Here is a 60,948-nt window from a genome sequence, read left to right as displayed (position 1 = left end):
TTGAAAGTTTTCACCTCAATAAAACCATTTTCAACCGAGGCATATTCAATGTTACCCTCAACTAAATGCAATATTTATATAATATCACCTGTTGTCAAGTACTGTTACCTGTTGCTAGATACCATCACCCTGGAGCACATGCTTTCAATTCTCAGAGGGTAACAATGTTTTTTATATGCTTCTCAACCAATCAGATTAAAGTATTTTACCTGAAAGTTTAATATATACACTGTATATACAGTGTACATGCTTCTGATAAGAAAAAAATCTCATAATGAAGAATGACTTCAGTAAGTGCATAACTGTAAAACCTTGAAGTTGTACAATTAAAAGCTTGTATGACAGTGTAACTCCTGTGACAGACTGGCTCCACTCACACAAAACCTTATGTCTTACTTTTTATTGCACTTAATATACAATTTACATAAATAACACGAGTTAGTATTTTAACATACCAAAAACAGGTATCTGTTTTCAACAAATTAAGATTGCTTACAGAACTCACTATCTAGCAAGTAATACAGTAAATCCTCATATTCATTGAGACTGTTTATAGTGAATAACTGCATATAAAGGAAGCAGTTTTTATAGTCAACTACAATAAGAGATATAACAGCAACATTAGTGAATTACAATTGCTGACATGCATGATGGTTACAATAATTAGTCAAACTCAATGAACTTCTAAATTCATGAATTTCAACAGCTCAATATCTTTGTTTAAAATCCTTATCACATGTAAAATGTCCAACTGAACGACAACAGAGTGTTACACAGTTGTATTTGGATCACTTCCTGTCCGGAGACCGTGATAATTCCACAATAAGAGTATACTGGTCAATATCAAACCAGATAAAATATACCTACCAAGTCAATACACTAACCAGTGACAGAGCTGATGTTTACAGATAAAATATACCTAAGTCAATACACTAACCAGTGACAGAGCTGATGTTTACAGATAAAATATACCCAAGTCAATACACTAACCAGTGACAGAGCTGATGTTTACACTTGTATATGTACAAACAGACTGATGGTTATATGTACAGTGACAGAGCTGATGTTTATATGTACAAACAGACTGATGTTTACATGTACAGTGACAGAGCTGATGTTTATATGTACAGTGACAGAGCTGATGTTTACACTTGTATATGTACAAACAGACTGATGTTTATATGTACAGTGACAGAGCTGATGTTTACATGTACAGTGACAGAGCTGATGTTTACATGTACAGTGACAGAGCTGATGTTTATATGTACAGTGACAGACTGATGTTTATATGTACAGTGACAGAGCTGATGTTTACATGTACAGTGACAGAGCTGATGTTTATATGTACAGTGACAGAGCTGATGTTTACACTTGTATATGTACAAACAGACTGATGTTTATATGTACAGTGACAGAGCTGATGTTTACATGTACAGTGACAGAGCTGATGTTTACACTTGTATATGTACAAACAGACTGATGTTTATATGTACAGTGACAGAGCTGATGTTTATATGTACAAACAGACTGATGTTTATATGTACAGTGACAGAGCTGATGTTTATATGTACAAACAGACTGATGTTTATATGTACAGTGACAGAGCTGATGTTTATATGTACAAACAGACTGATGTTTACATGTACAGTGACAGAGCTGTTGTTTATATGTACAGTGACAGAGCTGATGTTTACACTTGTATATGTACAAACAGACCATTATTGTCAGTCATCCACATTTCCTGCTCATTCCTTTATTTCTAACAACAGACTGAATTTTGTGGTTTTCATGTTGTAAAGTCTTGTTAGCAAATAATGATAAATGATCATGATAAAATATCAAAATGGAAGCTGCAGACTATGTGTTTGATGACAGCTCTCTCATTTCCCCGGTGGTGTCTGAGCCACACATGCTTGGTATCAGTAAAACCCTTTGGATTCGACAATTTCCGAAATGCGGAATAATTCTTACATTAAAAGAAGTCGAAGTTTAATGCTACCACATGTACACAGTTTACAGATTCCACAGCATCCAGAAGGGGCAAATCTACAGTGTAGTTCTGCAGTTTGTTAGTAACTGTGGATCCCGAGTGCCTGTTGAATTTCTGCAGTGTGCTGATGATTGTGGGTCTTAAGTGCCTGTTGAATTTCTGCAGAGTGTTGATGAGTGCCTGTTGAATTTCTGCAGTGTGTTGATGATTGTGGGTCTCAAGTGCCTGTTGAATTTCTGTACCGTGTTGATATTTCTGCAGTTTGTTGATGAGTGCCTGTTGAATTTCTGTACCGTGTTATTGTGTTTAAGATAAATTCCTTTACTTCGCTGATATTTTCTCTCTCTAAGAATTCCATAAAAGTGTCTCGAACTTCCTGTAAAATAAAACAAGTTAATATTTGATGAGATGAATTAGTCTGAGTCCTTTCTAATAGTGAGTTTATTGTCTTGTGATAAATTGTTAAGCTACTACATCACAAGGTAAAATACTTTCTAAACAAGATGCTCAAGAGCAACTTTGTTCACATTCACAGTGAAATTGTCTTGATCTATATATCATGTATATACTGTCATACTGAATCAACATTGTATATTAATTCTGAATCAATATTGTATATTTATATACTGGTATACTAAATCAACATTGTATATGTATACATAATCAACATTGTATATCTAGGCTGAATCAGCATTGTATATGTATACATAATCAACATTGTATATCTAGGCTGAATCAGCATTGTATATGTATACATAATCAACATTGTATATCATTTATGCTGAATCAATATTGTATCAGTACGTTTGCAATATCAATGTAGCTTTAGTGGTTCATTTCCCATCATGAAGTGTTCCAACATCTTAGAAAATCTTAGTGTGCAAGTATATTGGCTATTATTGAACACAAACTTTTACTGATATAATAGAATCCACATGAAAATGTTTCAGGTACAAGTTAACATTACAGCACGCTAGCTGTAAACAAAGCTGGCAGACCATCTACTGTTTAGCAGGCTCTAGAAGCCTGTCTGGATATTTTATCTCCCAAGAATCAGTTAATTCTTATAATATTACAATTCTGATTTACTATTAGAGACCAGAAAATATTATCATTCACAATCTTAAAACATTTTACTAGCAGTGATTGAAGGAAATGGTTGAACGTCAAAAGTAGGCCTGTAATATTACATAACAGTAACAATAATGCTATGTTTGTCAACTTTACAAGAAAACAAATCAATAATCAACATAAAACACCTTTTAAAAAAATTGCCTGTGTCGTTTTTTGACAAGATGGGTTTAATTTTGATATGTTTTACATTTTCTAGATCTTTGTACAAAAGGGAATGCTAGTGGTATAAAAACTATACAAGGCAAACTAATGGGGTAAAAAGCTAATAGAATTTTGAAAAAAGGATATTAGCTACCAGATTATACTAATTGGTAAAGAAATCTTAATTCAAAACATAAAAAATAGCACTTCTTAAATCTTGAATAAAATTTGAATTGGTTTCCATAGCAACAAAAAAGCATATTGGGTAACTTTACAAGGTCTATGTCGGACAAATTCCACTTTTAACATAATATTGGATCAAATTTGAGAATACTTTTCAAACAATGATAATTTATTTATTTTCTTTGATATTATAAGTCTACAATTTTTTATACTATATGTATCAGCTATATATTGATCATAGATCAAAGTATCGTTAAAACATATTGGATTGTTTCAAAAGTATTTGGTATGGTATCATATCCTTTCATCCTTAAAGGTATCCAGCCCTCGTCATTGACTCAAATGAGTCATCTACTTAGGTGAGAAAACAAAACATAACCTACCTTGATTCCCTTTGGATGTCCAATTCTTTCTTTTGGTTGAGTCTGAAAAACATTAGTTTAGTAAGTCACAGCTGTGTCAAACATTCAAATGCATATGATTATTATCTTTCATATACTTCAATAGTAGGCCAAGGGAAAAAATGTGCTTCTCCTGAATGGCCTAGTTTTGGATCCCTCAAGTTTTCACACACCCCTGAATGATGACAGTTTAGGATCTCTCATGCCCCCCCCCCCCCCCCCCCCTTCTTCTTTAACAGTAATATAGCACTTAAAGTAAATCTGTATAAAATGTCCATCTGGTCTTGGGAACAAAAAAATGGATGTGGATGAATGAAATGAAGGAAGTTACATGTATCTTGATGAGAGTAACTGAACGTTTCAATGAATAAAACATACATTTAACAATAAACACATATTATATACTGTACCTATAAACAAATATTTTTTCAAGTCCAAAAGTGAAAAACAACATTTTGTATTTTGGTGGAATTTTGACAATTCATAACAGGATAAGTTTGTGAAAAGCTAATGTCTCTTTATGGCAGGAGAGCAATTCTGGTACCAAACTAAACTCTTGTCCCAAGGGATACACTTCTGAAATATCAAAGCCCTATCACTATGCATTCAAAACTTAGGGTTTAGGTTCAAGTTCTTCAAAAGCAGGTCAAACTCCAAGGTGAAGTGCAGGAGGTCAAGTATTTTGGTAACAAAAGACCGGTCTTGATGTGAAATATGAAAAGCCTATCAACAACAACTTCGCTAGCCATGGATCTTCGATCCGCTCCGCTTCTCTACAACCCTTGGCAGTTTCCTGCATATGATTGGATGCGGGCCAAGTCCCCTGCATCTAATCAAATAGCATGTTACATTACACCATGTGCAAGACGTAAACAATTAGTCATCATCTTCAAAACACTTCCATTTAATCACATTTTCAGATGACTGTGCCATGATGCTTTGCCTGTGAATTTTTTTTAAAAATGATTTGCATACAACATCGTGTAAATCAGTGGGCGTAGCCATTGCTATCTTAACAACACAAAAAGTTGAAAAACTTTTTTTCATTGGTTGAACATGATGCAATCCAATAGAGTTTGTTTGTCGTAAATCCTTGGCTAGCGAAAATGATCAGCAACCACTCGAAAGTTATGGCCAAAGTTCAAACTAGGTCAAAAATTTTGTAGCAAAAGAAAAGTCTTGTCACAAGGAATACACATGTGGAATATGATAGCCCTATCATTATTTATTCAAAAATTCTGACTCGGGTTAAAGGTTAGGGACAAACTAACAGACAGACCAAAAATTATATGCCCCCCCCCCCCCCCCCCCCCCCCCCCCAACTACAGAGGCACAAAAAATGAAATGCTAAATAGCTCACCTCCTTCAGAAACAACAATGAGAATGGAAGGAAGGCTTGATGAAGATAGAGTGACAGGCAATCATTAGCTTCAATGTCGAGGAGTCCATCCTCAAAGTTAAAATGGGAGTCGATGCGGCCATGCGTGAAGGCCCTCCTTCTCCAGAGCGTGTCGCAGAGGTCCAGGATGAGGACGTTCAGGCTGTGGATGGTCTCCTTCTTGCAGTACGCAGGGATGTCTATCTCACTGCTCACCGAGTCCTCCTTCAATTTCTGACAGTTCTTCTTGTAGCTGAAACGGAATCCAGGACTTAAAACTTAAATACTCCTTACTTCCTGTTTTCAGGACTTGTGTGAAAAGTCTTGTTTAAAGCAATGGTTATGTGTAGACGTAGGAACTGCTCATCACAATGTGAACAGTTTAGTCTGAATCACATTTTACCTAGTAAATGCTTACAATGGAGAAACCATGAGTCCCAGTGCTTTATTATTACAGTAACTACATTCTATGTGTACAGTCCTTTATTAAACAATGAGAAAGTTCAGTCCGCTTAACAGCACATCAAAATGTAAAACTAACATTACAATGTAAACTTGATTCCATTTTATTGAGAGAAACAAACAACAAAAACCAAAACTCTACCATGGGTAATTTGACAGTCTATGTGTTAACTGTTTTAACTATAATTCCACATATTTCAGCTTGTCTGTAAATATGTGTCGTTATCTAAGTGCCCCCGCCCCTATTTTTACTTATACGGGTAATTTGGCATTGATATAGATGAGTGTTACTGTGTCATTTGATGATTGTATATGTTGTTTAATCTAAGGCAGCTCATGTTTGTGAATTTAAGCATCAATGCCAGGCATGTTTATTCCGGAATTGTGTTCTGGACTTTAACAGGCATCATTCTGTACCGCAGCATCACTTCCCGTTTCCTTTCTGCAGCATTCGAGAGGGTCAGTAAATTTTAGAGCGGAGAAATTTGAAATACCCACCCTTCTCTTTGATTAGTTCATTTTTCTGCTGTTTAGATTTTTCATTTCAGATATCGCATACTGTCAGCATTCTGGGATCTTCCATATTTGCACGACTCGTAACAGTGGCATGATTTTTAATGGTTCAGGGCGAAATCCTCACCTTCATATTGTATGTTATATTGTGATGTTGACAGTTGATATGTGGATGTTGATTTATGAATTATTTGATATTAACAATTTCAATAAGATTCAATACAAGTTAAATACAGTATTGAATACAATGTATGTTGACTGTGTCGGTAGCTTGATTGTGATTACCCAGCAGGCTACGTGCCCATTTGGACGACACAAAAATGTTGTTGTTGGGGGTGAGCCCTGTTGTTCAGCGGCCTCACTATTGTTGGTTGTAAATGTTGTTTCTGATCACTGTGGCCATTATCTGCCATACAATAAATTGTTAAACGCTTATATATTGCGTTTCATCTCAAGAATCCATGAGGAAGTATATCGTATAAACAATTCCCAATATAAGCTTATGTTTTGGGAAAACTGAACCTATGATTTAATGCTGTCTTAGATAAATTACTTTAAATCCTGCAGTGGGTAATTTGACAGTCTAAACGTTTACTGTTTAACTATAAATCACTTAAATTCTGCAACATTTTATTTTCATGTGGATGCAATGACATATTCATTCACGAGACACAATTTCTGAGAATCATCATTTATTGCACCAGTCTTCAATGTGTAAGAGTTTACTTAAGAAGACTAAATTTTCATGAATGGCTAGTCTCTGAAAATTACACATAGATATATTTGTTTGCAAATAAAATGAGACTTACCTATTAATAACTCCACATACTCTTGCGGGACCCATTGCATTGTCAGTAAGGAGGGCTCTGATTACGTGGCGACTCGGCAAATACACAAACGGCAGTCCGTACTGAGTATGCATGACAGAGACCTAAAAACAAGATTCACAAACCGTACATAAAAGTTTTTTTCTCCCCTGATACATGGGACATTTCTGTGATCTCATAATGAAAGATGAAGATCACGAACAGTGATCAATCTCATAACTCCTATAAGCAATAATATCGAGAGGGATCTCTGTGAGGATTTCTGTCAATCTGGTTGACTAGTCTGGTTAAGCATGTCCTTAGATTACAGACCGCTAAACCCCAAACTGGCAGTGGTCTGGCTTTTTCACCCCATTTGTATGCCTTCAGAACATTTTAATTCTATTCATTTTGTTTACATTCTGAAGATTTCATAATAACCTGTACTTTACTGTGTCTTTCTTGAAACTTTTGAAGACAACTGTAAAATTGTAAAATCCTGGAGCTTACAGTTCAGTCTGTATTCTGCCCACAAGGTCCAGACAGACAGACGACATCATACCATAATATGTCCCGTCTTCGACGAGTGTATAAAAATGAAAGGCAAATGGTGAAAGTAGACAGGCCAGGGAATATTCACTGTAAAACATCTGCTTAACAAGCTTTGCAAACTACCCCCCCCCCCCTCCCCAAAGTTTTAAAAAGAAGGGAGGTGGGGGTGTTAATACAAGTAGTTGAAAATCAGAACATGACAAGTTAGACGTACCATTTCATTGAAGGTCAGTGTGAAATGAAGCAACAGGCTGTGGTTGTTGTCTAGGGAGAGTCCCACACTGACGAGTCGGTCCACATACTGGATCAACTTTATCACCGTCGACAACGCGTCAAACATTCCTATGTCATCCTCAAACACCGACACACTGTCAAGAAACATTTACAAAACTCTCAAATAAATATTGATTTCTCCGAACTTTAAAACACTGACACACTGTTAAGAAACATTTACAAAACTCTAAAGTAAATATCGATTCCTCCGAACCTCAAACACCTCACACTGTTAAGAAACATTTATAAAACTCTAAAATAAATGTTGAGTCCTCAAAAACCTAATGTTTCAAACTAATGCATCCATGATTAAAGCAATTTAGTTGTCTTGTTGGAAAACATATATGAGGAATTTCATGACGCTTACAAGCAGTGCATACTGAGCATCTGGTCATTGTGCAAGCAAGATTTTATGTTGCAAGTCAATTCTACACGTCAACATTGATCCACAAAGATGACATCATCAATCTAATTAAAATTAGATCCTATGATCCACTCATCTACTATTGCTGCACATGTGTAGTGATAGTAGATGAGCGGATCATAGAATCTAATTCTAATTAGATTGATGTTATCATCCACCTCAGGACGGACGATTTTCACCCGTTATCTCTAAAAAAGTGTATATGTTCACGCAGTTATAAACTTTTATAAGTGTTCTCCTTATATTTGTTGTAGTCATTGTGTAACTTGATGCAATATTCCTTCAGCCAAGAGTGTTTATATATTGAAAAGTCGTTCTGTTTGTTTATATTCACTATACTGTAGATTCCTAAATATAATCGAGTTATTTATCATTGCGTAATTGCACGAGAAGTAACACACGCGAAATAATTTACTCGCTTTTATTTTTATATTGCTGAAATACATGTTAAAATTCTTGATCAATAGACCACATGTGAATTCACGATCGCGCAATTTGAAATCCATATTAAAGGCATTTCGTAAAATTAGGTACTCGCGTAAAATAAGGAACCTACATTATCAATGTATATCATTTTTTAAATATCGAATATAATTATTGCTCGACAGGCCTCAACACAACTTGTACCCTGTACTACTGTCACTTAAGCATACGTTAAAAATCCTTGCGACTTACCACGGTTTCGAATCTGGATATTTCAAGTTGTATCTGGGTATTTCCACTGCTGCATAATTACGTAACAGCTGTGTCAAGCACATTATTATTTGGCACTGTAAAATAAATACTGAACTGTGAGTTTTATGTAACACTGTAAAATAGATACTGAACTGTGAGTTTTATGTAACACTGTAAAATAGATACTGAACTGTGAGTTTTATGTAACATGTAGTAGTACAGTGCATTTTGTATTCATCACAGTTGTCAGCATCATAGGAAAATCAAAAGACACATAAGCTGTCCTGGAGAAGAAATTTATTTGATCCCAGCCAATAAACAGTAAGCGTGGCCATATTGAAATTAAGAATACTCGGATAAACAGTTACACATTTGCTGGATTACTAGAGGAACATTACATGGTCACAGGGGGTGAAGGATCTTGTCTCAGCCAATCAAAAGCAATGCTGCCATATTGAAATTCAGATCACGCCACCAAAAATTAACTACACTTCTGCGAGACTTGTGCACTACGTATGGTGACTGGATTTGCAATCAATTTGGTAAAGATTTAAATGTAATTGTTAATTAACTCTGACTGATGGGCAATGGTTAGCGTGGTTGAGATATGTACATGTGACCCATGTGGTAAACACAACCATAACCTACAATGCAGCTTACCAATCAGGGGTCGAAATTAACTTTTTCTACCATAGGCTAATTTTAGCCTGTGGGTAAAAAATCCACAGGCTAAAATGAAAACCTACAAGCTAAAATGAAAATAATGAAGCAGTGCTCTTTTTATATATATATATATATATATTCAATCAGTGATTTTCCCCATCATTACTGAGCCTAGTGGGTCTACAGGCAGCGTTTGGACAAGACACTAAGTTACGTAAGTCATATGGTGCAATGTCTAGGTCTCTTGATTATCGCACCTCTAACAGTCTAATCCACGACTTGTTTACCGCAGGTCTAGATCCAGTCTTCCAATTTCATGCCACATCAGGGTTGTCACTAGTGATTTTTTAAAGCGAATACAGGACTCATGGCTTTATAAGCAGCACGATCACGAGTCCTATGACTTTTTTGATAATCGTCTACGCGGTGAGAAATACACCCGTGTCGTCACTACAACCCGACCTCAATATGACAATGACATTCTCATGATTCTGATAAAAATAACTACCGGAAGACTTGGTAAAACATAGATTCCGATATTTTTTTGTAGATAAATGAATAACAAAAACGTCATACTTGGAATTATTCAATTTAATCACCCCTATAGGTGAACAGGACTCGTGGCACATGTCGATATGCGATGTCCAATTTCTAAAGCATTTGTTTGACTCCGAGTTTCTTAAAAAATCATAAAAGAAAAATCCGGATAAAAACGGTTATTGAAATCGGTCATTCATGTAAGCGTTTGTATGATTCAGAGTGCAAGTTTGAGAAAAGCGAATAGCGCATCACCGTATAAAACGGATACGATACGATCATAGTTTGTAAATCACCACTCGCTAAGATTTTCGAGTGTCCATTATTTTTACTCGCTATTTTTCACATGTACTCGCATTTTGCGAGTATTTCTCGCTAATTTCGACCCCTGCCAATACAGAAGTTCCTTTATAGATACAAATAGTGATGTACCGATTGTCGACGACTATCGATTGTCGGTCGCTATAACTGAAACGATGTGAATAATCGATTGTCATTTTCAAAATCGAAAATCGCCAACGTCGGTATTTTTTTTTATAATACGAATATTCCTGCCGCGACTTAACTAAAATCAAAAATAGCTGATGAAGCTGAATCATCCGATAAGATTGAATATTGTTTTAACGTCCCTCTTCAGAATCTTTCACTCATACAGAGACGTTACCATTGCCAGTAAAGGGCTGCAAAATTTAGGCCTATGCTCGGCGCTAGCAGTCTTTGAGCAGGGGGGATCTTTATCATGCCACACCTGCTGTGACACGGCCCTGGGCCTCGGATTTTGCCTCTTACAACAAGCAAGGGGTAATGATGCTCTATTCTAACCCGGATCCCATAAGAACAACAACAGTCAAGAGATCTATCCCTATTACGGGAAAACAAAATTGAAAGTATGGGATTATTAACTTCAAATTTTAGACGTCTCCATAGTAAAAAGTTCTTGAGCGAGACGCTAAACACAGTCGATCAATCTTATGATTTTATTCTAATCAACTTAATATTTAGGGTAAAAAATAAAGTAAATTTAATACATTTCTGTCTTAAAGTTTTTACAGTCATCTGGCCCAGAAAATTGATGATTTCAATAGGAGTCCCAAAATCTGCCATTCCAATACAGAATATATAAGCAAACCCAAAATACATTTAATTTGATCCAAAATTGCTTCTTGCTGTAATGACAAGAGCATGAAGTTGACCTAAAATTGCCAAAAATGACAAAATCAAAGCAAAAATTGATAAATTCAAGGGGTTTTCCTTTCAGAAAGCATGCAGCCCATGTGTCAAGCAAATTCATATTTAAACACATTTTTTATTGTCTATTAATAAACAATATATATTAATTTCATTTTGCTCGACAAATGGGCACACCTTTTCCTAGGCAATAATCTGAATGAAATTTTTAAAAACAGTTATTAAGTATGGTTCCATGTAAAAATCAGGCAGTGGGTGATAAGTCGACCGTCAGGGATCGAGCCGATACTTATATATATTGTAACATTGTTTATAGGAAATCATTCGGTGATAATATTTTTTTCATATGACGCACCTTCACAGAGCTGTATTACTAAAAATAGAATACCCATGTTTTGACCAAAATTGACTCATAAAAATGCTATATATTCTTAAAGGTTTTGTTAAATGAAAAGATCATACATTTTCAAATGGCTTATATAAAATGAAGAAGAAGGCTACTGTTTACGAATTTCTGTTGTCATAGTGAGTATTCGTTATGTGTTACCATGGTAACCGTTCCTGTAGTTAACGAAAGGATTTTCTAACGGAAAAACATTCCAACTTTAAGACCATTTTTCTCGAAACAGCAAACACTTTCAAAAAAGTTTTATAATTAGACGGATAAAGTACATGCTATTGAATAATTTTTACTCAATATTTTTTTTGAAAGTTTTTACTGTACTCGGAAAAAAATATATGAAGATTGTGAAAAATGGCGGGAAAATAATATATTTTCATGTTTTTAAATTTTCTTTTACTTACAAACTATTCAACAAGCACACTTTTTTGTCATGTTCTAGTAATTATCATATTTATAAATATCTAAAATGATCTTCTTTATGTGTTTACACACCATAATTATATGTCTATAGATGTAAATGCAAGAAACGATGCATAGCATTTTGGGTCGGGATCGAAAGTCCGTTTATTATTAACCCATTTCTTTCAGATTTCCTCAGGTTTTTGTAAACAACTTATTAGACCGGTCTTTATAGGATATTTTGCACTGAATGGAGAGTTTAACTTGCAAGTATTTTTGGCTGCATAGTTGTGATTTTGTGGGTAATTAACAGATTAAGGAAAAAATGCTTGGTTGGCAGTTGTTTTTCATTTTGAAATTCACCTATCAACAACTCTTGTGAGGCTGGTCAACGACGTACGTTGTAGGTTGCTCGAATAACAAGAGATTGGCATTTTAGTCCCAAGTATAAAGAGAATGAATGCCCATGTTCTTTAAAAATGTATATCTTTAGAAAAACAAAACTGAAAATACATTGAACATGTTCAAGGGAATCCTATGATAAAACATTAAGACATAATTTATCAACTTTTGTGTTTTACCCTAAATAATTCATTGAAAATATCTTTTATTTGAAAAATCATTTTGAATTCATATTTGCTCTGTGTAATATGAAATTTAATACATTTATTACAAAGCATCTGGACATTTTAAACTTTGGCTAACAATTCTAGAAACATGATATGGCTCAAATTTTAAAATAAAACTTTTTAGCACTTGATTTCCTTATAAATCCTTTGTAAGAGTGGAACAAAAACTTTTAGTGAAATGTACGTTTTTACAGTCGTATAATATATATGTTTGTTCAGGAAAAAATAAAAATCAGAACAGAAACTGCAGACATTTGTGTCATTAATATTGTAAAATTTGGACAGTTTATATTGACTTTATATAATTTTATGAAAATACATGTATTGTAGAAATGGGATTGTTTTAAAATTCAATAATGTAGTTTAAAAAATGTAAGTTGACTCATTTATCATGTCGATGGCACTATCTTTTACCAAGTATGATTACAGGTTGCTTTCAGATGACAAAACAACCGTTTTACATAATCCATGTAGATATTAGTGTCTGTAAAGTGAATTGAAAATGAATTCTTAATTATTTCATCAATACATTCCATTATCTATAAAAAAAATTTAACAGTTGCAACTTGTAAGTTTAGATCCTTTATAAACTGTATACTGAAAGATGTACGCGGAAGAGTTCTTTGAAGCTTAAAAATTTTATTTCAAAATCATACTTTTTTAAAAGTGTAACCCCAAACAAGGCATAAACATGATAAAGGAACAAATGAGCACAGAAATATATTTGTTACGAACATATTTACAAAACGGAGGAAGATCCAGAAAAAAATATAAGGGTGGGAATGGAGGTTTTGTGACTCGTGTATTTACCTTCTCCATCCAGAAAGGGGTGGGTGAAGAGCCCAATAATTGCATAAAATAGACCATTTGAGCTATTCTATGATGCATCACATTATACATGTATTTTTGCATGTCAACACAACTTCATTACACAATTCAACCCATTGGTGTTTAATTTTTTCATAAGTTGTTTCCCTTTCGAATTTAGGTACATTAGGAATTTCAGTTGAAATAATTTGAATAAAACACCATATATAAGAATGCTTTCATGTTTATTTGACAATTTGTCATTTATTTCTTCATAGAGTTTTGATATTTTGTTTGGATTCAATATTTTAGACTGTCTTGATGTTCAACATTGAATTTATGGACTCCTTTGCTTTCCTTTTGTAATAGTGTCTTGTACTTTCACTTGGTTTGATTGATTTTCCTCCTGTTACCACTTTAAGTATATCCTTGGGTTTTGCAGAGACCTACAATACAATAAGATAGACACTGATTTTCAGGACACAAGAATTTACTTATTTTTCTCTCCTCAATATACCTGTATATAATATATATTTCTCTAGTTTTTGAGAATGTTTGAACATTTTATATCATAAAACTTTCAATTAAAGTACACGACTCAGAGCCTAGTAGTCATAGTACACACTGATTTTTAAATTATACATGTAGTTAGAAAGAATAAAATACTAAAACAGCATATAAAACTTTTGAAAACAAGAAATGCTTAAAGAAACTTGTATATGGCATTGAGAAGGTGTTCCAAATATTCTAAATCAGTGACAAGTAGGTTCAGATACTAGTCAGGGCAACAGCTGTATCAGGTTTTGAGTCTGGTTTCTGAGTGACCAATATTTTCCTATAATGGTGGGTTGGGGGTTGGTTGACTTTGACCTCATTATCAGAAGGGGTCATATAGTGCGTGTATATCAGGATTATTATATAATATTATACTGCTCTACCAAGTTTGAGGTTTATAAAACATTTACACTTTAGATTCATTGGTACATATGTGCTACATGTATTTACCACAGAGGTTCCCAATGCATGTAGTGATGGTAATGACACCCCATGATGCTGGTATGAAAACTTTAAAGAAATATACATTAGCTAAATGACTTGATCTTTGTTATATTTATATATTATTATTAGAAATATAAATTCAAGAACCCATACATTAACCAGTCCCCATGACCATATCAGATTGAGGCAGACTTTAAATAGTAATATAATAGATATCTAATAAAAATGTCAAGATATAATTAACATTATGAATTGTTTTACAATAAAATGGAATTCTTTAAAAAAAAACTACAGACCCTAAATATTTTCTTTGATATGTCTAATGGTATGCATATGTTTTTAAAATATGAATTCCGATTTGTCAAGAGCTGAATGGTGACCACTAAAAGAAATGATTTTGTGCATATGAAATAATATTTAAAAAATTTGTGTGTGTTTATATAGAATACCTTGAAGGGGAAAACAATGATGTGTGTATAAAATAAATTGAAGAAAAAAATCCCATCCATTCTGAGAATTGAACCCGGTACCTCCGGCATGCTGATCCGGATACCTAACCACTTAGCTATCTGTGACTTGTAAGGACCATGATCATACTATATACTTAACATTGCATCTCACAAAGTTATATCATGTCTTAAATTTTTATATGCAAATTCGACTGAAATCTACATGTAGTACATAAAACCACACTCTTTCGAGATGATACCTACTCCTACTGATCCTCAGTTAGGCATAATTTACATTTATATCTGAGACAAGAGGCGTTTGTGTGGAGGATACGTAGATGTCTGCTATTATTGCAGACCATTACAAATGAAACATGCCGTCGACTAGCCTAGGCCTAAAACATATCATAGCGTAACTGTTGAAAGTATGACTTTTTGAAACAAGGGAGTGGGTGTCATCTGCACACAGTCGTCTCATACAATGCTACATTGTATAATACAACATTTTATGCTAGTAATAACATGAATAATAAATATTGCGAATTTTGACTTATTAAATATGTAAATCACACCATTTGAAATTACCGGAATGCGCCGACTTGATGACATGTCATATAAGATATGTTGCTCGGTCTTCGTTGTCAGCTGCTCCACACACGTTCTATCTTCAGTGACGCCATATACATCAATGTATTTCTGACACTCTCCGAAGGTAAATATATTCGTTTCCTTTAGAGGAGGCTTGAGGGTAGTTCACACTCTGTCGGAATATTGTCCTACACGGCATTCAGTTTTGGATCCGCCATATTCCGCGCACTTAGTGTGTTGACAAAGCAGCGCCCCTAGCGATCATCGAGGTTAAATTCAAGAACGATAACCGAAATTGCATTAAAATCGAAACATTCAGAGAGGTTTTAAAATGTTATATTGAAACTTTCAAAAAAAATATTTATTTCAGAGCATGCCTTTTTTATTTGTTTAATGTTATATAATGATAATTTTTCATACCTGCTTTGCTGTTTTTAGATTTCAAAGAGATTTCAAGTAGTGTTTTGTATAGATTTGCACTAAGCGTGAATTCTCCATGTTCATAATTATCTGTCCATAATTTTGGAACAAGGCGAAATAAATCAAAACTACTTTGCATATTTGCCAAACATATTACGGTGAGTTAGTATGCTAAGTTTGGGTTCATTTCGTGAACATGGACTTATCACGAAAATGCGATTTTGCCTGATTTTTACGTGGAACCATACTTAAGCTCTTTTTGAAAAAATGCGGGAAAAAGTCTTATTCATGACGTAATAATGCTATCAAATAAGCAAAAACTTTGATTTAAGTTGAGATTGTATACTTGGCATATATTTAACTTACTTAAAACACAGATCAAGCTTAATTCAAGACACATTTAAAACAGAGAAATTTTTGGGGCCTTTTTATGCTCAAAATCGTACCTTGTTCTTTGAAATGAATAAAATTCGATTATTTTTCTATTAATCAATCGAAAAGGTGCATCCGATTAATCCGATCATCGATTAATTTTTTTCCCCTGATTGCCCATCACTAGATACAAACATAAAACAGATCTGCAGTGCAGAATCGGATATACAACATTTCATCTCACATTTTATCTCTACATTTGGTCTGCGATTTTTCGCCCTTATTTTGTTGGAGAAACTTAAATCGAGTTCAAATGCTGTTATATTCCGTAATAACTGTCCTTAACCACTCATGCATGAAAGAAATTTCCGATTTTATGAGTGATTATGACTTGATGATCAAGAAACAGTTGTAACAACACTGCCTGATCATCAATTACTGTACAGAAGTTTATATTCATTTCCATTACAGAGTACTGCAGCCAAAATATTAACATCATATGTAAATAAAGTACTAAATCTTTTTCTTGAAGATAAAATTAGTTCTTCAGTCATGCCTTGGAATACTGCATGGTACAGAGGAGCATATTTGTTGGCATGGCAATCGTTTTTCTGACTCACCTTTATAAATACTGACGTCCTGACAAACAGCTTTCTTAGAGGCTCTAAGATATTCTCAAGTAACACTGCGAAATCAGACGAAGATGGATGAAAGATACATGTATTATACAACACAATGCATACAATGGGGGAAATTAGTCGGTAAATTCAGAGCTATTTTTGCTGCTTTAGTTTCATATTATTTAGTGGAAACACAGACATGATGGGAGAAAGCAACTACTTCATTCTTTCATACATTTTATGTGTTCATATTTGTCAGTGTGGGTGTCTTGTGGGTTATAGAGGTCAATATATAAAAGGTCAAAGGTCACTGGAAAAGAAATTTCAAACTAATTTGTGTATAAGATTTATTTTCACCAAATGGAAAAAAATCCTACCACGTATAAAGATTATAATTGTTCTGTTTATATTGAGCAGTTAATTTTCATTCAGCAGTGCAAGTATCCAAGTGTTTCAATGCAGTTTTATAAAATTATCAAACCTGGAAGTATTAGTTTGGCCAAGGTTTAATAATTCAATAAAACTGAATTGAAACAACATATAGAATCTGCAGCAATGTAATTTTGTAAGGGCTATTCCAGAAATAAATACATGGGGGGGTCGGGAGGCACCTTTTGTATATACCAAGCACCCATAAAAAAATAAATAAAAAATTACCCCATGACCCATCAAATTAATAAACTCATTTTACAATGACCCATCTAATCAAAAAAAAACTAACCAGACCCACCACAAAAATATTTTTAAAAATGAAAACGGTACAAATCTCGTAAGGTTTTCAGGACAAACATTCTAGTCAATGACACGGTAATGCCTGTGCGACATTATATCACAGTAGTTCTGAAGAAACGATGTCACATCAACAATCAAAGGCATCTATGGCGGGAATGTTGGAAAGATTGGGAGTCCAAACGATGCTATTATCATGAAATGGGTATGGATATGTTTTTCCACGAATCGTTCGTCTTCTAATGGAGCCTGCGCCCGGAGGCCTCTATATCACCATCACACCGACTGATAAATATAACGCATCGGTACCCTCGTATAAATCAACTAAGGTTTGCCTATTTTTATTAGAAAACGGAGTACCTATTGGTTTCAAAATATTCCCAAAATCGATGCACTGTAAACTGTAATAATCTACAGAACAGAGTTCGCCGCCATCACGTCCAAAGGGACCCTACTAAACGCGCCTCTAATTTGAAGAGTGCCGTAATGGGAAGTTATGCGCTGCAAAGAGCGACAACTCGAATAGTTCTATGTTACTTCCGATTTCCGATTTCGAAAGCACGTTTTCAATTTTCCCTCCGACGTTTTGTAACTAACACGACAAGAGCGACAATAAAAATATTCTGAAAACTCAACACCCACGTGGCACAAAATAAAACAATAGAAACTACCCACTACCCATAATAAATATTTTTTTAACAGTCCAACCACGGACCAATTAAAATATGAAAAAATACGACCACCCACACAAAAAAATATCGTTTGCCGCCCGACCCCCCCATTTGATCATTTCTGGAACAGCCCTAATCAAATGAAAGATCTTGTCAAAAGGGTACACATGTGAAATATGAAAGCTCTATGACTAAGCATTCAAAAGTAGATCAGACTCCACGGTAAATGTCAAAAGGTCATTAAAAAAAACCTTTGAACATTTTCTGGGCCTCACCCTACCCTCACGGTCCATGATTTGAGTAGTCCTACCCTCGCGGTCAATGATTTGAGTAACCCTACCCTCGCGGGCCATGATTTGAGTAAACCTACCCTTGCTGGCCATGATTTGACTAAACCTACCCTCGTGGGCCATGATTTGAGTAAACTTACCCTCGCGGGCCATGATTTGAGTAAACCTACCCTTGCGGGCCATGATTTGACTAAACCTACCCTCGTGGGCCATGATTTGAGTAAACTTACCCTCGCGGGCCATGATTTGAGTAAACCTACCCTTGCGGGCCATGATTTGAGTAACCCTACCCTCACGGGCCATGATTTGAGTAACCCTACCCTCACGGGCCATGATTTGAGTAAACTTGAATCTGCACTACCAGAAGATGCTTGCATATCATTATTACTAAATCATTGATGACCTTGCTTATCATTAAAATCAGATCTCCAGTGTAATGGTTAGAGAAGATCTCCAGTGTAACGGTTAGAGAAGATCTCCAGTGTAACCGTTAGAGAAGATCTCCAGTGTAACCGTTAGAGAAGATCTGATTTAATTAGATTGAGCTCAGGTAAGCTAATTAAAATCAGATCTCCAGTGTAACAGTTAGAGAAGATCTGATTTTAATTAGATTGAGCTCAGGTAAGCTAATTAAAATCAGATCTCCAGTGTAACAGTTAGAGAAGATCTGATTTTAATTAGATTGAGCTCAGGTAAGCTAATTAAAATCAGATCTCCAGTGTAACAGTTAGAGAAGATCTGATTTTAATTAGATTGAGCTCAGGTAAGCTAAAAAGAGGGGAATGAAATTAACTCACACAGGTTACGTCTTCTAAGAAAGTCCACTGTGAACACCAGAGTCCATAGCGGAAAATGAGAAAATATCTACAGTGGATACAGTATACATATACCTGAGAATGGGCACAATCTACACCTGATTACACTACCTGAGAATGGGCACAATCTACACCTGATTACATTACCTGAGAATGGGTATAGTCTACACCTGGTTACAAGTCTCAGCACCTGCTGTCTGAAATCCAGCCCATTCCAGATCTGCAGATACCGGAATAAAACCTTATCCACGACTGGTATACCTTCCTGTAAATAAAACCCAAAATTACAATAAAAACCTTATCCACGACTAGTATACCTTCCTGTAAATAAAACCCAAAATTACAATAAAACCTTATCCACGACTGGTATACCTTCCTGTAAATAAAACCCAAAATTACAATAAAACCTTAATATCCACGACTAGTATACCTTCCTGTAAATAAAACCCCAAATTACAATAAAACCTTAATATCCACGACTAGTATACCTTCCTGTAAATAAAACCCCAAATTACAATAAAACTTTAGTATCCACGACTAGTATACCTTCCTGTAAATAAAACCCAAAATTACAATAAAACCTTAATATCCACAACTGGTATACCTTCCTGTAAATAAAATTACAATAAAACCTTATCCACGACTAGTATACCTTCCTGTAAATAAAACCCAAAATTACAATAAAACCTTATCCAAGACTAGTATACCTTCCTGTAAATAAAACCTAAAATTACAGATACCAGAATAAAACCTTATCCACGACTGGTATACCTTCCTGTAAATAAAACTCAAAATTACAATAAAACCTTAATATCCACGACTAGTATACCTTCCTGTAAATAAAACCCAAAATTACAATAAAACCTTAATATCCACAACTGGTATACCTTCCTGTAAATAAAATTACAATAAAACCTTATCCACGACTAGTATACCTTCCTGTAAATAAAACCCAAAATTACAAATACCAGAATAAAACCTTATCCACGACTGGTATACCTTCCTGTAAATAAAACTCAAAATTACAATAAAACCTTATCCACGACTAGTATACCTTCCTGTAAATAAAACCTAAAATTACAGATACCAGAATAAAACCTTATCCACAACTGGTATACCTTCCTGTAAATAAAACCCAAAATTACAATAAAACCTTATCCATGACTAGTATACCTTCCTGTAAATAAAACCCAAAATTACAATAAAACTTTATCCACGACTAGTATACCTTCCTGTAAATAAAACCCAAAATTTCAGTTCAAATTTACGTGTGAAAAGTGCAGATAAAGGTCATACTCATACTGACCCACAATCCAGCTGACCCACAATTCAGATGACCTACAATCCTGCTGACCCACAATCCAGCTGATCTACAATCCAGCTGACCCACAACCCAACTGAACCATTGAAAAATGAAGAACTTACCTGAATAAATTCTGTGAACTGAATCAATTTTTCTAGAAAGGACTCTATTCTAGGAAAAGACGCTGCAGAATGTGAACAGTCCAGCAGTTCTACAAAGAAAGAATCATCAGAATTAAAACTACGTACATCAGGTAAATCTCAACATTTAGAGACACAAAAGTTCATCATCAGAATTAAAACTACATACATCAGATAAATCTCAACATTTAGAGACACAAAAGTTCATCATCAGAATTAAAACTACATACATCAGATAAATCTCAACATTTAGAGACACAAAAGTTCTTCATCAGAATTAAAACTATTGTACATCGGGTAAATCTCAACACTTAAAGACACAAAAGTTCTTCACCAGAATTAATACTATATAAATCATGTAAACCTCCACACTTAAAGAAAGAGTGAATCAAAATTAACTTAATGTCCGTGTCTATCCCTCACCATTAGACAGGGTATCCTGTAACCAGAACGAGAAGCGACGTGTCATGACTGGGTCGGCACTGTAGGACATCAAATACTGCAGCACGGGACTCCGCAGGGCTGCCCCCATCTGGCTCGGTAGCTAAATATAGAATTCATAAAGCTAGATTTTTTGCAGTATAGGAGCTTTATATATTCATACATGTGGTCCCATAGTTTTCCAGAGTCACAGAATTGTGAGGTTATTTGACAGTACATACGGTGCATCTCCAGAAATAGTTTCTTACTCGTTCATAGCCATTAACGTAGCTCCATCCTCATGTGATGTCAGAGCCATTAAGGTAGCTTCATCCTCATGTGATGTCAGAGCCATTAAGGTAGCTCCATCCTCATGTGATGTCATAGGTTTTTGAAAATTTACCTAATCCAACTTTGCGCATGATAGAAATATTTCTTTTGGAGGAATTTTATTTACTGAACAAATAACAAGTTTGGGAAATTATTGATAATGAAAAAGTTTATATTTTCCAAAAATAAATGTTGTCCAGGGCAATAACTTCTATGCTGGTATTTTCTCTACTGTGTCTTCTATACAATGCTTTTCATAATATCCACAATCAGTTTATACATAGTTATAAAGTAGAATTTTTTTTTAAACTATTGACATTAAAAATTGGTCAATTCAACAAGTTTTTTCTGTACTATTTCTATTATTCTTTTTAATTAAATTGTGCAATTTTCTGATGGTGACATATACAATTTATGTTATGTCTGACATTTTAAAATTTTGTGCTACTTAAAAATAAGGGCTGTTCCAGAAATGATTAAATGGGGGGGTCGGGCGGCAAACGATATTTTTTTGTATGGGTGGTCGTATTTTTTCATATTTTAATTGGTCCGTGGTTGGACTGTTAAAAAAATATTTATTATGGGTAGTTTCTATTGTTTTATTTTGTGCCATGTGGGTGTTGAGTTTTCAGAATATTTTTATTGTCGCTCTTGTCGTGTTGGTTACAAAATGTTGGAGAAAACGTGCTTTCGAAATCGGAAGTAACATAGAACTATTCGAGTTGTCGCTCTTTGCAGTGCATAACTTTCCATTACGGCACTCTTCAAATTAGAGGCGCGTTTAGTAGGGTCCCTTTGGATGTGATGGCGGCGAACTCTGTTCTGTAGATTATTACAGTTTACAGTGCATCGATTTTGGGAATATTTTGAAACCAATAGGTATTCCGTTTTCTAATAAAAATAGGCAAACCTTAGTTGATTTATACGAGGGTACCGATGCGTTATATTTATCAGTCGGGGTGATGGTGATATAGAGGCCTCCGGGCGCAGGCTCCATTAGAAGACGAACGATTCGTGGAAAAACATATCCATACCCATTTCATGATAATAGCATCGTTTGGACTCCCAATCTTTCCAACATTCCCGCCATAGATGCCTTTGATTGTTGATGTGACATCGTTTCTTCATAACTACTGTGATATAATGTCGCACAGGCATTACCGCGTCATTGACTAGAATGTTTGTCCTGAAAACCTCGCGAGATTTGTACCGTTTTCATTTTTAAAAATATTTTTGTGGTGGGTCTGGTTAGTTTTTTTTTTTTTGATTAGATGGGTCATTGTAAAATGAGTTTATTAATTTGATGGGTCATGGGGTAATTTTTTATTTTTTTTTTATGGGTGCTTGGTATATACAAAAGGTGCCTCCCGACCCCCCATGTATTTATTTCTGGAATAGCCCTAACGGAATTTTTACTTCTACTTTTTCTGGGTTTTGATTGGTTGTCTCTACCTCTACTTTTTCTGGGTTTTGATTGGTCGACACTACCAGTACTTTTTCTGGGGTTTGATTGGTCAACACTACCTCTACTTTATCTGGGTTTTGATTGGTCAACATTACCTCTAGTTTCTCTGGGTTTTGATTGATTGTCCCTACCTCTACTTTTTCTGGGTTTTGATTGGTTGACACTACCAGTACTTTTTCTGGGGTTTGATTGGTCAACACTACCTCTACTTTATCTGGGTTTTGATTGGTCAACACTACCTCTACTTTCTCTGGGTTTTGATTGGTCAACACTACCTCTACTTTCTCTGGAATTTGATTGGTCAACACTACCTCTACTTTCTCTGGGTTTGATTGGTCAACACTACCTCTACTTTCTCTGGTTTCACAGTTTTAATTAGTCGTGCCTACCTCTACTTTTTCTGGGTTCTTCAGTAAGGTGTCAATGTCTGGTATCTGTACAAATGGAATCGGCTTCTCCTCCAGCATGGCCTTCAGTCGACTTGACAGCTTCACGGTCAGAGTAGAGTTGCTAGAGTGCACATATGGTATTGGATCAATCTTTCTCCTCTTGGATGGCTGTGTAGGAGGATGGAGAGAAAAACACTGCTTATACAATAAAAACTGCCCCATCAGACACATGTGATATTTGTTTCACTGGACCTTTAATATTTTCATTCTAAACTTCATATCTTCATTACAATTTGCATTGTTTATTCAGATACACTGCATACTCCAACATAAATCAAGGGATGTTTGTGAAACACTGATGCCCTTGGATTACAACAATGTGGAACCACTGAAAGAAATAATCCAGTAAACACAAGGAACTGACCGGAATGCCCTGCAGGCCCCCTGCTGCTCTCAGTTTCTCAGATAACTCCAGCGAGGACCTCATGTGAGAGGTTTCAGCAGCTTGGTTTCGTTCCTGTACGTTTCGGATCACAGCATACCAATATTTGTCACTGGAGGGAAAGAATTGCTGAAATAACAAACATCATTTGTAAATGATATACAAGGCAGGTAACTCTGACAAAACTGGTTCTCCCTCAACACATCTCTCTCTATATAATTGATGTACAAGAAATCCACAGACCTGAAAGTGCCTATACTGATGAAAGGTTTTAAATAACATAAATTATAAAACAGTAAATTATGACATAACTAAATTTGGACTCATCCTAGAGTCAGAAGCCAGAGCTTGCAAATTTCACTTTTCTTTAAAAAAAATTGCAGTTTGCTTAATTCGATAGATAAATCAATTAGTTTTATTTTTAACTTTTCAGAATTATAAAGGTTTTCCGAATTCCAACCAAATATCGTTGATTTTCCCATTGTGAATAGCCTCCTGAAATCAAAAGTTGAAAAAAATTCTGATGTAAGTACATACCTTTCTAGTACTGGGTATTTCTATAGACACCAGATTGGGAAAGTACAATTTGTAAACGGACAATAAACCCGAGAGGTATGGCTGGATCCCCTGTTAAGAATTGAATACAATGAGACGCAACAAATAACACTGTTCTTAAGAATGTTACGTACAGACTGAATATATACTCGATTCTTAAAATCAGAGGTCTAAAAATCAATGTTACATACAGTGTGAATTCATACTAGTTTCTTAAAATCAGAGATCTAGAAATCAATGTTACGTACAGAGTGAATATATACTCGTTTCTTAAAATCATAGATTTAAAAATCAATGTTACGTACAGAGTAAATTTATACTCATTTCTTAAAATCAGAGATCTAGAAATCAATGTAATGTACAGACTGAATATATACTCGTTTTTTAAAATCAGAGATCTAAAACTCAATGTTACGTACAGAGTGAATTTATACTCGTTTCTTAAAATAAGAGATCTAGAAATCAATGTAATGTACAGACTGAATATATACTCGTTTCTTAAAATCAGAGATCTAAAACTCAATGTTACGTACAGAGTGAATTTATACTCGTTTCTTAAAATCAGAGATCTAGAAATCAATGTTACGTACAGACTGAATATATATTTGTTTCTTAAATTCAGAGATCTAGAAATTAATGAGAACCACAAAGTGAATATATACTCATTTCTTAGTTTGAAAACGGTGAAAATAATGTGGCCTACTATTCTAGTTTGTAACTCCAGCAGCTTTCTGACTCGAAAAAGTCGAACATCCTCCTTTCTCGTCAAATTGTACAGAAGATGACAAATATAGGGGGTCTGAAAAACACAGAAAATATTCCCGATTACAAGTTTGCTGCACTGTGACTAGGAAAATCAAACCTGCGCTCCTGACCTACACAACAATATCAACAGTACTGTGATATTCCTGCAGGCAGGGATTTATCTGCCTATCTTTGCTATTTTGTAGAAATTGGGATCTACAACTTCGAAAGATTGAGAAAAGCAAGAGGCCCATAGACTACGTCGCTCACCTGAGTCACCTTGGCCCATATTTGAAGACTTTCCATATATATTTGCATGTAAAACCTTAGTCCCTATTGTGTCCCCAACCTACCCCTGGAGGCCATAATTTTTACAAACTTGAATCTGCACTATGTCAGAAAGCTTTCATGTAAATGTCAACTTCTTTGGTCCAATGGTTGAGAATTTTTTAAAAAGATTTTCCCTATATATTTGTATGTAAAACTTTCATCCCCTATTGTGATCCCAACCTACCCCTGGGGGCCATACTTTGAACAAACTTGAATCTGCACTATGTCAGGAAGCTTTCATGTAAATCTCAGCTCTTCTAGCTCATTGGTTTTTGAAAAGAAGATTTTTAAAGATTTTTTCCTATATATTTCAATGTAAAATTTTGATCCCCCCTTGTGGCCCCATCCTACCCCAGGGCCCATGATGTGAACAAACCTGAATCTGCACTATGTCAGAAAGCTTTCATGTAAATATCAGCTTTTCTGGCCCAGTGGTTCTTGAGAAGAAGATTTTAAAAGATTTTCCCTATATATTTGTATGTAAAACTTTGGTTCCCTTTTGTGGCCCCATCATACCCCCGGGGGCCATGATTTTCACAAACTTGAATCTACATTATGTAAAGAAACTTTCAGGTAAATCTTAGCTTTTCTGACTCAGTGGTTCTTGAGAAGAAGATTTTTAAATATTTTCCCTATATATTTGCAGGGTTTTTTCAAGGTCTTGATTTCAAGGGCCTGGGCCTTTCCAATTGGGAAAAATAGCGACATTTGCTTGAAATTGGGGAAATTCTTTCATACAAAGAAATGGGGAGAAAACCAATCTAGAGTGCATTAAGGCTTCTTCTGACTTTTAAAGCTTACCTCAATCAAATAAGCAGAGGCCAAAAAATTAGGTTTACTTAACAATTTTGAAGCAAACGTAATCTGTGGGCCTGTGAAGGAGATTTATGAACAATAAGGCTGCCTTGCTTGATTTGTTTTCATAGTTTGGGAATTTCAAAGCAAAAATAACTGCCTTTTAACATCAAGAATGGGCCTTATATCCCCCCCCCCTCCCCAACATGATTCCTAAGAAAAGAAAAACAAAACTGAAGGGGGGGTCTGGGGGGTCCTCCCCCAGCGGGGTGTCAAGGGGCAGCGCTCCTGATCTGGGGGTCCGAAAATGGCTATTTTAACATTTGAAAGCCCCTCAGGAATGATCTCCAGAGACCCATATTAAAGTTGTGAAGGTTTAAAACCAACATCAAAATGTTTACTGAAAACTACATAAAAAATTACAATGAGATGTTTGTTGCAGAGTTGACACAACGCAACGCCTTTCACATTTAGTTTGCGTATATGCTTTGAGATCTGCTCACTATTGACTACCTTCTCCAGCCATTCCCATACATTACGTAGGCCCTTATCGATAGTTTTTACATCGCCACCTCGCTGCACGTGTGCAGACATTGTTTTAAAACGAGATCAGTTACTTAAACAAACTGTTGATTGGAGAAACCGAATAGCGAGACGACGATTCAACCAATGAACAATCAGAAGACATATATAACTTGAGGAAGCATTTTACAACAAGTAAAACCAGCATCAATAACGGAAAATTCCGGAATACTAACAAAAGCGGATTTTAAAATTTAAAGCGGAAATGAGAAATCCGGAAAGCGGATTTCCGCTTTAAAGCGGAGAAAAATCATGTCTGACCCCCCCGAACAGACCCTAAAAAACTCCCTGATTTGTAGGTAAAACTTTCATCCCCAATTGTGGTCCCATCCAACCCCGGGGACCATGATTTTAACGAACTTGAATCTGCACTATGTCAGGAAGCTTTCATGTAAATTTCAGCTTTTAAGGCCCAGTGGTTCTTGAGAAGATCTTTAAATGACCCCACCCTATTTTTGTGATTATCTCCCCTTTGAAAGGGACATGGCCCTTCATTGGAACAACTTGCCAAAGATGCTTTTGGCCAAGTTTGGTTGAAATTGGCCCAGTGGTTCTGGAGAAGTCGAAAATGTAAAATGTTTACAGACGGACAAAAGGCAATCAGAAAAGCTCACTTGAGCTATCAGCTCAGGTGAGCTAATAAAAAGTGAGGGAGAAACAAAAAACAAAAACCCACGTATACTGTATAAGTGCTATTTTTAGCGAGATGCAAATTTAGCGACTATTCCATAAGTTATGGGTATATATATATTTATTGAAAGTTAATTTTAGCGAATTTCTAATTCCAAAAAAGATAGCTACATGTATTACATCCGATATGGAATAAATTGTTTGCGATATTCAATTTAAGCGATCTCAACACTCTAGCTAATAATGACAATATTAAATCCTCACTAAAAATTCTGCTTATACAGCATTTATTACATGCCTCAATTCTGCAGACTTTTAGCAGAGTTAACAGATTTCAGGGTTTTACCCATCTTTTAGATTGAAGGGGAAAGACTACAATCATCTGATAATACATGTACTCCATAGTGCTTAGTTTCAAAGATTTATATCCACTCTAAATGCACTGAACATATATTTTGTATGAAATTAATGATAATCCTTACCTACTAGCTCTAAAGTTGGTTTAGTTATTGAGAATAATTAGTGAATCTACATTATAATTAATACAAATACTACCATATAATATACAGTAAGAAAAATGGAGGAAATGCAGGTCATTGAAAAGTTGATGTGTTTCAAGCATTTTAGAAACCATTTCATTGTTGTATACTGCTAAACGATTCCGATGGAGGAGAAAAATAGGACCATGTTACTTGTATCTTTCCAAGGAAGTAAACATGCAAATGTATATCTACTATTCACAAAATTGGGGGGAAATTGAGACTATTTCCAATTGGGAGTGGGACCAAATTTTGGCCCCAAGAAGGTATTGATATCCCTGCAGACAGTGGAGATGGCTACCACTTGTAGATTTCCATGGTTACATCACAAAAGTAGGTCATTTTCAGTCTTCGACGTTAACCGGTGGCCCGATGCCCAAGGCCAGTAAAATCGGGATTGGGCTTCTAAAAATATTTAACCCAGGACTCCGGCGGGCCTTTAAATGTTTTATTGTATGTTTTGTATATATTACAAATAAAGCATGATATTGACTCAGACTTTGTCAGGATTCGCATCGAAAAACGATCAACCATGCTGCCTTTTCTAAAATATAGGGAGGCAAGGGCACTGGAAGTTAATGTAAATATATAGTATGTGCATGTATAAAAAATACACATACTATATTTTACATTAACTTCCAGTGTCAGTGTAGGGAGGGGGCTCATCCGTGAAATTCCAGACCTCACGAGCGTATATATTTCGCAATCACAACCATCAGATCCAAATAAAAAAAACACGGTCGTACAAGGAGAAAAAAGAAACGAAAATTCATGCCGCATTGGACCAAGGATGGGCCTTTGCTAAGATTTAATTCTGGAGAAAACAAAATGTTTTGTATGTGGTGTTTACAAAACAAAGTAGAACATGAGCTGCTGTGGTATCTTCGAGAATAATATGTTGAAAAATAAAATAAGATAATCCTTTTGATTTCAGTTGTTCTCTATGATCATCTTGATATGTATTTTCCTACAGTAGAACATACATGTATCTATAGTGTAGAATCAGCATGCAACACCTTGCAAATGACAAGTAATCAAATTAGAAAAAAACATTTTGGGCCTGTAAAATATTGTTCGGGTTTGCAAAATTATTATACTGGGAGGCCCGAAGGGCCTGTGCTTCACAAAGTTTTTCGTGAAGACTGCATTTTTACTAAGTGCATGTATTTTTTACATGAATATCCAGTATATGTCAGAAGATGTCACATTTCCTGTGTGGAAAAATATAAATACGGATCGCAGAAATAATACGTGTCAAGGTTATCCTACAAATTCACAGTCCTACTCCAGAATGTGTACAGTACTTACCAGGATGGAGTTTTCGATCAGACAGAAGAGAAGATATCCCAGTTTCTGCATTGTTTCCTTTTTCTCAACATAGTCATAGACCGCAATCAGTAGTCTCAGAAGCATAGCCTACAAATAGTCATAGACCGCAATCAGTAGCCACAGGAGCATAGCCTACAAATATTCATGGACTGCAATCAGTATTCTCAGGAGCATAGCCTACAAATAGTCATAGACCGCAATCAGTATTCTCAGGAGCATAGCCTACAAATAGTCATACACCGCAATCAGTAGCCACAGGAGCATAGCCTACAAATAGTCATGGACTGCAATCAGTATTCTCAGGAGCAAGCCCAGGGCTGCCAACATTATAAAATGGAAAATAGTAAGGCGGGGGTCAGGGGGGTGCCTAGGCCGCTGGAGATCTTTTCTGAATAAATATGTAACCTGAGCAATCTTAGGCACATTTCAAATCCAAATTTAATGAATTTGGACATACTAATTGTTATGCATTTTACAACAGCAAAAGATCAAATACATCTTTTATTGATTTTACTTTCTAAAACTTGTGTAAAAAATATTGTTACATAAGTATAATAATATATAATTTTACAGTTACTGTGTCAGTTATTCTGACAATTTTTAAAAGAAATAATTTTAGTTACTGAATTAGTTATTTGGGCAATTCTTTTTTTTATGTCATTTTCGCTACAGCGAGAAATGTTGAAGTTTGTCAAACAGATATTGTACACTTATACAAACTCACCCTTTCTGACTTTGAAACCAATACACATGTAGATGTTTACAGTGTACTTGCATATTGTTCTTTGAATTTCTAGCTCCATTAGGTTTTCTTCTTTGGGGGAGTATTGTTGTTATTTCCATCAACACATGTTTTACGTTTAGTAGCAGCTGCCATAATGTTTATTTCAAAGCATTAAAATGATCGAGACTCTGTATAGATATAGACTATGCAAACAAACGTGGTAACGACTATAGCTTGTTTATTATAAAAGTAAAAACCAATAACGGACAGCTCTAAAAATTTCGAAATGTCAAATAAGCGAAAATCGGAAGATGTACAGTGAAATCGTAAGGCGTATTTTCAGCCCTAAAATCGTAAGCCTTACGCCAAAATCGTGAGGGTTGGCGGCTCTGATAGCCTACAAATAGTCATACACCGCTGTCAGTAGTCTCAGGAGCATAGCCTACAAATAGTCATAGATCGCAATCAGTAGCCGCAGAAGCATAGCCTACAAATAGTCATAGACCACAATCAGTAGTCTCAGGAGCATAGCCTACAAATAGTCATGGACTGCAATCAGTATTCTCAGGAGCATAGCCTACAAATAGTTATAGACTGCTGTCAGTAGTCTCAGACGCATAGCCTACAAATAGTCATAGACCGCAATCAGTATTCTCAGGAGCATAGCCTACAAATAGTCTTGCACCGCAATCAGTATTCTTAGGAGCATAGCCTACAAATAGTCATAGAACACAATCAGCATTCTCAGGAGCATAGCCTACAAATACTCTGCACATCAAAAAGAATAAAAAGGTCCTCCACGAGAACATGAAACAATAGGCCATTGTGTTAATTGTGAATCTATAGAATCTGGCCCTGTGCGACTTTTACAAAACATGAGACTAAATAATTTGTATCCTGAAAAACTGGATTCACAAACAAAGAATGTTTAAATCTTAGGGCCAGAAATGCATATTTTCACCTCTAGTCCTTTGAATGGGAATATCTGACTAAATATTGTTTAAATACATCTGAGTTTCAAAAGTCAGCATGTAGCATACTACCACAACAATATTCAAACACCAATGTTCAAATGCTGCGTCCCCAATTTCGTGATTTTTTTTTCCACAAGTGGTGAAAAGAAATTCAAAAGTGGTGAAAATATTTTTTTCTAATAAATTAAATGTAATAAGTATGATCAGTGTCTTGTGTTTTGTCATCTGTTTGTTAATTCAGTCAAGACAATTTTAATCAAATCATGTGACAGGAAATTCTGCATCACTTTAATGCATTACAGTAATCCAGCAAAACAATACTCTCAGTAGGGCTGGGACGATTCAGGGTTAGCTCGATTCGGTTCGGTTTCGATTCAGAACAGCACGGTTCGGTTATTTTCGATTCGGTTCATGTTAGGTCCAATTTATCTAATGACACCACAAGAATTAACAATTTTAATGAGTAGCATATTTGATTTGATTTAATTCAAGTTATATAACTATATGTTGTCATTTGTAAACATCATATCTATTCATAATGGCATTTTATAACTTTGATAGAAAAAAGAAAACACTGACAGTCTATCAAAATTTGTTATATTAATGTGCTGCATAAGTTTTGGATTATTAAACAAATCTATAGTGAATCTAAAATGTATATGATATTGTTTTCATTGATATGCAAAAATTCAACAATTCTATCAATTGAGAGTCTTTGAAAATCTCTCCTTTATTGATTTACTTCTCTCATGTTAACTGTCAAATCTGTGTTATTACCTACGATGTTGATTTCACTCCACCACTGACAGAAATGCTATATGTCATGTAAAGATATACTGCAATGATCTTACGGACCATATTCTATTGGTATCTGAGTGGTGAAAATGCTAACTCTTAACACAGTAGTGATTTAAATCTCCGTTGCATAAAAAAACACGTTTTCAACATCACTCGGACGCCATATTTGTTGTTTTGGTGTAAGTAAAATCTAAACCGAACCGAAATCCGGAATTTGTAATCGGTGCATCGAATCGAATGGTATGAATCGCGGTGCACCGAAATTTTCGGTGCACCGCACAGCCCTAACTCTCAGGTAATCTAGGGCTGAAAATAATCATGCAATGCAGGATAACGGACAAGTAGTGTGGTAAATTAATTCACAATTAAAGGTCTTGTTCATTAGACTCATTGTCTTCAGATGATACTTTGATAGATGGTATATATAATAGCTGTACTTTAGTAGCTGGTATATATACCTGTACTGTGGTGAATGGTATATGGACATGGACTGTGGTAGATGACAGGTATATATACCTGTACTGTGGTAGATGGTATGTGTACCTGTACTGTGGTAGATGGTATATATACCTGTACTGTGGTAGATGGTATGTGTACCTGTAATGTGGTAGATGGTATGTACCTGTACTGTGGTAGATGGTATGTGTACCTGTAATGTGGTAGATGGTATGTACCTGTACTGTGGTAGATGGTATGTACCTGTACTGTGGTAGATGGTATGTGTACCTGTACTGTGGTAGATGGTATATATACCTGTACTGTGGTAGATGGTATGTGTACCTGTACTGTGGTAGATGGTATATATACCTGTACTGTGGTAGAAGGTATGTGTACCTGTAATGTGGTAGATGGTATATATACCTGTACTGTGGTAGATGGTATGTACCTGTACTGTGGTAAATGGTATATATACCTGTACTGTGGTAGATGGTATGTGTACCTGTAATGTGGTAGATGGTATGTGTACCTGTAATGTGGTAGATGGTATATATACCTGTACTGTGGTAGATGGTATGTACCTGTACTGTGGTAAATGGTATATATACCTGTACTGTGGTAGATGGTATGTGTACCTGTACTGTGGTAGACAGTATTTACCTGTACTGTGGTAGATGGTATATATACCTGTACTGTGGTAGATGGTATATATACCTGTACATTAGTAGATGGTATATACCTGTACTGTGGTAGATAGTATTTACCTGTACTTTGGTGGATGGTATATATACCTGTACTGTGGTAGATAGTATTTACCTGTACTTTAGTGGATGCTATGCTGGCACACGTATAGGAGAATACCATTACTACAGCTCTGTCTGGAAACACGGAGGCAGGAATCAGACATTTTATCAACTTGCAGCTCAATTCATCACCTGATAGGGAGAGAAGGAAACATGTACATATCAAATCTAGGTAGAATTACAAACATTAGAAAATTGTATAGTAAATATCAAGAGATAAGTATGAGAGTTGGCTTTGGAATTTTTAAAATTAATATCAACATAGTAGATGCAAATTGCTATTTTGATTTAATATCGGACACTGTCAGTGAGAAACATCCTGATTTTATATTTCTTTGCTCTCCCATGACCACGATGACCTAAATCAAAATTCTGTTTCTTTTCCCTTTAATAATCAACTCATGATAGATGCCTCGAATCAAACAATTTATTTGGTTGTTTCTAAAGAAAATGTACATCTTGTGAAATTTGCTTTTTTTCTGGGATTAAAATCTTACAACACACTCGATTATAGATTCAAATGTCACATTTGGTTCAAAATATTTTTATCCTATCTACCAACCCATGGGTCAAAGTGAAGGATTGAAAAATGGGAACAAGCATTACAATCTAAGCTTAACATCATATTACCATGACGACCACTTGCTGCTACGTCAGTAAGTGCAATGATGTCATCAGCAGAAAGTCCTTTACTTTTGGAAACATCTTCCAGCGTCTTCAGGGCTAGAGACAGCTGAACATTCCCTCGCTTTTTTATTTTCTCCTCTGTAGAGAAAACATCAACATGTTAAAAAATTTATTTCTTGGATATTCAAACTTTAGGAACAACCATTTGGGAAATGCTATGTTAAATGGTTTTAAGGAAGTTAGCTCCTGAGCTTTTGAGTTCAACTGTTCAGGATGCTACAACTAAGTATTCACTGGTTCAATACTGATCCCATTGGTGCAAATATATTACACATCTATTGCTGAACCCTATCCAGTTGAAATTTTTTGTGTCAATTCAAGTTTTGAAAGGGTTTGACAGGGACTATATTTTGTGGCAGAAGGATTCACTAATCAAAACGTTCTAATTCTGCATGATATTACAGTTTCTGTTTCATCCAATGTATCGTCTATTTTTATACCCCTATACATGTATTTCAGTTTTATAATTTATGATACAGGTAGTTGAGACTTGGAACTAGTTCAAATGTTGTAATTTATTAACTTGGTTGATATATTTTTCCAAACAGAATTAATTAAAAAATTTGACCTCCAACCCCCACTTTTTAAAGTTGCATTTCAAATTGGAAGACAAGACCTTGAAAATTATGTAAAATTTTAGAAATTGACATTACTCCTAATATGTCCTTTTAAACTCTCAATTTTGATATCATGAAGTTTTTCGTATCTCAAGTGCAAAAAGGTCATTATTTATTTCTTTTACTATTATTTTCTTTTTTTTTTTATCTGTAGTGTTAAAGGACATGATTATGTATCTATTTTAAGTAATGATTGATTTGTGTTGCTTATGTTGCATTGACACCAACAGAAAAATAAAGTGCACCGCCACGGCACATGATACGCCCGTCACATATTGTTAACAGTATAGATTGTACCCATTAAAACATTTTTTTTTTAATATCACCTTAATTAAATGTCACAGTGACCTTAAAGTAGGATGCGCCACACCTTCTACCTAAGATGCATTAGTTGACCAATTTTGGTGTTTCTAGGTCTAATAGTTTTCAAGTTATGAGCCGGACAAGTTTTTGCCATATATGGCCATATCTTCTTAATGAAAAGTCACAGTGACCTGGTTTTAATGTGCGACACACCTTCTACCCAAGATGTATCTACAAAGTTTGATGATTCTAGGCCTTGTAGTATTTAAGTTACGGGTCGGACACGAAAAAGCTAACAGACGGACGGACATGAACGCCATACCATAATATGTCCTGTCTTAAGACGGGCGTATAATAAAGTTTAATTGAATAAATTTTAAGTGCAAAAAGGTCATGTTTAGAACACGATAGCTCAATAACAAGCATTGCGACCCCAATTTTTCTTTTTAATTTCCTAATTCTCCTTCAATGTAGAAATAAAAAATACACTTCCCAAAAAATTGACACTACTCCAAATGTCAGGTGCGAACCTCTTTAACTGTTTATGACAGAATTAGGTTGAGGTGTCGTATTGTTCAGAATGAATTCACAACATGAGAAAATGGCATAAAGATTTAAACAATAACTCGACAACATCATGTTTTCTATGTACGTGTATATAGTGCACCTTATGTGTTGCATCATAGTTTGAAGAAATTGAACTCATTTGTTACAATTTATGCTTTCTTGAGAACTTGACATGAAAACTGTTGTTATTTATCTTTAAATTTTAGACAGGTGTGAATATCAGCATCTTGAATACTTAATATGACGAATTCGATAGCCAGTCCTGGACATATTGAATATAAAAACGATGAAAGAACTTCAGATATCTCAAATATAACAAGTCAAGTATATGCCTCTACTGAGAATCGAAATTTTTTATTTTGAAGGGGGGAAACGTTCATAATTTGTTATCAAAAGGTAAAAGACACCCTACTATTTGTAAAAATTGTCCCTGATAAATTCCTGTGTATTTAACAATGAATTATTCAAATATCAAAACGACATTATCTTGCATAAATGTAATGCATAATTCCAAATTACAAGCATTTTTTTAAAAAACGTTCATATGAACATAATTATGTTGTTACATATTGAGAGGTCTAGTGGCATCACTACATATACATCAGAGCTCCAGATAAGGTGCGTATCAGCGTAAATACTCATTAAATTTTACCAAATACGCATTAAAGTTTAAAATCAGACGAACAATTACGCATTTGCGAATGTAAATACGCTTTACACTCCTAAAGTAATGCGTAGAGGTAACTCAATACACAACTGTATAAGTCTACCGGGTAATTATTATACTTCTTTCTTAAATAAACAGGTAGGGTGCGATCGAAAGCAGATGAAAACTTATATCATAAATCGTAAACGATTGATTGGTGGCACAGAAAATGGTACAGGACAAACGATATATATTTCTTCTGTTAAACTTACTAAGTTTTTACTTAAATGTCGCTCCTGCAGCATTGTCTCGCTAACTATTTGAACGTATTTGCAAGAATGGGAGTCGCGCATTTATTTACCGACTTCCGTCACACATGCACTCGTTTTACACAGATGGAGGAAAACCAATTCTTGGTTAACGGTACAAGGTTAGGGGAATCCGGGGAGAGTAATTTGCAGTGAAAACAAGGTGCAAAAATATATGTTTGTCTAAATTTTAAAAAATGCTATAGAAAGTCACAAAAACTTTAGACTTTGAAACTGATATGTTTTGGTATAAAATGATTTTAGTTTCTCAGTTACAACACTTTAATTTACAATATGACAAATAGATTTGTTGTTTGTTTGGTGCTTATGAAATTTTTTTCAATACTGTACAAACAATCACAGGGGATTCTTATCCATTTTGTTCTCAATATATATGCTAAATATAAATTATATAAATAGATTGAGAACAAAATGAATAAGAAGACCCTGTGGTACAATAAATGATTGTATGTTTACGGGTGAAAATTCTCTGTAGTTCTTTTTATCATAAAGTCCAAGGGTCTTCATTAACATTGGGATTTTGAAATTTATTGTTGAGGTATTTTTAAAATTTTAAATGCCAGACACACAGTCATATGATATCTGATTATATTTAGACTAAGTGATAAAATTCTGTATTAGTGGCAAACAGCAAATATAATCAGTAAATTAACAAAATACTCTTTTGACTTTTCTGAAAAGCCAAATACTCAATGATTTGAAAATCTGACAGGGGGTAAATACTCTTTGTGGTAAAAAATTATCTGGAGCTCTGTACATGGAATATATCAACAAATCCTGAACAGATTGGGAACACCTTCCCCTATAGCAAGATCTTCTCACTAAAATGTGATTAACCCTTCTTTAGCGAGAAAATAAACATTACCAAAAACAAGTGTTTTGCATATTGGATATGAGAATAATGACAAAACCTGTGCAATGCTGAATAAGTGTGACACAAGAATTTCCTCTACAAAACTGATAACGTTTATATCAATGTTGTCGTGCAAGAGGGATGGAGGCCAATATCCAATGCAAAGCAAGTTTTCTTCTTCATGTGAAACTTGAATATACATCAGGGATCGACATTAACTTGTAGCTTCTGACCCTAGTCAGTCTAAAAATAAATATCTATGTTTGGCTTTACAGTCAACCCCACCCAGGGCTCGAAATTAACATATGCCCGTCAGTCTGTGACTGGTTAAAAGTCTGGTGGACTGACATACATTTGTTTTAGTCAGTCCGATGGGACTGGTTAATTTTGTGAAGCAGCATTTTGGAAAATATACTTATAAAATTTTATACCCACATTTGGCATTCTTCGATCTGTAAATATTAAATGAATCTGGTTCGTAAATATAAATCCCTTAAGTGTTACAATATGAGGCATATTGAGTTAAATTTCATTTTAATAACATTAACGGACTATGTTTAATTATTTCTGGAAAACTGTTGGACTGGTAAATTTTTCTGCGGACTGGTTGAAATCATACCCCATCAGTCCGTCTGGACTGGTGACATAAAAAGTTAGCTTCAAGCCCTGCCACCTGCTCAAACATCTGATTCTGTCCAATATGTCCAAATTGCAATTTTTTTTTATACCAAAATGGAAATTTAATAGGGAATGGTTGAGATTAGACTCTAAATCGGGCTTGATGTTTTGTGACATCTGCATTTCGGCTAAGGCCACTGATAAAATGTGTTGTGTTTCCGCTAACCCGACCGACCCTAAATTATAGCCCCGACCCTAGAATTTTTTTTTCGATATTTAAATAAAAAAATCGTCATTTTCCCGGAAAAAATATATTCCCGGTTCTTGGTTTTCGGTTTAGTTAGACATTGAGATGAAGTCATTCAAACGCTTTAATGATATACAAAATTGCATGGTATTGTGTCAAGCGTTTAAACAACATTGATAATGTTTCTAACTAACAGCATGGATGTTGGTTGACCCAGTGGCTAGTACCTCCATGCGTGCTCACGCAACGATGATTTAACAATTGAAGTTAACAGACGGACAAGAGACTCTGCCAAGTGTCATGTTTTCATAGAAGACTTTCTTTTGTTAAAATTGCCAACTCCTATGTTGTTTTTAGACGGTGGCTATTTATAGCCATGCACTGTCTTATGCTATCATTTCAACGGGCATTAGACGGGGACCCTAGTTTTATATGGAGGTCATGATGCAGATTGACAGACATGAATGTCCAGTCTGTCAAATTTGTATGCACATCCTTGGTTTCTGCTGCAGTTCTAACTGAAAACACTATGAAAAAGGCCGCAAATAAAGTAGTGAGCTCATCCGAGTTGTTGATGGCTGGTGAGAGCCGAGAGGAAAAAAAGATGTGCAGATTGTTTTTAAAATAAAAATTTATGTCCGGTAAAAAGTTTTAGCTGGAAGAGAGTTGGATCCCATTAGGATAAGTGGGATCTGCCCAGACTGTCTTCCTACCCTTGTTCCATTTAGATTGTGAAAATACATTCAGAAATGTATTAATAAACTTAAAATATGTTAATGATGTTGATATTTTGGTGATGATTTAATATATTTTTTCAAAACCATCACATTATTTTCCTGTCAAAAATATCCAATAGAAGTATTCCTATGACAACCAATCTAAATGTAGAAACAATATATCTGGTACTTGTAGAGCATAGTGGCATAGAGGAGTTAACTTTTGTGTTTTATGCTAGATATGTTTCATTGAAAAATATAGTTTCTTATAAAACATCTGGAAATAATCCTCAGCCAATAACGGTTAAATGTTATGATTGAAAGTTTATTTGCAATTCAATTTAAGCAAAATTTTATTTTGAAAGTATAAAATTCAATAGAACATTTAACTTGTGCAGTAATTGGGGCTATACGGACCGTGGATATCGGCCTGGATAGCTCAGTGGTTAGAGCACCTGACTAGAAATGCAGGGGTCCAGCCAAAGGTTTTCTCCTTCCCATACTACATTTGGTGCCGTTGACCACCCCTAATGGTGCAGGTTGGCCTGTCAGGGGCGAAAGAACCTGGGTTGATATATTGAAAGACAATTATAAAATTATAATTGATCTTAAGGAAGGAGGAATGTAGTAATTGGGGCTATACGGACTGGATATCGGCCTGGATAGCTCAATGGTTAGAGCACCTGCCTAGTAATGCAGGGGTCCCGGGTTCGATTCCCGGTCCAGCCAAAGATGTTCTCCTCCTTTCTATACTACACTTGTTAGAGTTTACAATGTTTTTTGCATACTCTGAAAAAATAAAATTTAAAAAAAAATAAAATTTATTTCCTACCTACCTACCCTATCTTTTTCTGGAACGTTAGCGGAAACTCAACAATTTTTATCGTTGGCCTAATGTACACAATGTTTCACTGAGGGGTGCAGCATCATGAAGACAGAAGTTTATGTTTATATGATTTATTATCTGATTTTTGATTTCCATAATAGAGTTTATCAAACAAATTAACTTATTATTTCAGAAAGAAGTGTTTAGGTATGGTAGCTGGACATGATAAGTAATGTAACTGATTCAAAATGCTAAAATAAGTGTAATGAATAAAATAATATATGATATGATGGAAATAATTGTAAAGCATGAGATTATTTGCATCGTGTTGCACCCCGCAAAAGTGGCGAAAGGGGATTTTGGTCCAGTGGGAGCACTGGTATCACCAATCGACACAGAGATAATTAGAGTTGCTGGATGACAGGCTTACCAGAGTCTAACTATTTTGGACGATGAAGATTTTCATTCGGACAAGTAAGAAAAGTTAATATCTATCCCTGTATGTACCCCAGTACTCGGGCGTTTTTCTCGGTTGCACGGACATATACATCTATAACAGACATATTGTAATATTCTGTATTTAGTTTCTTTTTTATGTCAGCATGTTCCTGCTATCGATTTTGACTTTCTTCTTATGCATGTTGTGCTTTACTTGTTTGCCCTCAAACACAGGAGTTCGAAATTTTAACAATGAAGTCACTAATTTCACTCGATCAGCTGTCGACAGACCAAACCATGAGCTAGGGTTATTGATTCCTTACCTCGCACTTGTGAAGATGAGCTTGGTCAATGAAGTCAATTTTAATGACTTTATTGATAAATTTCGAACTCCTGTGTCTTAAGGGCCCCAACATCTCTCGTTAATTAAGGCACAGGAGTCGGCAGTTTTCTCTGTTTACAATGAAATCAATTCGCGAGCGTAACAATTACAACTTTACAGTCCAGTGAGACTATCTCGTTATTGGGGAGATATTGCCAACCTACTAAGCTAAAAGGAACATCGAACTGAAATTCTAATTCTTACTTACCCCTAACAAAATAATCTATTGCATCGGTAACAGGTTCTTCCTGCCCCATAGTCAATCCGTCCCTGCTAGCTATCTCGTATTTTCCCGCGATAGGTGGCGCGACGTTAGAGGAACTGGAGAAGTCGTACTATAACAAAGTCGATCTAATGTCATAAAGATAGCTCTTGAAAGATCTATTCACTTATTTTAATTGATTCCTCTTGTCTAGGAGGCTTGGAATTATATTTGAAGTTGTTATTGACTTTGAATTTTTCATCCTCAATCAACATAGCTTGTAGGTGATAATCCTAATCGGATTATCATTGTCGTTTCAATTTTAAATTTAGTCCAGTCAAATTAAAAATTAAAATGATGTATAAGTAAAAAGGAATATCTGATCAAATATCCACCGATTTCTATCGAGCCGTTTCAGAGAATTCAAAATAATTATTTCGCGTGATTATTAGGTGACACTGATAGGTAGGTTTGGTAAGCCAATTCTTGTTTCGTGGTTACGTGTACAAATCAGGAATTGCGGTAAGGGGGCGCAACTTTATGAGGCAGGGAGTCTGGGAGCCGCCATGAGACCCCCAGTGGTTCCAGCGCGAAGCCCTGTAGGGGCCCAGGGGGCAAAGTCTCCCGGGGGAAGCTCCTGGTTACCGATTTTATAGGGCCTCAAATATGTCTCCTGGTGTAGTAATTTTTACTATTTTCTGTCATTTTTGATGGAGGAAAATCAAAAAATGCCACAAATTTTAAAGGTTTTTGGAACAAATGTAAGTTCTCCCAATAAAAGTAATTCAATAAATCAAAAGATTTTGTCATTTATTGTTCTGAAAGTGGGGAAAATTATTACTTCTTTAATCGTTTACATTTTTCTAACAAGAGACCACGATTTACCTTAAATTTGAAAACTTTAAAGGGGGCGCCGACTGCGCCCCCCCCCCTTAAATCCGCCACTGCAAATCCTTCGTGATAAGCGACGAAAACAGATGAGAATGGAGTGCAGGCTCCGTCCGTCAGTGCTGGCAGGATTATGAGGAGGGCGCGTTCGGACGAATCTATGGACTGTGCAACAATTTTAAAATAGATCAGATTTGGACTTTATTACGAGAGAGAGAGAGAGAGAGAGAGAGAGAGAGAGAGAGAGAGAGAGAGCATAAATCAGTACTATTGTAGTTATCAGGGCTGTGTGTGTACCATACATGTATATATCGACCATGGTAGCTCAGTGGTTAGGGTACCTGGTGGCTCAAGAGGGGAATGGGCCGAACCCACCCACCCAACCCCTCCCCCTTTCGTCAGAAAATTTGCTTTAAAAAGTAAACATCACGCATGTTGAGGGTTTTGTTTTCAAAAGCAGGGGCATAGCTAGGACTATATGTGCGGGTCGATAATTTTTTGAAATATCAGGACTCATTTGCACCACTCTGAGCATCAAAATAATTGCAATAGACATTAGATATTGTAAACTTTTTAAACTGAGTCGAGTGAATCATTGTTGTGATCACCGTCATTTTATATTATATTATTATTATATTATATTATATTATATTATATATATATATATATATATATATATATATATATATATATATAACCCTCAAACTCAAACTCCGTGCTCTAAATCGTACTCATACTCAAACGTGAAGGTTATAATTTTTTTTAAATAAAATCATTCTCACACTCATTGACTCAAATGGAGTACATTCTCAAGATTTTTCGAAACTTGCTCAGAGTTGTACTCAAAACAAACATGGCTGAGTTTGAGTATGAGTGCGGTAAATGTTTTATAACTCCCAGGTCAGGAAAGGTCAATGGCACCAATCGGTACACCCACGGGTCAAAAGCATTTCCGCATTGCTAATTAATCTTTACTATATTTGAATACTATTTTTAACAAAGGCACCTGAAGTATGGATATCCCTCCTTTTTTAAAATAATTTTTTTTGTGGCAATAATTTCTCTGAAATGTGTTAGATTGGCCTTCTACCGGTATAATGAATATACCAGTAGAAGGTCAATCTCTAAAGCTTACAAAAAGCGTGAAATGATTGCATAAATCGAAAGAGGGATGAGATAGACAGGGAATTCACACATTTCAGAGAAATTATTGCCACCAAAAAAAGGGGGGGGGGGTATAATATCCATACTTCAGGTGCGTGTGATTTTTAAACTATTCCTACAAATATATTGCCACCGCTTTAAAAATGTTCACAAATCATGTATAATCACCCATATTTGAATATGTTATTGTTATTTTTCCTACATGTGTATGTGTTATGTACAGTTTTTAACATTCACTGACTAGGATAATCATGTTGCAAGAACTTTGTTTGAACTTATCTTACACATTCCATATTAATTAATGATTTTTAAAAAATCCACCTCTTAATTCATAGATCGACTCACAAAAAATATATATACAACACTACATGTAACAGTAACATTTGTCATGAATCTTGAGTTTACATATCATCTGGAAGTTTTATAGGCCCTAATGATAATTAATTATCAAATTTTGGTAAAGTTCTTAAATTGTGAAAGTTGTAATGAATATATAGTAAATATTAGCAGTGCGGAAATACTTTTGACGCTTGAGTGTAATACAGGGGAGGGTAATGTTTTGGGCTGGACCGGTGTTGTAGTATAGACTTTTCCCCCGGAAAAACGGGCCCGGGATAGATCTTCTCCTATAGGGGGAAAAAGTGCCCCCAGCATATAATTTCCCCGTATGTACAAAGTCAGTATAGAATTTCCCCTTGGGCGGAAAAACCGCCCTGGTATTGAATTGCCCCCTCCTGTTTCCGATCGACCGGGTCTTTTTCTATTCTCATGTAGAAGCTTTTGAATAAATATAGAATGAAGCAAACCCATGCAATTGAAGATAATAATCAATGAAATTTGTTATTATTACTATAAAGAGGTACATGTTATTAAAAAAAAAAAGTTACAAAAAGAAACAAATATGTGCTGTTAAATTGTTATAGTTTAATGAAATAGATATGCGCTCATTAGTTATAACATTACGATATTCATAAAATAAAGGAATTTTTTTAGATGTTGAAGTTGGATTTACACGCTGAAAACTTTGAATTGCATATAGTAAATATAATATGCTCCCCAAAAGACTTTAAGGATAGTCATTAGGGTTTTTCATAAAAAGTCGACTAAAAGATAAAATATCTAAAAAGTAAATTATACGCACTGTATAAATAAAAGTAATTTAATTTTCCCGTTTATTTAAATTCGAAATTTTAAAATTTTAAATTAAGAAGGCATTAACTTCTTCCCAACTTCACTAAATTTCAGAAGTTAGATACTGGTAGATAACAGTAAAGACTTGAGATGTATGAATAAATTTTGATATACCATTAGGCAATTAGATCTACACGATTTGAATAAATTTTCTTTAAAAAAAAACAACAAAAACAAAAAAAAACACGAGGGTGATTTGTGATACACAAGACGCTGCTCAAAATAATAAAAAAAAAAAATAAGAATTCCTTGGTCTGGATAAGCAAGAGAATTCTAGTAATAGAACTGGAAACGGATACATAACTATTAAATGTAAGAAGGGGGGGGGGGCGTACTGTCGTTTAGGGGAAATTCTATACTGGGGCGGGATTTCCTAGGGGTTGGGCCCGGGTTAATTCTTCCTCAGGGAAATTCTATGCCAGGCCCATCTTTTTTTTGTGGGGGGGGGGGGGGGATGTCTATCCGGGGCCCGTTTTTTCGGGGGGAAATTCCATGCTACAACACCGGGAATCGAACCGAACCCGAAACAACCACGCCCACATACTGGTCTGTATCAAGAAATATAACTCCTACAGTACCTGCATGTTTACTACGTCACCAAAACGTTCTTGATAAATCAGACGACACTTGTCTCCTGTCAAACAAAAATGACTGCTCAGTGCTTGTTCAGAAGTATTTGAGGACAGTAGTGATTGTCAGGTACAGTACTGTTAGGTACTATCAAAATGTCTGGATAACGGTATATTTATTTATTTTTTTTTTACAGGTAGATCCTATCTATATTGTGTATAATGAATAGTTATGAGGAATAGGCCTATAAAGCTCAACTGCAATGTTCAACATCACTCATCAGAAAATCTCGTCCAGCCTGAAGTTTTAAGGCTATTTAAATTGGATACTGTACAGTCGAGATAGACCTTATTTTGTTCTATCTATATTCTGGTCTGATATGAGGGGACGGACAGGGAGTAGCCCTCTCCCCTAACCCCCTCCCTCTCTGACAGTGTCTGATATTGTTTTTCTCCTACTTGCAACATTCATCAAGTTTTGTTTATACTTTGGCTGAGTTTGAAGAACTAAGTTTTCTAACAGTCTACTGCCTTTCTTGAGGCTGAAATATTACATAAAAATCTCTATTGTTGAAACGAATTAGGTTCTTCACCCTTAAAAAAAAAAAATTCTTTACCCCCAGACATCAATCTGGCAGAAAAACTGAGTTTATAGTCAGGCCAATACTGATTCAGAATTGTGAACTTCTTAGCCCCTGGATCAAATTCAAAGGAAGGGCTTTATGGATTGTCAAGGAGGGAAAACTATATGCAATTGTTATATATCATGAGCATGGAGGCCTCTACATGAACCAAACTTGTGAAATGTGTAAATGATTTTTAAGTCTCCAAGGTAGGGCAATGAATGATGGATTATCTTTATATATTGAAAATGCATGTTATAAACTCTTCTCAATTTCTGGTGCTGTCTCGGAATAGTAATGAAAATTCACCACTCTTGATCACGTGTGGGGTGAAATCCACCCCTTTTGGATCACAGCTACATGTATGTAACATTTATTAATTATACCATGTTATAACTGACCTGTGATCAATGGAGAGGGCTTAATATAGACATTGCACCTGCTGCCTAATCCCATTTAATATGTATTTTATATATACATGTATACTATATAATGTACATGAATAAAAAGCTGTACAGATCAAATTACATGTGGTATCCCCAGTTGGTAATGAAAATCCGCCACTGTTGGGTCACATGAGAGATGAAGATATTTAAACAAACAGTGGTCAATCTCATAACTCCTAAATAAAGAATACAAAATAAAGAGTTGAGCAAACACTGCCCACATATGGTTTCTCCAGATAGTAATGAAATCCACCACTCTTGGATCATGTGGCGCCACGTCCCTGGTTAGTAATGAGATCCGCCACACTTGGATCACATGTGGCATCCCTGGTTAGTAATGAGATCCGCCACTCTTGGATCACGCAATGTGGGATGCCCCCACATACAGTCTTTGAAAGAAGCCACAGTCTCAAAGACCAAATCTATTGAAATTGGGGTCGGGCTTGTAAAATTATTACATATATACAAGACCGTCAATCTGTGGTTTTAAACTCATAAATATCACTGACTTTCAGCTAAAGTTAGGGGAGAGATCAAAAGTTCAATGTCTGACAAAAAACTATTCACATAGTTCTCACCAAGACCCCCACCCCCCTTTAAAACTAAATATGATGAATGTTGAACCTAATTGATTAACAAGTTAAAACATACGATTATAGATACATGTAACATTACATACATTTTCTACTGTTTATTCACAAATGAAAGTGTACATTAAAACTATCAAATGTAATATTATGTGGTTTTAGCAGTCATTTGTCTTTTTTCTTTTTCCACTAAAGAGTATGTCGGATGACAGGAACTTACTAAACTATTTGGATTTAGATTTTTATCTATCGATCTTTTGATCTCACCTCTTATAACACCATATATTCAAATGGAGTGAAGATGGTACAGTAATCAGAAACAATCGTATAGAATCTATAAATAGTGTTTCTATTGCACTTTAATTAATCATGACGAAAAGTTAAATCCATTAGGCTGGAGTGGTTTATATCTGGTACTCTCTCTCTCTCTCTCTCTCTCTCTCTCTCTCTCTCCAGAGTTCTTTACCAAGTTGAAAATATGTCATTCTTTGTGATTTATTTTTTCCGTTTGTCTACAGTAAACAGTCCAGAGACAGAGGTCTGAATCTGAATGGCTAGTGCTCCAAAAAATTTTTTTTCGTTAAGACTGCACATCCAGTGTATTTAGCTTCACTAACAGAATTTATATCACAATTCTAATTTAATTTCCATTTATTTGCAGGGTAATGATGGTGTATCAAATCATTGACTGAAATTCCATCATTTACAGATTCCTTATTATCACAGACAGGACAGTATGCCCCCGCAACACATGAGGAGAAGTCCACTAATTTGTATGGTTGTAAATTTGATGATGTAATTATTATCTTCTATATAGATCTATATGGAAAGAGTTTGAATTATTGATATTCTAGCAATTTGAACACTAGTGTCAAACTAGGACAAAACTTAATATCATTGTGCTGTCAAGCATTGCAAAAGGGATTTGTGGCATTTTTTGCGCAGGTCAAAGTTCATAACTTTTTTCCAGAGAAGGTCAACAAAGCCCAAACTAAAACATGATCTGTAACCCAATGATAAAAGTTCATGTATGAATTTTCAAATCAATAGCTGCAGGGATAGACAATAGTCTCAGTCTTTAAATGAAAGGTGAAGATAACGAACAGTGATCAATCTCATAACTCCTATAATCTGTCAATGCAGGGATGGGCACACGGACACACAGACTGATCACTATAGGGTCATAGATGGGGACTTAATTAGCCCCTTTCCAAAACCTCTCCTTGTAGTATGTCATAATTTATGTCACAATTTTAATGTCATTATCATTGATTTGCAGGTTGATGGTGGAGTATCTGACCAAATTATTGACGAAAATTCCACCGGTTATACCGACAAATCCTGAACTTTTACAGACATGGAAATATGCTTCTGCAGCAAAATTCTCCATTGTACCACAAAACTGTTAATCCAGGAGTTTAGGTAGTATTTTCCAGGTGTCAAGCTAGTAAAACGATGTTTAAAATGTCGAAACACATGTGAGCTTTAACGCACTGTCATTGTTTGGCTTGTAGAGAGCTTTTTCTTGTAAAGTTTATTGTCATCTGTCAAATCACATTTTCAACTCCTTCCCAACCACTAGGCCAAGTTCTATAAATATCGTTATGACAACCAGTATCTACAGTGAAGGGGTTTCAGGTTTATTTTTAAGGGTCAAGGTTAGGTGAAATGGAAATGTAGTGACAAATACTTTTTTGAAGGGGAGGGGGTTATGCAACTTTTTCTAACTGACAGCCAATTTGTATGGGACATGGCATACAGTATCTTGAATGCAGGGGATTCAGGTTCATTTTTTCGAATAAAGCTAGCATCGTGCTTCATTCCCAAGGCGAGAAAGCTTTAAAAATCTTCATAACCATAACTCTGTCAGAAAAGATAAAATATAAAGGTGACAAGTTTTGTATGTAAACAAATGATCTCAGTTCAAACCATGAGCCCAAGGTTTTAAAGTTTAACATAGGAATATATGGGGAATATTCTCCAAAACCACAAGACTACAATAGATCAGATTGTTGAGCAGGTATCCCCATGTAGTGTAGATTCATGTTGGTTCAATCCATGGTCCACAGTTTCAGTATAGGGCCACAATATTGGGGCTGTTAGTTCTACATATGGATATATATATATAGGAAAATATCTCTTTATAAAACCCACCTGCCTACAAAGTATCAAATTAATTTGCAAACATCCTCATTTCGTATAGATTCAAGTTTGTTTATGCCATGATTCTGCTCACGCCATGATTCTGGGGTCAGAGACCTAGAAGTTGTGTAAAGACTGACTCCTGTGGAGCGCCAAATTAACATTAACTCAAATAATTGAATATATTATTTATTTAATATATCATCAATTCATTTGATGTGCACTACAGTTCGTTTAGATATTTTTTAAAATAATTAACGATGTATTCAATTCTGAATTATTTCATGCACAAAATGAGAGCATGAATTAGATGCGATCATCATTTCATGAACGCAATGATTGATTTGAATTATTATGCGTAATAGCTGAATTTATGATATCTTCAAATAATTAATAATATCTTCAATTATTTGAGTTTATCATGTGTTTATGTTATTTTGGTGTTCCATAGTTGATATTAAGAGGCATGATATAAAACATTGTGTAGATGACAAAGATAACATCCTGTTGGTGATAAATGAAACACTTGTTATAATACATAAACAAGAAGATCATGAGCCACACACACACCCCTCCCCCCTTCCTCTCCCCCCCCCCCCTCCCTCTCCCCCTCCCCCTCCTGAGTAACCTTGGTCCTTTAGTTGTTCAGCTGTTGTGATTGTTAAAAGATCGTATTTAGCTCAACTGGGCTGAAAGCTCAAGTGAGCTTTTCTAATTGCCTGTTGTCTTTCGTCTCTCCGTCTGAAGTCAATCAAGGTTTTACATACAAATGTATAGGGAAAATCTTCTCAAGAGCCACTGGACTGAAAAGTACAAATTTACACATGAAAGCTTTCTGACCTAGTGCAGATTTAAATTTGTTAAAGTCATGGTCTCCAGGGGTAGAATGGGCCACAATAGGGGATCAAAGTTTTACACACAAATATATAGGGAAAATCTTTAAAAATCTTCTTCTCAAGATTCACTTGGCCAGAAAAGTTTTCATTTACATGAAATCTTCCTGATATAGTGCAAATTCAAGTCTGTAAAAATCATGACCCCGGGGGTAGGTTTGGACCACAATAGTGGATCAAAGTGTTACATACAAATTTATAGGGAAACTCTTTTAAAATCTATCAAGAACCATTTAGCCAGTGAAGTTTACATTTACATGAAAGCTTCCCGTCATATTGCAGATTCAAGTTTGTAAAAATCATGGCCCTCAGGGGTTGGTTGGGACCACAATAGAGATCAAAGTCTTACATGCAAATATATAGCAAAAATCTTTAATATGGGCCATTGTCACTCAGGTGAGCGATGTGGCCCATGGGCCTCTTGATTCATATTTATTCCCATGAAAAATTTTGACCCAATTGTGGCCCCAACCTACCCCCATAGGGTCACGACATAAATGAACTTGTTATCAACATGACCTTGTGGTTATGAAGGTCAAGGTCATAGATCATGATAGGAAATGAAAGGTATTGCAATAAGCTATTTATAGAATATGAAAACTCGACCTTAAATACTTCAAAGATATTGAATTGGTTAAATTTTCTTAAAAGTAATTCAAGGTCACTAGGTCAAACAACATTGTGTAATATGAAAAGTCTTGTCATAAAGAATCTATATACAAAATATGACGGCCCTAATATCTTAAATAGTTCGGGAGAAATTTAATATGTTACATTTTCTTTAAAAGTTGGTCAAACTCCAATGTCACAAACTTTGGTATCGAAAAAAAGAGATTTTGTCAAAAGGAATGCACATATGAAATATGATAGCCCTCTCACTCACTATTTAAAAGTTATGAGTAGTGTTAAAATTTTGAAATTTGGATGATTAAGGTTAAAATTTTGAAATGGGGATGCAATTCCAAGGTACATGTACATGTAATGATTACATGATAAATATGTATGAAATGTAGGGCCTTACCATAACATATCTATATGCAAATTATGAAAGACCTACCTTAAATAGTTTAAGAAACACTGAATAGAGTAAACTTTCGTAAAAGTAGGTCAAACTTCAAGGTCATCAGTTTAAAAACAATATACCCCCGACTACAGTAATAAACCATCCCTTGAATCCACACTACTTTGAAACATTTACATTTGGATATGATTTAATGTGGCCCTAATAGATCTAGTCTTGAAAGAAATTTAATTGTTTTGATTAATGTAGCTAATTATAAAACTTTGATCTCCCATTGCAACCCCACCCTTCTCATGGGGCCCCTGAATTGAACAGACTTAAATTTGAACTATTTGAAGATACTTACATAGCAATAAGACCAATCATGATCCTACTGTTGTAGAGATAAAGATTTTTAAAGATGTTCCCCATTATATATTGCCTTGTAAAATTTGGCCCCCTATTATGGCCCCACCTTACTTCAAAGGACCACAATTTGAAAAAAATGAATCTGCACTAAGGGATATTTGCATATTAACATGACTATATAGATGAATGTTCTGGAGAAGATTCTAAATGTTTCCCTATTTGTATGCAAAATTTGATTCTCTTTTTTGCCCCCATCCTATCCCCAGGGGTTCATGATTTGAAGAAACTTGAATCTACTCCATCTCAGGAAGCTTTCATGTAAATTTCATTTTTCCTGACACAGCAGTTCTTTTTGAGATTTTAATTGACCCCACCCTATTTTGCCTTTTGTTGATTATCTCCCCTTTGAAGGGGATATGGCTTTTCATTTAAATACACCTGAATGCTCTTTCCCCAAGGGTAATTTGTACCAAGTTTGATTGAAATTGGCCCAGTAGTTCTGGAGAAGATGAAAAGGCGAGATTTTCATGGACAAACAAAACATGATCAGAAAAGCTATCTTGGGGCCTTGGTGGATCACCGATTTTCGTGTAAGCCCCGCCCACCATGACGACGGTAACTATCCCGACATTAGACTCATAAACAACATGGCACGGATCATGTCGTTAAAGGACATACCAGACGATTTTTCTGCATCATACATGTTACATACACCGTCCCTTCGGCAAAAACAACGGGCTGTCGCGTTTACGAAGGATTCTTATGTTAAATCAGTCAAATTATATGCACAAGAACGCGAAAATATCCCCCCCCCCCCCCCACCCCCTGCAAATGTACTTGTATTTATTCAATTTAGACTCCTCAACCCACCCACATTTTTTATCTGCCTCTGAAAGTTGTTTCTTTGTCAGAGATCAAAACCACAATGACAATTTATTCAAATGTTAAAATGAATATACTCACGTTTTTAGCTCACCTGAACCGAAGGTTCAAGTGAGCTATTCTGATCACATTTTGTCCGGCGTCCATCCGTCTGTCTGTAAACTTTTCACATTTTCGACTTCTTCTCCAGAACCACATGGCCAATTTCAACCAAACTTGGCCAAAAGCATCCTTGGGTAAAGGGCTTTCACGTTTGTTCAAATGAAGGGCCATGTCCTTTTCAAAGGGGAGATAATCACAAAAATACAAAAATAGGGTGGGGTCATTTAAAAATCTTCTTCTCAAGAACCACTGGGCCAGAAGAGCTGAAATTTACCTGAAAGCTTCCTGACATATTGCAGATTCAAATTTGTTCAAATCATGGCCCCTGGTGGTAGGATGGGGCCACAAGGGGGGATCAAAGTTTTACATACAAATATATAGGGAAAAACTTTAAAAATCTTCTTCTCAAGAACCACTAAGCCAGAAAAGCTGAGATTTACATGAAAGCTTCCTGACATAATGCAGATTCAAGTTTGTTCAAATCATGGGCCCCTGGGGTTGGATGGGGCCACAATAAGGGATCAAAGTTTTACATACAAATATATAGGAAAAATCTTTAAAAATCTTCTTCTCAAAAACCACTGAGCCAGAAAAGCTGATTTTTACATGAAAACTTTCTGACATAGTGCAGATTCAAGTTTGTTCAAATCACGACCCCCGGGGATTGGATGGGGCCACAATAGGGGATCAAAGTTTTACATACAAATATATAGTTAAAATCTTTTTCTCAATAACCACAGAGTCAGAAAAGCTGATATTTACAAGAAAACTTTCTGACATAGTGCAGATTCAAGTTTGTTCAAATCATGGCCCCCGGGGGATAGGATGGGGCCACAAGTGGAGGAGGGGGTTCAAAGTTTTACATACAAATATAGGAAAAAGCTTTAAAAATCTTCTTCTCAAGAACCATTGGGCCAAAGAAGTTGACATTTACATGAAAGCTTTCTGACATAGTGTAGATTCAAGTTTGCAAAGGGTAGTTTGGGCCATAATAGGGACTAAGGTTTTACATGCAAATATATATGGAAAGTCTTCAGATATGGGCCAAGGTGACTCAGGTGAGCAATGTGGCCCATGGGCCTCTTGTTTTATATTAATTTTCCTGTGGTTCTAAATAATTATGCCAAAGATTTTACATTGTACACGGAACTCCATTGTTTAAGAAGTTTACCTTATGCATGTATCTTAACGCGAGAAGTTTCTGTTGATAGATCCAAGAAATTCTGGTTGAAGTTGACGACGAACTTGACAGTATGAAGATCAAATTATAGTGCGAGGAGACGATTGGATGTAGAGTTCTTCCCAATTCACAGGACCCACACCAAGGCAAATAATGCCAGTCTGCTGGACTCATTCTTAATAAAGTCCCGATCATTCGACAAAATTCACTGATGAGCAGTGTGGGTCAGATAAGTGACTGGTTAGTCCCACAAGCGGGGGCATTTGTTTTATAACTTTTATTTGAACTGTAGAGCAGCTCTAGTTTGCAATTATTGTTAATTAATTCATCAGTCAGAAAAATAAAAATAAATGTCCAAAATCTGATAAGTTTTACCATCAAGTGCAGCACTCAGTACAGAATTGTCAACAGAGACAAAATCAAGGTTGTACATTGTAGAAATAAATGATTTAAATAATTCAGTTTGATAAGATTTCTATTTGTCTGTGTTGATTTTGTAGGACTGTGGAGATTTAGATACGTGTTGTGACGTCATTGATGGTAAACAGAAGACTGTGACCTTGGATCAGAAGACTGGACGTTTGGGGGTCACTATATGTTACTGTACTACACAGCTAAGTACGTACTCAGTCATAATGTAAGATCAGATATACTACATATCTAAGTACTCAGTCATAATGTAAGATCAGATGTACTACATATCTAAGTAAGTACTCAGTCATAATGTAAGATCAGATGTACTACATATCTAAGTAAGTACTCAGTCATAATGTAAGATCAGATGTACTACATATCTAAGTAAGTACTCAGTCATAATGTAAGATCAGATGTACTACATATCTAAGTACTCAGTCATAATGTGAGATCAGATGTACTACATATCTAAGTAAGTACTCAGTCATAATGTAAGATCAGATGTACTACATATCTAAGTACTCAGTCATAATGTAAGATCAGATGTACTACATATCTAAGTAAGTACTCAGTCATAATGTAAGATCAGATGTACTACATAGCTAAGTAAGTACTCAGTCATAATGTAAGATCAGATGTACTACATAGCTAAGTAAGTACTCAGTCATAATGTAAGAATGTACTCCAAGTACTGTTTATCTATAAAATATACATTCAAACATAATACAGATATAAAAAGATATAATTAACACACAATCTAACAGAGTTCTCTAAGATACAAATCTACTGTCAATACACATCACAAACAACTGTGTTTATATCTATAATTAACACTGGTTTATATCTGTAATTAACACTGGTTTATATCTGTAATTAACATGGTTTCTAGATGTGTAATTTTCACTGTGTTGATAGATGTAATTAACACGGTTTTGAGATGTGTAATTAACACTTTGTAGAGATCTGTAATTAACACTGTGTTTATAGATATTGGATTTTCTTCATTTTAGCAGTGAACTCCTCAGCCACAAAGAGGTTGTCTCTGATGTCCACACATAAACCACGAGGACGTTCTAAATTGTGAATGTAACGGAGGAACTGTCCGTCCTGATCTAGGATGTGGATACGGTGATTGTTAATGTCTGCTGTCAGGATGTGACTCTGGCTGTCTGTAGTGATGCCGCGTGGATAAAATGATCGCTTGGTATTAGAGCGATGACCAGTGTATCTAAATCGGAGTTTTCCTGACTGATTGACCACCACTACTGCATCAACTCCCCAGTCAACCACACAGATATCCAGGTTCTTGTTCTCACTGATGTAACGAGCAGATGAATAGAGAGGACGACCCTGATCATCAAACTGAATGCTTTGTTTCTCTGTGGAGCCGGAGTAACGCACGACTTTGGATAGTTTTCTATCATCACTGATCATGGTAACCAGGAGATCATCAGAGGCGGTACTGCAGACACCGAGAGGTTCCCACCCCTGTAGTGTGATCACGGTCTGTATCTCTTTATTCTTAACCAGGTTTATAGTCTTATCACTATAGTCAGTATAAACAAGATCTCCGTCCCGTGTCACCGCTATGTCCCGTGGTGTTTCCCCTGACTTGGTTTTTATTGATGTCAGTAGTTTAACCCGGAGGTTGAGGAGCTTCATGATTTCGTTACTCCCGCATGTCCAGACTTGTTCTTCACTGACACAGCTAACACTGTATAGTCCTCTATACCCAGTGTTTATGGTGGCGGTGATGCGCGGTTCATCAAGAAGTGGTTTGACTGGAGGAGACGACACAGCTTCTGCTGACTTCATTATGTAGCCTTGTTCTTCTGTGTTAATGGATAATGGCGACAGAGAACCAAGCATTTCACGGAGCTGTTCTGTGTTTATTTTCTGAGCTGACAAACTTGGTAATGTAACTTGGACTTTTGGGGGTAATCTCCTGAACTCGGCATTCCTAGATTTGTAGGTAGAGATTAGGGAGACGTCATTGGATTCCAATATTGCCTTCAGATTTAGAATGATTTGTTTGAGTTCAGTAATACTGTGTGAGATTTCATCTGTGTTTTTATTTAAGGCAGCCAGATGTTTAGTTTTCATCTCCGCAATGTCGGATTTCCGCTGGTTGACAATGGCGGTAATCTCCCGGTGTAAGACTTCTCCTTGTTGGTCGGCAGCTGTGGTCAGTTTCCCGTACTTCGTTTCTAACTCGGCTTTCTCAGTTTGGACATTGGAGACAATTCCTTCATATCGGGGGTAAATTCTGGTCTCGAGTTCTTCCAAATCTTTTCGTAAATCCTGTGTTTTAGCGCTGAGTTTTTTCATAACTTCTGATAACTTGTGTCCTTCATGTTGACCAGAGGCGAGACAGGTAGAACAGACGGGAAGGTCGCATTTTTCGCAGTGAAGTTCACATTGTTTGTCGGGGTGGCTGGGACATTTTGGGTAGTTAGGAGTAGAACTTTTCTCTATGAACGGTATGACTCGGTGTTTTCTAGACGAATCCAAGAGATGTTTTCCTACACAGTTAGTACAGAGATTTATATTACAACGTTCACAGTGACTCTGTAGGGGGGCAGTTTCACAGGAATCGCACAGTAGGACGTCCTGGGCACTGTGCCGGGGGTGCAGCATGTCTGGTGTCTGGGTCACATGAGTAGTTCACTGTTAATAGAGAAATGGACATCATTTTTGTATCAGTTTTCAATTCCAGGACATGAAATAAACATTGGATATAAATCATTTGCATGTGAAATTCAATAAACATGTAACAGGTTGAACCAATTTACACGCGAGAATTTATCTTTTTCCATGATAGATATATGTGTACAAATATTACAAGATATATATCCTTTGCGACATGTCAATTCCCATGCCCAATTTCTAAAATTCACGTTATAATGACCAGTGTCATATCAAACCTGTCTCATTAATAATTCTGATCAAACACATACCTTATACAATTATAATGATTTGGTGGCACCGTGATGTGTATATAATAGTAATAATTTTGTCTCACCTGTAAATCCAACATGGCTTCCCTGTTCTTTCGACCTTCCGTGTAGTCCCGTGCTTTAAATACCTGTACGTGACGAGATCGACCCTGTATACACTATACCTAAGTACGTGTTATCTGCTGCTTCAATAGATTTAAACTTCACATTGACCCACTTTTAATGTACATGTAGCATTGATGCACAAAGATATAGCTGTCGTTTTACAAACATGTTACGGTTACAAAATTGGGGGGGGGGGGGGGGGTTTATTAAACATTGACTAAGTACAAATCTGTAAGTGTGCGTCATTTTCCATTGCCAGTGGCGGATCTAGAGCCCCCCTTTTTTCGCTATAATTTTGCAAGGCATTACTGGCATATTGTATAGATGAAAATTCGATTTGGCACCCAGCATAACCGAGTATTTTTGCTATTACTTGACTTTCAAATGTACCCCCCCCCCCTTCGGAAATCCTGCATCCTACACCGTTTGCCGTCTAACAGATCTGCATTTTAATCTGGGATCCATGAATTTGTGCTCGGTGCCGTCATACGCAATGTCACAGATATCCTATTATTATCAATATAGCTTTCCCCGGGGTCCCGCCTCTTGGACTCCACCATAACTTCAGTGTTTAATATTGTGAAGCCAAATGCAATATACAAGACAAAAAGCGCAAAGCACTACCCGAGACAAAATGCGCAATGCAAGTGTTAGATGTTGTAAGCCCCCTCCCCATAAGAACTACATGTATAAGAATTATCGGTTTAAGTGGGGAAAATACTTATTCCCAACCCCGAAGTTAAACAGCGAATGAAGATTGTACCACGAGACGTTGAAAAAAAATTATATTCTGAATTCTTAGTACATTTATAAGTTGAAATTCAAGTTAATAAAAAAATAATTTAATTTAGAATTTATTTTCGGACTTTGTTTATTGGAACATAAATGAATTGATGTTTTCTAATTTTGAAGTTTGATTTCGACTGTATGATATGCTATGACGGTGTTTATAATATATCGTGTAAGTATGTTGAATATGTGTGTTGATAAACAGTGAAACCTGTCTAATGAGATATGTACTGGGAGACAAATTCTTTGTCGGGACCGGTGTCGCGGTGGCTTAGTGTTAGAGCGTTCGTTTCGTAACTGGGAGCTCGTGAATTCAAACCCTGCTCGTGTCATGGCCACGTCAAACCTACGACGTTAACATAGGTAGTCATTGTTCTTTCGTCAAACGCTCGGCATTAAGAAGTGAAAATTACTGGTCTTTTGGATATTACAAACACAGGTCCCGTGTAACGTTAAAGAACCCTCGCTGCTACGGTCGTAAACACTAAACAGTTGATAGGTCTGAATTTGTGGTACTTCACCTACAACTGGTGACGTCTCAATATGAGTGAAAAGTTATCGAAAGACGTTGATTAACGAAATTCTTGGTAACAAATCAAAATATTGTTTGCTGTTTTCCACCACACTCAACAATTTTTCAGTTATCTTGTGGCGGCCAGTTTTTATTGGTGGAAGTGATAACGCAGATACAATGTACCTGGGAAGAGACCACCGACCTTCCGAAAGTAAACTGGGGTGAGAGGCCGTGTGATTTTGAGTGCGATTCTCTAACCACTCTGCCACGGAGGCAAATCAAAATAAACAATTCCTCTGATAAAATTACCTTAATCTCCATTGTTTGCGCTTAAAATGTAGGCTGAAGATTTATCGCTGAAAATATCAGACAATCTCGCTATATGACAAAGACAAAGTAATATATCGGGTGTAGACATATAGTTAGAGTTTCGCCATTGTTATCCATACGATGTGTAGGTGACGGTACTTAACCTATATTCAATTTCAATACATGTATATGACGATGATCTCTTTTTAAAACACAACAGCTGTACTGAGAAGATGGCTTCACCTTATAGGGGGCATGAATAAATTTATGATATCTTCAAATCTGAATTATTGTATACATTGATTAAATTATTGACAGCATTAATTATCCTGCTGAATTGATGCACGCAAAAATTAGATTGTTGCTCTTTTCAAATGAATTAATGATATCAATAATTCAATTAATGCGCACTTCAATGCAGTTAATTAATGCATGCAATAATTGAATCAATGTTCTATTCAATTGAATTATTGCGCGCATGTAATCAATGCGCGGAATAATTCTTATATATATATATATATATATATATAGAGAGAGAGAGAGAGAGAGAGAGCAGGTATCTTCAGTTAAAGGAAAGAGATCTTCAATTCATTCATACCGAATTCTAGATAACTCAATTTTACCGCCACATTGATGTTCATCAATTGAATAGATACGCGCATCAATCAATTGTGGCTCTCATCGCACAGTAATTCAATCATATATATATATATGTTGTCCGGATTGGGCCATTTGCAAAATCGTGACTGCGCGTTAGTCACAACAGCGCGTTGCTTGTCTGCGCGAAGGCGCGTTGCTTGTTGGCGTGAGAGCGCGAAGGCGCGTTGCTTATTGGCGTGAAAGCGCGAAGGTGCGTTGCTTGTCTGCGCGAAGGTGCGTTGCTTGTTGGCGTGTTGTGACTAACGCGCAGTCACGCTTTTGCAAATGGCCCTATCCGGACACCATACAATACGCCTTCGAGCCGTGTTGCTTGTTGGCGTGACGGTGCGATGGCGCGTTGCTTGTTGTCGTGAGAGCGCGAAGGCGCGTTGCTTGTTGGCGCGAAGGCGCGTTGCTTGTCTGCGCGAAGGTGTGTTGCTTGTTGGCGTGAGAGCGCGAAGGCGCGTTGCTTGTTGGCGTGACGGCGTGTTGTGACTAACGCCCAGTCACGCTATTGCAAATGGCCCTATCCGGACACCATATACATAGCAATAAATGAATTTATGATATCTCTAAAATGATTATAGATCTATTTAATTATTTGAGTTTATGATAATTTGGCGATCCATATTTGTAATTGTGATACATTTGTTTGGTATTATAAATGTTAAGTTTATTTTAATTTTTTTTTAATTATTTAGGAGTTTTGCTTGTGGATGCATGACCACTAAAAACTTGAAAGAATGGTACCTGAAAAAGATTTCCTCTGCACAGCACTTAGTCACGTGGGACAGTGTGGTGAAGTTCAGTGAAATTTTGTCATTGGAAATTTGCCTTTTTGAGAATAAATGAACTCTTATTGCATCAGCATAAACTTGTTTTCTCAATTATCAATTGTTTGTGCCACAGAAAGTACGACACCGAGTGTGGTAGTACGGGGACTAGGATATCCCCTCGGACTTTGTTGGGAGAAAAGAAAGACATAACTTTCGACTTGGAACTGGAGCGATCTCTTTTTATGCCCCCCTTTGAAAAAGAGGGGGCATATTGTTTTGCAACTGTCGGTCGGTCGGTCGGTCTGTAGACCACATGTCCGCTCAATATCTTGAGAACCATTCACTTGATGATAATGATATTTCATATGTGGGTTGGTTATAAGTGGAAGATGACCCCTATTGTTTTTCAGGTCAAAAGGTCAAGGGTCAATCTACTCTGGACATAGGAATATAATGTCCGCTCAATATCTCGAGAACCCTTGGCTTGAAAGACATCAAACTTGGCACACTGGTACATCCTAAGGAGTAGATGACCCCAATTGATTTTGAGGTCATATGGTCAAGGGTCAAACTGGGCATATGAATATACTGACCATTCAATGTCTAGAGAACCCTTTGCTTGACAGACATCAAACTTGGTACACTAGTACGTCTTCAGAAGAAGATGACCCCTATTGATTTTGAGGTCAAAGGTCAAGGGTCAAACTGGGCATAGGAATATACTGACCATTCAAAGTCTAGAGAACCCTTTGCGTGACAGACATCAAACTTGGCACACCAGTACATCTTCAGAAGATAATGACCCCTATTGATTTTGAGGTCACATGGTCAAAGGTTAAGGGTCAAACTGGACATAAGATTATACTGTCCGTTCATTATCTTGAGAACCCTTTTCTTGACAGACATCAAACTTGGTACACTGGTACAACTTAAGGAGAAGATGACTCCTATTGATTTTGATGTCACAAGGTCAAGGGTCAAACTGGACATAGGAATATACTGTCCGCTCAATATCTTGAGAACCCTTTGCTTGACAGACATCAAACTTGGTACACTGGTACAACTTAAGGAGAAGATGACTCCTGTTGATTTTGATGTCACCTTGTCAAAGGTCAAGGGTCAAACTGGACATTGGAATATACTGTCCGTTCAATATCTTGAGAACCCTTTTCTTGACAGACATCAAACTTTGTACACTGGTACGTATTCAGGAGAAGATGACCCCTATTGATTTTGAAGTCACATGGTCAAAGGTCAAGAGTCAACCTGAACATTGGAATATACTGTCCGCTCAATATCTTGAGAACCCTTTGCTTGACAGACATCAAACTTAGTACAGTGATGTATATTCAGGAGGAGATGACTCCTATTGATTTTGAGGTCACATGGTCAAAGGTCAAACTGAACATAGTAATATACTGTCCACTCAATATCTTGATAACCCTTTTGCTTGACAGACATCAAACTTAGTACACTGGTACATCTTCAGGAGAAGATGACCGATATTGATTTTGAGGTCAAAAGTCAATTGTTGAACTGGACATAGTAATATGCTGTCTCCTATATTTTAAGAATTATTTGCTTTATTGACACCAAACTTGGTACACTGGTACAGCATAAGGAGTAGATGACCCCTATTGATTTTAGGTCACATGGTCAATTCACTCCTGACATAGGAAGATATTGCCTGCTCAATATTTTGAATTGATGATACTACTATCAATTAAATGATGTGTA

General features: G+C 35.9%; 2 protein-coding genes and 2 long non-coding RNA genes across 5 annotated transcripts; 1 reads left to right on the top strand and 3 right to left on the bottom strand.

Annotated features, from left to right (window-relative positions):
* Positions 1 to 387: 387 nt before the first annotated feature.
* Positions 388 to 40,763, bottom strand: LOC125659758 (centromere protein I-like). Of its 2 annotated transcripts, XR_008798718.1 has the most exons (19): positions 40,679 to 40,757; positions 33,872 to 34,006; positions 33,255 to 33,373; positions 29,484 to 29,591; positions 25,259 to 25,354; positions 24,538 to 24,627; positions 23,983 to 24,129; positions 23,559 to 23,726; positions 21,378 to 21,498; positions 20,937 to 21,025; positions 19,659 to 19,776; positions 17,007 to 17,071; positions 8,933 to 9,027; positions 7,775 to 7,928; positions 7,012 to 7,133; positions 5,210 to 5,480; positions 3,832 to 3,873; positions 1,392 to 2,366; positions 388 to 1,358 (listed from the first exon to the last, which is right to left on the bottom strand). XR_008798718.1 is itself a non-coding variant. In XM_048891531.2 (18 exons), the coding sequence occupies exons 1-18, from the start codon at positions 40,725 to 40,727 to the stop codon at positions 2,208 to 2,210; spliced, it is 2,148 nt and encodes a 715-aa protein (XP_048747488.2). In that variant the 5' UTR covers positions 40,728 to 40,763; the 3' UTR covers positions 388 to 2,207. The 2 variants fall into 2 exon arrangements, 1 of the variants encoding a protein (XP_048747488.2); XM_048891531.2 differs by having other exon boundaries at positions 388 to 2,366; positions 40,679 to 40,763.
* On the bottom strand, positions 13,787 to 16,064 carry LOC125647631 (uncharacterized). Its single transcript, XR_007360034.2, has 2 exons — positions 15,592 to 16,064; positions 13,787 to 14,004 (listed from the first exon to the last, which is right to left on the bottom strand). It is a non-coding gene; the product is annotated as an uncharacterized LOC125647631 (long non-coding RNA).
* A 6,047-nt stretch (positions 40,764 to 46,810) lies between the features above and the next one.
* LOC125659794 (uncharacterized) lies at positions 46,811 to 52,936 on the top strand. Its single transcript, XR_007364222.2, has 3 exons — positions 46,811 to 46,935; positions 47,420 to 47,562; positions 52,740 to 52,936. It is a non-coding gene; the product is annotated as an uncharacterized LOC125659794 (long non-coding RNA).
* Positions 52,937 to 53,789: 853 nt separating this feature from the next.
* Positions 53,790 to 56,293, bottom strand: LOC125659763 (E3 ubiquitin-protein ligase TRIM71-like). The gene is made up of 2 exons (XM_048891537.2): positions 56,145 to 56,293; positions 53,790 to 55,789 (listed from the first exon to the last, which is right to left on the bottom strand). The coding sequence occupies exon 2, from the start codon at positions 55,757 to 55,759 to the stop codon at positions 54,104 to 54,106; it is 1,656 nt and encodes a 551-aa protein (XP_048747494.2). The 5' UTR covers positions 55,760 to 55,789; positions 56,145 to 56,293; the 3' UTR covers positions 53,790 to 54,103.
* Between the last annotated feature and the right edge of the window lie 4,655 nt (positions 56,294 to 60,948).

This window comes from Ostrea edulis, chromosome 9 (genome assembly GCF_947568905.1).
Source record: "Ostrea edulis chromosome 9, xbOstEdul1.1, whole genome shotgun sequence".
Lineage (NCBI taxonomy): Eukaryota > Metazoa > Mollusca > Bivalvia > Ostreida > Ostreidae > Ostrea > Ostrea edulis.
This window is presented reverse-complemented; position numbering and strand designations above follow the sequence as displayed.

Bases quoted from the DNA above. Each gene is read 5' to 3' on its own strand.
- LOC125659763 (XM_048891537.2), bottom strand. From the start codon at position 55,759: ATGCTGCACCCCCGGCACAGTGCCCAGGACGTCCTACTGTGCGATTCC.
- LOC125659758 (XM_048891531.2), bottom strand. From the start codon at position 40,727: ATGGGGCAGGAAGAACCTGTTACCGATGCAATAGATTATTTTGTTAGG. The intron at 23,727-23,982 runs GTCAGTTCCTTG...CCTCCTACACAG, and splicing joins GGGGCCTGCAGGGCATTCCG to CCATCCAAGAGGAGAAAGAT. The intron at 5,481-7,011 runs GTAAGTCTCATT...ATTCCGTTTCAG, and splicing joins GTATGTGGAGTTATTAATAG to CTACAAGAAGAACTGTCAGA.